Source organism: Homalodisca vitripennis, chromosome 2 (genome assembly GCF_021130785.1).
Source record: "Homalodisca vitripennis isolate AUS2020 chromosome 2, UT_GWSS_2.1, whole genome shotgun sequence".
Lineage (NCBI taxonomy): Eukaryota > Metazoa > Arthropoda > Insecta > Hemiptera > Cicadellidae > Homalodisca > Homalodisca vitripennis.
This window is the reverse complement of record NC_060208.1, coordinates 39,761,348-39,833,436: the sequence shown is the minus strand read 5'-3', so window position 1 is coordinate 39,833,436 and position 72,089 is coordinate 39,761,348. Positions and strand designations below refer to the sequence as shown.

Here is a 72,089-nt window from a genome sequence, read left to right as displayed (position 1 = left end):
CAATTATTTCTTAATAACAAGTTTTTCTTGGCTTTCTAAGGACCAGAAGCTTAGAAAATTAGCTAGTCCTAGAAGGACCTAAAGGCGCTGCTTCCAGAGTAGCAGGATGTTTTGCATGGGTAAGGTTGGGAGGAGTTGCCTCCTGTCGAGATTCATGAGGAAAATTTTAGGGCACTAATCTCAAGTCATGTCCCCTCGGAAGAAGGAGAAGCGAACCAGCCTCTTCAGGCAATGCAGGCAGAGGGTGGCGAACTCTTATAACTAGGCTGGCAAGAACCTTTCACTCTTAGTAAACAAACACCACCAACTCCAACAGTCATCTCCTGCAGGAAACTAAACCTATAAAATTACCCTTGCGCCCTAGTATCTATAACAAGTTCGTTTAGTGAATTGCCGCTCCTGTACACCTATGAGGTTGTCCAGATTTAAGGGACACATCGGTTTTTGCTTTAACCACTGTGGGTTCTTTTGGAAGGTCCAAACCAGCCAGACGTGATATATCCAACATCTTAATATCCCTCTTATAATGAATTTCATTTTACAAGATACGAGATCGCAGATTGTTTTACAGGAAAAGAGACAGATTTGTGAGTAGTGCGAGGGCCCTTCTTGTTAACAAGCTGTACTAATAAATAATGAAGTAGATTATATAATTGCTTCAATATGGAAATTCCCATGATACCATTTTCAAGTTACAATATCCAATTAAGAATTTAACAATGTAACATATAAAAATAACACATGAGTATATGCTTGGCGATGTACCGCAAAAAATCCAAGTATTTTGAAGGTTAACATGAGGAGCTAACCGAGTGTTGATATGAATTGTTTAAAGAGTAAATTTCCTATTATTGAGTTTAAACTATTGATATCGGTCTATACAGTACATATACGTATATATATATATACATACATTTATATATATATATATATATATATATATATATATATATATATATATATATATATATGTATATAGAAAATTTCAGTAATTGCGAAATAGAAATCCGACAATTTTATATAAAGATTAACTGTTTGTACACTAAGAGGGAAAAGTACTCTCCTTCATCTATTAAACATACAATCATCACACAAAAGTAAATATAAATAACTCCTAATGCTCTCATAATGGATTTCCAAGATAGTTTCTTGAAACTAAATTGCCATTTCGTTAGAGAGAGGAAGGATACATACAGCGCAGGATATTAATGGTGAAGCCTCGGTGGTTAAAAGTGAAATTAATACTGTTGAGTGTCATTGCTTTTTAACAAAAGATATTTTTAAGAGCATTTAAAATTTACTAGAAAAGCATTGTTAGAAATAAAATTACTAAATGAATTAATAACCTATCAAGGAATAATATTAAATTGTAATTATGCTTTTTTGTCAAAAATAAACCTCAGGGTGTTTAAGAAAATGTTATCACGTTTAGCTTTTCGGCAAATTTTACTTATAAAACATTGTATTACTGTAATATACTCGTATTTAATGTTTTTACTTAAAAGTTTATATTTATGTAATAACTTAAACAATAATACTGTAGATTATTGGTCTCAGATTTATGTACAATATCTGATAAATTTTGCTCTTAACATTAAAACTAAAGTCTTGTATTATTAATGATGAGTACATAATTTCTATCAGTATATTATAATTTATTTTTAAGGATACCACATTACTACGTATGATTCAAATTCCTCCTATATTATGAGTTGGTAATTTTTCACATATCCTAGTTTTTTATTATTATTATTAGTTTATGAAGACAGTTTAAACCAAATTAGACAACTACTCTTTTTGTAGGTCTTAAGATTTCAGACTAGTTAAATGTTTTACAGTCAATGTGACGAGGCCACATTGAATTCTAAGTCAATAGTCTCTTGTATAGGGCACGTATTATGCCAAATTACGAACCCCAATTTTAATTTTTTAACAATTGGCCGTACTTAACATATACTCGTATATTTATTTCACTACAAATAACATAAGAATGGTGAAAGAGATTTTAATTTAATATTCGCATTATATTATTGTATAAACTTTCTATTTTGTGTTCTTTTTATTTACATGACACAATTAAGGATTGTATGGTATAAATATTTTTACTTATTTTTTTTGTACATAGAAAGTTATATTCTTATTTTTATAATGCAATACATTTTAAATAAAAATATTTCAAGAAGTCTCAGTTAGTTGTTTATAACAATAAAATAAATGAGGATGTTTGTTTTAGCTGTTATAATTCTCTTTCTTTGTAAAAAAATGTTTACTTTCACAGCATGCGGGTTGCGTGTTGAAAGTAACAAAAGCAAACACAGCAAAGGACTGCTTTACGTCACAGTCTATTGTCAATGTTGCTTCTTATTCCTTTGGTACCACCCTTGGAATAACTTAATTGTTTTAATTAAGTTATTGTTTCTTACAGTATATGGATGGATTATTTATGCATACTTATGTAATTGAAATTTATTCACAGTAATATATGACATTTTAAGGGCATATTTCATGTTAATACATATGTCGTGTTATAAAACATACTCAATCATAGTTTTGAAAATAATATTACTAATGAAAATAGTTAATATAGTTAGGAGAACTTTAGTATCATATTAATGTATTTATTAAATTAATAAAAATGTGGAAATGTGAATAATAATGTTTGGGGTTTTTCGGTATTTTAAGTTTGGGTGTTTGGATGATTTTTACTCTATCACACAAATTATAGCGGACAGATTTAGACGAAATTGTCTTGGATATTGCTTTAGATATTAGAATAATACATATACGTATTTGTATCTCGATATACTTCTCAATATCAGAGTTTTGTCCAATATTATCCTCTAATTTATTATTATAATAAAAGAAAGAAAGGTTTGGCTACAAAACTTTTTCCTCTAATCTATTCCTAAAATAATTAAAATATAATCTGTTTATAATTTTGCGGTTTATTTGTAATTTTGTTTAAAATTTCTTTTTTAATCCGAGTAGTAATGCATTCATTTATCCATGGTTTTAATTTGCAAAATGTATTACATAATATTGATATAATTAACTTTCAAACAAATTATTTGCGTAAGAAAAATTACCTGCATATTAACGTTAGATCAGGCAATCAGCGGGCTCGGCAGCTGTAGCAGGGTGAGCAAACGTAACATCAATGATGTCATGTAATTGGTCAGTGATGTCCGTCACCAGGCGCGCCGCTTCCACCACACAGGATAGTCCCTGCTCGTCCCTACAATAGATATAATATATACATGAACATGTCCTCTCTATTAATCTTGTTGCTTGGCTTATTAATGATTCAAACTTAAAACCAGGTATTATCAATTTATATTCATCGAGATCATTAACATCAAATTTTAATACATCTACCAATCGTCCATTATACTGTTATTGGTTTGCTTGAATGAAGCACTCGGCAAATATTGAATCCACTCAACATTTATTACTCTAAATATAATACGTACTTAAAACAAGGCTGGCTGTAAATAAACTACTTCTTTACAAAACTCACTAACCGTCGCTAATTAATTCTGTCACAATCACCTATCAACTACATTGACTATCTAATTATACATGAGTTTATTTAACACTGTAAAAATCAATAACTATTAACAGAAATCCTTCTGCCACGATAACGAGTATTACCTATAATTCTGTCTCTTCACAAGTTCATTTCTGAAAATCAACTGGCCATGAACATCCAATGTTGTCGCTAAAGCTCCCTATAAAGTGATTGGTACTTCCAAAACATATAAATTCCAGAACCTAGTAGACAAGTGAAGAAGGGTCACAGTGTCCACGCACCACTCAGAACCACCAGTGTATGGAAGGACGTCCACGCGACGATCGGACCGAAGAAACTGACCCAATCAACTGAGCGCCATATTTTTAACGGCGCTATCTCCTATTATAATTTTTGTTACTGTCAGTTACCTCGAGTGTTCTGTCATATTCTCTTTTTATCGGAGGTTGGCCCATCTATCTGGAATATTCTTTCACATTCTTGTAAATCTTACATTCACTTATGTTTTTACTGAATGTTTTATTATATCTTAGTAAATTACAAGCACCGGCAATAAAGTTATTTTGAGAGACGTATTCCTCTTAAATGTGTACCGTAAATTAGTTAATTAAATTTCATACAATGTAAATTCCGCAACCTAGTCAGCCAGTATAATTTAATATTATTTTTATCCAATGTTCCGGAACTAAATTATTGGGCGGAGGAACTACCTAATTGGCACGCGTATGAATATTATTTTCTAACCCTTTGTAGCAGCCCAACTATGTGACCGAGCAGACCTCGCGCGCTTTGTCCGTAAGTAAAATTTATCTTTTCGTATTATTAAATTAGCCCTTTGATGCCAAACGTATAAAAATTATTGTAACGTAAAGTAAAGTTGTAAATTGTAAAGTAACGTACCCTTGAAGATCTTTTATTTGCTTGATTGAGATATATAAAAGTTGTGGCGTCATCCTTATGGCGAACACGTTTTTATAAATAGTAATTTGTACCATTAAATGGCTAATACCGTCGCGAATTTGTTTTAGGCGAGTTTACGTGTCCCACGTGTTTCACGGCTCACAGGGCACATATTATTTGAGTAGATGGCTACCAGTTTCTTAACTTCTACTCATCGTCTAGTAACCACCGACTAGACATAACCCTTCTTAGAATACAGCGCCATTGTCTCGTGCCAAGACGCCGACACCCGGGTTGTGAGTCTACACATTGCGAAGGGAAGTAAAATCTTATGTTTTATAAAGTAGAACATCGTAGGCATAATTCCAGAGAACATTGTATATTTTAGGCCCACTTAGAAGATATTCGTTTTTAGTTCTTGTGTTCTAATTGGCAGCAACGTGGCATTACATACGTTTCCTTTACCATCTAAAAGTGGTGCTTGTAAGTTTTCGTAATTAAACTGAACTTATACGTAAACTTTGCATTTCTAGTATTTATTACTACGACCTTAGAAGTCACCACCCTCATGTGTTATCGTCCAACGGTACAACTGAGGTAAATTAATGATCGAGGCAAGAAGGAAAATCTAACTGTGATGACGGATATATCATTCATTCTAATTAGAACTGATCCTTCAAGTGAAAATCCTAAATAATAAAAGTTTCTGTTTTAAAATCTCTATCATGTTACATAAAAAATGCTTCCAGTATGAAGATTACATCTAGTAACGATTTAAATCTTTTTTAAATGTACAAATCTTCAAATAACTCTTGTGTACAGAATAATTCTGTGTAATTGAAAGTATTGTATAAATATTACTAATTACTCCATATATTGCATTAGCAAAACCCAAAATGGGTTGCTTTTGGCCATTTGTGACTTATTTTAACTACCTATTCTTAATTACCATGGAATGAAACCACCCCCGCTTATAATTTGAACTATTTATATTAATTTTAAATTTTCAATGTTTCAAACTAGATTTAAAATGTTTGGCATAATTTTGATCCTACTACTATCATAACTTGTGTTTAAAAATTAAAAAAAATTCTTTGTTATTGTAATAGATTATATGTTACTGAAAACTGATTTCACTTTAGCTCTCTTATTTAATTGATATTTATTCTTCTATAGAATTTGAATTAAATCAAATTAATTTATCAATTGAATTATCAACTATGATTGCATTTCAAAATCACCAGTATTACCACCAGTTTACTTAAATAATAATCGCGTACATAACTTACCTAAAAACGGCCTGGTAAAGAATATTCTTTTTGAAATTTTTTTATAAACCGTTCATGACTTGAAATCTATGAAAAAATATCAGTGAAACCTGTAATAGCTTACAGTCAAACACAACTAAAACAAATATAAGAAGGAAGAGAATTTTTCGCTGTTTTCAAACATACTTACAGGTCTAAAACTAGTGCAATATGAAAATATTTTACCTTATGTAATGTATGTTTTATGTTCAGGTAACGAAACTGAAAGTAAGTGATCATTGATTACTTTTATTTGATTTCCTTGTTATACGTAAAATATTAAACTTGTTAATGATATATTGCCATATATTAAAAATAACAATTATTACAGTAATAAAAAATATTTAAAGAATTTAATACTTATAATGTGACCAAAATTTATTTACAAATAAAATATATACATTTTACGAGGGTAAATGTGGCTTCTCACATGATGCCACTGACTAATTAAATATCAACAGGGAATGACAAATGAGCCAGGAGCAGCATTGACAATGAACGGAGATGTAACACCAGGCCTTTGCTGTGTTGCTTTTGTTCTCTGACACACGCACACCGCTTGCTGTGAAAGTAAACACTGTTTATTCAGACAAAGGAAGTAAATTACATACACCAGATTGAGTGAATACTTTAATTTGCTTCAAATCTTAAAAACAGGGCACAAATATATGATATATATATATATATATATATATATATATATATATATATATGTGTGTGTGTGTGTGTGTGTGTGTGTGTGTGTGTGTGTGTGTATATATATCTGAATTAAAAAAGAATTTATTTTATGTATATAAAATAGTAGTGGACTAAGCACATAACCCTGTGTTACTTCTTCACAGATAGTTCTCCATGACGAATTCCTTGTTCTCACACATTATGTGCGTTAAGTAAAGTTTATTTGACCAGGTTGACAAATATTAGAAAAACTCACCTTTTGAGTTTCATGAAGTGAAAGGATGATAAACACAGTCGAATGCATTAGTAAAGTTACGCCTTTCATGGCGGGATTCGCGGAGATGTTGCGTGGGCGGCGGTTGTTATACGGGCTGGGTGACCATTAGCATACTTCGGAGCTAAATGCTTGAATGATTAGAATGAATGATTTTATAATTTTTTTAAATAATTTTTTTTAATCTTTACGTTGTAGTTTGATTTTAATTTATGACTATGCTTTGTTTTCATTACGCCACAGATTGACCTTATGTTCAATGCCTAATATTACGTTTTGTTACTAATACGCTTATTGTAATTATAGTAATTTGTTCAGTTTTCATGTTCTTTTAACATATTTCTGTATAGTTTTTAATGCAATAAATTATATTAAGGCTGAGTGGAAGAGTATTTCATTGCATTGAACCGAAGCAAAGAGGCCTTTCTAGGGTCCTAGGCAAAGCCCTGGTTGTCCGGCTCTAACGATATATAGAGATATATTATGGAAAATTTTCTCTTCGCTCAGACACACAAAGTATAATGTAAACTTGGTACGTAAAAGAATTCATGGTATCTCAAGAGATGAATGTTTTCTTTGTCAAACAGTCCACTTTGATAGCTGTTAGATTGCTCTGTTGTTTCTGAGCGCCGGTAAAGAAGTAGCCTTGTTGAAAGGCTACGAATTTGAAGGTCTCTGGTGATTTCGGATATAATTAGTAGCATGTACGTTTTACAATATTTAATAAGATTATATGTAAAGTTTAGTTTGTTCAGTTTAAAACACTGATAGTTTTTACATTTCAAATTTTTTTCGAAGTATATACTTGAAAAAACAATAAAACGAATTTTTTTATGTGAAACTAAATTTTGTACGTATAAGTCCATTATATTAAGCCTGCAATGTGTTATAGTATAAATATTAATATAAATTCTTTAAACTGAAATTGTACCGAACTTGTTGCTTTTGTACCAAAATACATAATAATAAAAATATTTAAATTAAAACCACTAAATATCTTTTAAAAAATAACAGGCACGATAAAACCACCGAAGTAAGTAGAACAAAATATGATACATTCATTCCTAACATGACATTATGAAACGAAATTTAGTAAAATAAAAATTAATAATGCAATAAATAAAAATTCTTGTACATGAAAGGAAAGAATTAAAGTATAATGATAACTCAATAAACAATTTAGTAGTGATAAGTTCCCCTTATTTATCCAAATATTGTAATAATATAATGTTTGATGTATTTCGTATTACATTTGACATTAGAGACAGTTGGATAATTGTATGCTATAATTTGAACGTCATTTTATTGACGGTAGAAATAAAATAGAAGTAATGTGGATCATCATTTATGATACCTTAAAGATAATTTTTAATCAGATTCCTAACTATTTATAATTTAATTTATAACTTAATAACTATATATTTATATTATGCATAAGCTCTTAAAATTTCCTTCATAAATCTATTTGTAAAAAAATGTATGCAAGTTCTATAAATAAAAAATACTAATATATATGTATATACAGGGTGATTCAAAACTAAACGGCAATCTCTCGGGAGCTTATTCTATAGCTAAAATCAAGTAAAAAAGTTCATATAACCATATGCCCGGAAACGCTTCGTTAGCGAGTTACGCCTAGCGAAAGATTTCGCCCGGATTTTCAGAACCCTTGGTGAAGTCAGGCCGTATAAAAATGGTAAAGGTAGTTACAAAGATACAAATACGATTGTTTTTTATGTTTTTGTATCTGAAAAATTTATTAAAATTCGTCCCAGGAGCTGTAAATGCAATACTTTTAGAGATATCTTACGTAAAACACAAGAATTGGTGCAAAGATATAAACACATTTTTGTGTTTAACGTAAGATTTACTTCCATAAATGTTAAATAAAGGTAATTTTTTTCTTAAACAGATTTGTAGAACATTTAATTCTGAAAAGATTCATGTGAGTTGCTTAGGAAAAAAAAAATTAATAATAGGTATTGAAATGTAGCTTTATTTAAAAATAAAACAGACGCACAAAAATGCATATTCTTATCTGCATAAAATATTAACTAATGTTTAGGTTGTGAGTAACAGCTGATCATTTATTCTAGACTGAACATTAACATAAAATGTATTTACCTTTATAAAACTGTAATAATCACCTATAATAGTTGCTCCGTTATATAGCATAATAAGTGTCCTCCGTTGTTAGCAATGCACGTTTTCGCACGACGAATCCACTCTTTTCTAGCGCGTTTCATAACGTTTGGAGCATTCTTGATAGTTTCTGCCGCCTCTGTAATGCGATTACGTAATGGTGTTAATCCGTTTTGAATAAACAATTGACTTCATCCAACCCCATAAGAAAAAGTCTGCTGGCGTGAGGTCAGGAGAACGTGGTGGCCATTTTACTGGTCAATTTCGGACCAATCCATTGTCTACCGTATGTATCATATTAAATAGTTTTTCACATCATTAGAAAAATGTGAAGGTGCTCCGTCGTGCATAAACCATACATTTATTCTGTTTTGAACAGGAATATCTTCCAAGAGGGTAGGCAGGTTTGTTCTTAAAAAATTTTAAGTACGCTACTCCATTAAGTCGATTAAGGAGGAAAAATGGACCAATCAAATTATCACCCAGAACACCAAGCCACACATTGACTGAAAATGTATGTTGAAAATTTACAATTCCATTTCTAGTAAAACAGGATTCATCAGTAACAAGAATACGCCGAAGAAATACTGATGTCGTAAACAATTTCTTCTTAACCAGCGGCAGAACATCTTCCGTTTATTAAGATCTTGCGGTAATAAGTCTTGAACACGTGTTATATGGAATGGTACAACTGTGCTTCATGAAGTGTCCGCCATACGCTTGACTGGCAAATATTTAAATGACGTGATAATCGTCTGGTGCTTGTGGTTGGTGATAATTCTACAGCATTTATTATTGCTTGTTCATTATTATAGTTCCTTGCGCTACGTTGACGACCAGTATCTATTCGCTTCGGTTTAAAGCTACCAGTTTCTCTAAGTCGTCTCTCCACAGCTTCAAATGTTTTTGCGATCAGGTGTTCTTCGATGTGGAAAAGTATCACGATATTCCTGAACTGCATCTAAACCATTCTTGTTAACTTTGCCGTAAATCAGTATCATGTCCGTATACTCTTCAAAACGAATACATACCATTTACAAAGATAATTATTACATACACTTTTATAAAAATATTTAATAAAATATTTAAAAAATAAATATTTAATAAAATATTTTATACACTTGTATAAAATATTTCCAAATAATCACAGGATCTCACAAAATACAATCTTCACACGCCACAATACAAAAACCTCCATAAAGGTTATTCAAATATTACTTCATGAACTTAATTGTTGATCAGCTGATATTGCCAACCTTTGCAAAGAAAATATGACGATAAAAAGTGTTGAATAAATGATCAGCTGTTACTCACAACCTAAACATTAGTTAATATTTTATGCAGATAAGAATATGCATTTTTGTGCGTCTGTTTTTTTTTTAAATAAAGCTACATTTCAATACCTATTATTAATTTTTTTCCTAAGTAATTCACATGAATCTTTTCAGAATTAAATGTTCTACAAATCTGTTTAAGATAAAAATGACCTTTATTTAACATTTTATGGAAGTAATGTTACGTTAAACACAAAAATGTGTTATTTCTTTGCACCAATTCTTGTGTTTTACGTAAGATATCTCTGAAAGTATTGCATTTACAGCTCTGGGCGATTTTTAATAAATTTGTAAGATATAAAAAAAATAAAAAAACAATCGTATTTGTATCTTTGTAACTACCTTTACCATTTTTAAACGGCCTGACTTCACCAAGGGTTCTGAAACCCGGGCGAAATCTTTCGCTAGGCGTAACTCGCTAACGAAGCGTTTCCGGGCATATGGTTATATGAACTTTTTTACTTGTTTTTTTAGCTATAGAATAAGCTCTCGAGAGATTGCCGTTTAGTTTTGAATCACCCTGTATATTTAAAATTTTTAACACAGTTATTATTAGTACGGCATCAGATTTACGACTGCTTTTATAAAACTAAATGATGAATAATTTATCTTACTGAATGAAATGGTGCTCGGTGGTGTTATATTTTCCACACAACTTTCCGCCTTGTAAAGTAATATTGTCTGCCAGCTTGACCTAAAGCTCGAATAGAATACTAAACAGGGTATTCCCTACACCAGATGTTGTTCAGATATATTGTTTCTAAGAAATAGTTTAGTTTTTTGTTTTTTCATGTAAATAAACTTAAAGTTATTGGTCATAGAATAATTAGTAATAATCAGCGCAAATACACTTTTAAAATTAATGACATATTATACAATTGTGTTACAAATTGTTATCAGGATTTGTAGCAATTTAAATAAACTTGTAACTTGTAATTGTTCTAAAAACAGTGTAACGATATATAAGGTAATTAAAAACTTTGATTTTATATATTGAATTTTAATCATTCGGAATCATCATTAGACAACTTTATACATACTTCAATTATTATTTCCATGTTTTCAACTTCTGCAATATCAAACATTGATTATAGATACTAATAAAAAGAGAAAACAATACTAAATAGTCAATTTTCCACAATATTTAATAAAAATTTTAATTTACTGTATATATAATATTTATATATATATATATATAATTGATCCCGGAGGAGCAAGTACTTTTTGCGATTCAATGGTTATTGAAATTATATATATATATATATATATATATATATATATATATATATATATATATAAGAAAATTAATAAGGCAATTGCCATTTATACAATTTAATGTAAATAAAAGTCGTTTGGCAGGTATTTGGTCTTCTGATCATATGTTAGTTTGCTTAATGAAACGCATATGTGACAGATACGGCCAAATACAAAATAATTGAATCGGAAAAAGTAAGCGCTCTGTGGTGTAATGGTAGCACATTCACCCGGCAAGTGAGAGATCCGGGTTCGACTCCCGGCGGAGCAAGTACTTTTTGCGATTCAATGTTTATTGAAAATATATATATATATGTGTGTGTGTGTGTGTGTGTGTGTGTGTGTGTGTGTGTGTGTGTGTGTGTGTGTGTGTGTGTGTGTGTGTGTGTGTGTGTGTGTGTGTGTGTGTGTGTGTGTGTGTAATTTACTGTTTAATACATATTTAGTGGAATTGGAAACCAAATATTTTGAATAATTTCCACCTAAAGATGTTCTGTAAACTTCACAACTCAACAACAGTAAATAAAGAAAGATAGGTGACCAAAGTGAGAAAATTTTTTTAATATAGGCTACATAATTGAACAGATGGAAAATTACAATGTAATCTGAAAACGAACATGAATTAAGCGAAGTATCATATCAAATTATTGGCTGGGCGTTAGCGAACACTATCATTCAAAATTTCTGTCTGGTTGTTTTTACCACCTATCCGCACGATGATTTGAGCTATGGACAGTCTTATTTACAGTTAAATTCTAAATAGACGATAAAATGAATCAATCTAAATAGATTTCCATAATGGTGCAAGCCTCTAAATAGGCATTTGGCAGAAAATGTTGGTCATGCCTAACATTCCGCAGGATATCTCGAGATGCGTTAAAGTATAGGTTCTTTCATCAACTATATGACTCCAAGTAAACGGATTGATGCACAAACTTTTAATTTTCATGAATATTCATTTTAAAGTAATAATTATAATATAATGTTTATAAATAGTAAATTGTCTAGGTAGGTTTTAGTTGAGCGTCATTAAACTAACCTTCCTAAATATTTTTAAAAACATCTCAGCTATAGACTTGAAATTTTTCATGTTCTGGTATTACCAGAGGGCTAAAAAAATTGTGTTGGCCACCTGTATACCACGCGATATCTTGAAAACTCATTGTTTTGTAAATTTGAAATGTTTAATGAAAAAAGCCAAACTTACAGGCAAAACGCGACACTTGTTAAAGAGATAATATCATGTTGTACATCACTTTTGAGACGTCCTAAGTCTCATTCAAGTAATTATAAATATTTTATTATGATGGGGAATCTAACAACGCATTGTACTGTTTTACGTGTTGTTATGATGACGAAATGTATTAGTCGCCGACCAAGGAAACTCCACCTGAAATCTGACGGGTGTTACAAAGGGGTTAATAGAGACAACACCCGCACTTTTTTCAGAAATACCACCCATGAGTTTAAATAATGGAAGACGCGTCAACACTAGTAAACTGCGAGATAGGGACTGCAAGGCCAACGCCCTAAATAATTTCATGGACAACTCCAACCACACACTCGCCAGGGGAGCGTCCAGCATACGCTATACCGACTGATCTGAACATCACGTGACCTCAGGCCTTGTCAATCGGCCAATGAGAAACAATTACCTGATTTAACGTCTAGGTCCATGGTGTAAATCAACCCAGCTTAACGATTATTTTATAAAGGCAATACAAATTATACCTAATTATTTTGTTATTAAAATAGATCATATTCTATACAAGATAATGTTAAGTATTATAATCTATTAAATATTGTATTGTTAAGAATAATAACACAATAGCTTAATGTGTATTGTTAGTAAATAATTAAATCTCTTGTAAACCTATAAACGTAGTGAAGTGGCACAAGTAGTATTTCAACTGTAAAATAACTCAGATTAAACATTGTGACAGACAGCGTTAAAACAAGTTTACTGGATTGCATTTAAATTGCACTTTACTTCAACGTAAAGGATTCAAATTAAAGTCTTTTTATGTCTTCAATAATTGAACTTCCTTTTAGTTCATTAACAGTTTTTACGTTTGCGGATGTAAAAGAATGTGGCAATTATTGATTTACTATTTTAATTTTGTACATTGTCAATTCTCATAATGCGCTTCCTGTCATTGAAGAAAACATAATACGAGTGGCACTTCGCACTTTGCAATTACTGTACAGTACTAATAAACTATTTGTTATTACTGTTTCAGTAAAATAATGCTCCCAAAAGTTTTAGAAATTTAGTGCTATTTTCTAGTAACTTGGATGTCAAGAATTTGGAGTGATTCCGGATTACATACTGTGAAATTTAGGCTTGTCTATCCATCTAAATTTAATTCCTGTCTACATAATTATGCTCAATTCTAAATAAGTCCGTACGTGAAGTTGAATAATGTATCACTTAAATTATATAAAAACGTAGATAATTATCTACATTAAAACATAGGTTTTATATTAAGTATTATTGAAATGTACTCACTTATTAGCTACCCATATTCATTTCAGAATACATAACCCAACATTTTCATAGTAAAACGCAATATTTTCTTATTCTAAATTACGTAATTTTCTTATTCTACTTGTAAATTTCAAGCAAAGTTCATATCTTTATTACATTGGGGCTGTTCAAGACGTTTTATTAGTGTTCTCAGGATTGAAATTGCTGGTAAGTAACATCGCTTGATTTATCTTTCACGTGCAAGATGAATGACGACATTGTGTTGAAGAATAAGCTTCTCGAATTGTATTGCTCTGCTAGTGCTTTCTGCATCTTTGTAATTACAAGCCAAAATTGTTAATAATCGTGAGAGTGATTGCTCGTAGTATTTTACTTGTTTTATTCCTGAAATGTTTAAACCACCATTTAGGTATAACACTTACTGTTTAGGTTTAAAGACATGCAGTTCTGTTGATTGCCCCTTAATATATATGACATACATAGATTTCTCTCCAACAATCTATAATATTTAAATGAATAGCTCCTCTGGTTTAAATAATTCCCATTGCCCCGGTGAGACTGATCAGGAAAATATTTACACGCGTTTGTCAGAATAATTTTCTTCAGTAAAAAAGCGTCCACTTTCAACCATTCAAACTATTTCTGGTCTGTCATTTCCGGTGACGTAGAACGTGTTATTGATGCCCTAATCGACAAAACATGTAACACATAGGTCTGAAAATCCTCCTTCGGTCAAAACACTTATACTTCCAATCATAATTTACTTTCTTTCTAAGATATTTTCTCCACCATAGTAAAATTTACCCTGTTCTCCTCTTTAAGAATGTACTGTAAATAGATACGTAAATACGTTGTGAATAACAAAATTCTGTTCCGGTCGCTGCATCTATTTCCGATCTAAGGTATTTCCGGTACGGTATTAGTAGTCTGCAACAACGTAGAACAATAAGTTTTTAATATAAATTTATATCTGATATTCTAAGTAAGATATAACGTATGTTTTGTAACGATTTACGTACAGTGTATAGATATGATCCCAAGAGGTGTAGCTGTTTAAATAAGTAAACATAGTAAATTTGTATTTGTGAATATTAATTTTATTATTGCATACATTTTGATCTGCATCTTATATTATATGTTTATAATAACACTATGATATACAAATATTATGAAAAAAAATAATACCTGAGTACAACCAAGTTTTAGGTGACATTTGCTAGAATGTAAATAAGTAAAAATTTAGTTCAAGCCTAAATAATATGTGTGATTACATATAGGTTTAGATTTTTAAATTACCTGGATTCCCGATGTTATTACATTTTAATTTATCTAAACATAATCATTATGAAATTATGTTTAAAACACTTCGTTTTAATGTTATCTAACTATATTTTTGAGCACTACTAACTACTTTTAATATGAATATTTTCAATCCAAACGCTAGACCTTTTTCCTTTTTAGAAAAACGAATAGCTATGCAAACATTACGCTAAATTGTAGTTGACTGTTTCAACAAACACATGTCCCTCGCAAAAACTGTGGTCACCGTCCCATTAGTTATGTGTAACATTACATCATCTCCTCCATTACTTCTTGCAACGTGGCAAAAGCACTAAAAACTGGTTAAATTAGTGAAGTGTGAAAAGTACAATGTTTTATTGCTGACAATGTTTGTTTCCATTCTTGACTTTGGTTGGAGTTTTGGATATACTGTGCTGACATAAATTTGTATCCAATCCTCTCATCATGAGTCTTTATCTATTTCGTGCCTTTCAATTTTTGTACATCAACATGTTTTTGTTATTTAAGATAGACATCTTGCATGAGTCCCTGGTTGAAGTGACATAATGGTATTTAATTTACACAAATTTATATTATATAAATTAAATGCAGTAATGAATTTCTATCTCAAGATATCTTGCTAAGTAATACTTCTAAATTTTTGTCAACAGCATAAAATGTGCTCAAATAATAAATGTTCCGGAGACATACAAACGACACTACAACTCAATATTGAAGTGAAATACAATATTATTACCAACTGTAAAATTGAGTTTCCACTATATGGTTTTTTTTTTCATTTATACTCTACGAATAAAAGTGTTGAGTTTAAATATCTTATAAGATTGTACCAAATTTGCTAAGAAATTTATTCATTATACTATTTTCTCGTTGCTTTGGTTACCAATAAGACTAATATAAAATATACGGTAACCCAAAATCTGAAGGAATAGCTTCCATTACGATCTTACTGCTCCCTATATACAACTAAAGCGGCATACCGAAAGTATAATAGTAAGTTTTTTTAGGTATTGTTGGAAGAAACGTATAGATAGACTGACAGCAACACAGAGAGGTAGACAAAGAGACAGGCAGTAATACAGAAAGAGAGGTATAATCTTCAAGTTAGAGACTATAGATAATATAAAAACGATGTAAGGATTTATTGTTTTTAAGTATCATTAACCTTTCACCCACCAATGTAATATCTTATACTTACATAAAAAGTTCGCAAGGTAGGAGTACGCCACACCATATGTCGCGAAAGATGCTTCGTTGAGATTGTTAGAAAACTTTCAAATCAGTCAGTCAAAACACTTCAGTCTTGTAATGTCCTGTGGACAGATAGAAAGACGGGTAATCAGAAAGAAATGTGTAAACATCCTCCGAAAGGAAAATTATCATCTTAGCCCACTCAATCATAAACTTCAATGAGGCTCAGCCAAATTTCATGATTGGACATGTACCAAGGTTCACACAAACATACAAATAAAAGTCTTATCTCGATATCTTGCCCCCCAATGGATTCCCTCTTTTGTTGATTACATTTTGTTTCATAGCAGTATTTAGGTAGTAGTAATTCAAGTGAGCTAAGAACGATACCCAATAGTGAAAGAACGCTGAAATCAAAGCTTTTAAACGAGTTTTAACATTAACATTTCCACTCTCTTTCTTTTTATTATATTAATAAAATCATATTATGTTAAAATATCAAATGGTCGCATTTTTTTACAAAATTATTAATTCTTCTAATTTTTGCTGCTTGTTGTATTTACCCATAAGACCAAAGTAAAAATATTTAACACTCAGCCAAATCCCGTTGAGTGATATGCACCATTATCAGACTCGGTGTTGCCAATATGTAAATCAAGTTTCATGCGAAATTTTATATGATGGTTAATTTTAGAGAAAGCGTAAAGACATATCGACTTATAGACTGCCAAACATACAGAAATGAAATTATACTAGCCCCATGAGTAATAGATTTCGCTAAAATTTAATAATGAAGGTAATTACTTTGTGCGTTTTATTGCAGTTTTGTACTTAGCTTTATGTTAGCTTAATCTGTGAAGTGTTATCTCTCTGATATAAAATGTCTATAATTAATTAATTTACTTTATTCAAGCAACACGTGATTTAGGCACTCCACTTAAAAGTTTCATCCGCAAAAGTTTGATTTGTAGGTGAAGGCGCGTTCAATGCTTTGCTTAAATCACATTAAAATCCCATAGTTCTTTCTCTTGCTTCGAGGGAACACAGGTTGTTCTTGAACGCAAATTAAATGGTAGATAAAGTGTTGTAATTACGTCTAAGTCCAAACTGAAAAGTTCTTAAGACATTATTTCTCTCTAAGAAAGTATACAGCCTGCAATGAACAGACAATCTTTTCGTATATTTGAGCAAAATTTAGAGAATTATAAATATACGAGTTTATGTGAGACGAATTAAAGCCATTTTTTATCAGGAGGTTGTTTTGTTTATTTAATTATGTTGGAGAGAATAATTTAGGGAGATGGCGGAATAACAAAAAAAAGGTTAGTATCGGAGCTAATTCTGTTTCAAATATTTAAATTAGATAGGATTAAACTCAATTGGTTCCATTGCTGTTGTTTAATGGTACAATAGAATTTATTGTGCCATATGTCTTAATAAAGCAAAAAAGATATCCTGGTTTTATTTCACGGCAGAAGTGGAACACTGTGTCACATGTGATTTGATGAAACTGATTCATATAACTGCTACGATACGTTGACAAAAGATAAATTGAAAATTGAAGCTATCTCTTTAGGATCACCGGTAATCCTCCTATCGCCTTTCAATTCACAAACACCATGACTTTGTGCCTTATTGGAAGGTCTGCAGTTTCAATAATTTTCCAAGGTTCTCTCACTGAGTTACGGCTTCTTGATATTGATTCCTCAATCTGCATATTTTAGTCTACGCCGGCTATCAAGAACCTTCCCAGTGATTCATATTGGATCTTACAGGATTTATACTTTTTCTGACATGTTTAAAAAAGTTATAAATTTATAATTTTCCGAATGAGCTTGATAAATTAAATGTCTGAGAATAGAGAAATAGTTTGAACGGTTTTATGTTTTTAGTCTGAAAACACGTGTGAAATATGGATTGTCATCGAGGTGTTGCTAAATAACTTGAAAAAATAGTGTAGCAATATTACTTTATTTACGTGCTCTTGCAGTCTAAAGACTGTTTATAGTTTCTTATAATTTGTAGTACCTGGAGAATTGAGAAAAATGTGTTTTTTTATATTATAAATATATGCAATTACTTCACTCCTGACAATTATTCTCCTAATTAATAGAAGTATATTTCCAGAAACCATATCAAGTAGATGGACTGTGTATAAGAAGTTCTTCCAGGTATGGAATTTGGCTAACAAACCAAGTACAACCTTGTGAGCATTTAATATTTTACGTATTAAAACATTTAGCTTGTTTTTATAATAAATATATGAAAGACAATGTTAGAGCAAAAAGTCAATGGTAATTTTTGGGAAACATTTTATTTCAGCGCACACTTGCCCTACAGTACCCTTCCTACCTCAGCGTAACTTTTTGTTATCTAAACATTGCTATGAAACCTATCTAAATGACCAAAAATTTGAACGTATAATGTAAAAAATTATTTCATCTGTAAATTTTAAACAAAACTTTATTTGTATAAGTTAATATTTGCCTGAGAGTCACAAAAGCCTATAACTTAGAAGACAGACACTACATCTTTGTCTGTCGGAAGTATGAAATAATTTTGCCTCAAGTAAGAATATAGAAGGCCTCAAATATGGAATGCAACCTCAAAAAAGCCTTGCTAAACGACCTTTTTGTACGAATAAGGTGTTTAATATATAGCAAAGTACCGAAGAGGCAGAATATTATGAATGAACTTTGATATGACTTCGGCTCAGTTACGTTTTCAAAATTAAATCATTACTTGAATTATCTTCAGGTAGACTGATAAGAGTGGTGAACTAAGCAAAGTCCTTGTTACAAAAATAAAAGTTTGGGTACTATAAGATGAATATAGTATTTTCCATCCAAAGACTTTTCATTTAAACTAGGCCGAACGTTTCTGTAGAATACCGTTACTTTTCAATTGTATCTAATAAAAAAGGGATAACATTCCATTTCCCCCACCATATTGGATTGATATGTTTGGAATGGATGTATTTTCCACAAAAATTTAAAATGATCCTAACAGTGAGAACTACTTTGAATACTCCAGAATAAAATACTGGCTTATTTTTATGGTTATTCAGATTGCCGGTACCTAGGGATTTTCTTATCAGTATACTGGCAAAAAACATATATTTATTCCTAGACATAGTGCCTATCAGGTAGCAGATGGATATTCCAGAAGGACTAATCACGAATGCACTCAGGCCAGCATTGCAGTATCGTCATCAATAGCCACTGATAGGTAACTAACCCCTTAACTGCTGTAGACGTGTTAACACGTGCAGTAGCTCAGAGCCATTACCGCGGCAGAGTGGGAGAGTCGCGGCACAGCCAGCGCGGAGCATTCAAGGTTGGATAGTCGACGTTGTGCCGGCACGCTGTTTCAACAACTGCTTAGGCTCTAAAGATCAAAATTACAGGTTATATTATATTGTTGTAAGATTCCGTATTTTATGAACAATAACAAGTGTACATGTACATTAGTTGCTGATAAAATACCGGTGCAGTAAACAATAACAAACTGTAAAGAATACTTACCAAATGCATATCCTGATACTGTTTAAGTGGAATAAAGCTGTATTTTTCATTTGTATACTAGATTATTGTTTATTTACACTATGTACAATCACTATTTTTCGTTACTTTTTTAATAGTTTTTGAGTCTGTCGTACTCGCCACATCACGGTGCCGCGCACAACGCAACTCCGCACTCCTCGCACATGTATCTTGTTTCCCGTCGTTTCTTTTCCCGCCTCTGAGTAAACTTGCAAACTATGCAGGTATATTCTTAATTTGACGGGGTTCGAGGTAATTCTCCAGAAGCTGGCGGACTAACTCTAGGTGAAACTGGGACAAATTCCGTTTTTTACCAGTTTTACATAAGTATAATGCATGTGCATTGGGGATGATCATGTCTAATATATGAAAAAATAATTTCTTATAACATCTCGTGGTACGTTTGATACACTCGTATCAAATATATGATGATGTTTACAATCATCATATCTGAGCGATCGACTGCCCCTATGTTTACATTGTACTCTTCAATACATTTTGGTTTGATTACAGGCGTTTTTGTTCTTTTGTCAATTTTTCCTGTGTCAATCATTTGGTCATTATGTTGTGTTGTTAGCATAACGACTTGCCTTTTATCCACCCACCTGAGGGCCATTGTTGTTTCGTTGTTCAACACTTCTCTCTCACCAACTTGTTACTCATTCTGAAAGTCCGGCATGCCTTTTCTGTGTAATCTTGCTGTATCACAAGCGTTAGTTTGATTTAGGTGTAGAAACTTGAATAAATCAGGGCTAGAATAAAAATTATCCAAATAAATGCAATGTCCCTTGTTAAGGTAAGGTTTCAGCAAGGTATAGACAATGCCCCCAGAAGTACCTAAATCTTCCGTTATGTCTATTTCACTGACTTTACCAGTGTAAATGATCATGTCAATGATATAGCCAGTTTTACAATAACATAGTACGTATATCTTTATACTAAACCTACTTCTTTTAGAGGGTATAAATTGTTTAAACCCTAGTTGCCCCTTCAAAAGAAGTATGCTTTCATCAATACACAAATTTCTTGAAGGTAAGTTTTGGAAAAGCTTTCTCTTAACATGTATACAAGGTTCTTTATTTTAGTAAGTTTACCATAGGCAGCAGGCATGGTGTTGTCTGAGAAGTGTAAGAGGCGCAGTATATTTTTGTATCGATCCCTCGACATGCAACTGGCATCTGAAGTGTCTTTAAGAAGAGGGTCGTTAGACCAGTAGTCATCAAGGTTACTTTTTCCCATGAACCATTAACATTGTAGTTGCAATAAACACTCTCAACTCGTTTGTTGTTAGTGGAAACCATTTTTTTAGCCTAGATTTGTCTGAAGGAGGAGCGTTATTCACAACATAAAGAAACTGTTTGTTTGTTTCATTTACAATAAATTCTAAAATGTTTTCCGGAAAAGTATTTGAAAAAATTTAACGCAATACATGATTCTGGGTAGGAGTTGGAATCTACAATGCCAACAGGAGTGTCATCAAACAAAAAGTGTTGGGGTAAATTCAGGAGAATTCTTCCAGTCATGAGAATACTTTGTAGGGGCTGTATCTTTTCTTTTTACACTTCCCTTTTTCTTTTTTGGCTTACAAGTTTTTGGTTTTTTAGTTTTTACTTTCCTTTTTTTAGTCCCTAATATGGCTTGATTTGACGTGCTAGGCCATAAAAAAAAATCTAATTTACTATTTCCAGAAAGGCTTTCTTCTTCATCACAAATATTACCTTCCTCCGCTACATAAGTAGGATCGGCGTCTGAGTCGTCTGCCGGTTCCCCAAACCAACCTTCATCTTCCGACAACCAGGCGTTTTCATTGTCTAATTGTGAACTGAGTTCTTCAAGGAACTGTCTTATTTAACTTTCGTTATTGTGACTATCACCCATAATTATCTCACACTTAAATAAACAAAGTGATACACAACCCAACAACTCACTACGTTTATAAAGTGTGGTTAGACACAAACTAATATTTTGTTGATGTGAACACGTGCTACCGACGTAGTACAAAAATTATAAACCAAGCAGAGACTCTTGTCAAGGGGAGCTAAAGTCATTGTAGTACTGAAAATAGCTGCCAGAGTGCAGTCAATGCTCTGTAGGCAGGCAGAAATAAACAACAACCAGCCGTCTTTCAGAAACGTTTTAACACGAGAGTAGCAGTGAGGGCACGACGCATCGAAACGTGTAAACACGTTGGTAGCGCTATAGGTGCGCGGCCCATGGTATTGCTCAGCAGTTAAGGGGCTACAAGCAGATCGGGCGGTTAGATTACGAGCGACTTTACGCTGTCTACGAGCCTAGAATGTAAATTTGGTTGTTTAAATGGTTGTTACAATTATTGGTCTGCAATTAAAATACATTTCAAAGGAATATTTCATCTTGTGTGATACAAATTTTTCAATATAAGAGTTTTAAAAAGATCATTTTATAAAATTTTCAAAATAAGTACACAGCTAGTGTACAAGTATGCAAGACGACATATCGCGTATCCTTTCAAGTAATCCTGTAGACTACTTCAAACCCTGTCTCACGAAGTACTTAAAATTTTTGTACAGACACCAGAAAATATTACATCACCTAATTTTTGTAAGTGTTTCTATACAAAGTCCACAAATGTAAAAATAAACACTTTAAAATTGTATTCATTGATACCTGCAATAGAAACAAAATGGTGGATGGTGTAAAGCAAACAATAAATGTTATAGAAAACCGCAACATTAACCGATGAGGATCTAAAAAGACCGATCTAACAAGAAATTTATAATACTCCTAAGGATGTTCTCTGGCGTTGTTATAGGACTTGCTTTTGACCTTCATTGAAGTTCGTAGCTGTAGAGGGGTTTCAATTAATACTATATTTAATGAAGAAAACGTATATCATCATTTATATACAGTACATACGATATAACTGATATATTTTATTAATTTAATAAAAACCGCTATAACTTCTAAATCTATTATACGATGAGACGTGGTTTTATCGCTGGTGTTTGCTATAATGGCGGTGAAAGAAGACCCCTCACTCACTTTTTTAATTTTTTTTGTTGGCCACAGGTTGTATATAAATATAATATTGAAAGTAATGCAATATTCTTTGACTAGATTACTGTAGCACTTGATCAGACCAATCTTATAGTACAATAATGGTATAGCAGTGTATTTTGTTTGTTTAAAATTGTATTGTTGATGTGACATTTTCTTAAAATGACAGGAAAATATTCGGTTAAAACATTAAACTGTAGATAAATCTTCAAATATAAATGAATTCTATTACCAATTTGTTACATCTAGCAGCTTTACTCCTATCAAGTCTATAATTTTAGATTACATATGATTAGGTCATAATCTTAAAGAGTAATTGTATGTATTAGTTACATTTTATACGGACTTTATACTTACTACAGAAGCAATGGCTTCATAAAGATCTACTTATTTAATTGGTTTTGAGATGTACAGTTTTTTGTAGCACCTATACTAACAATAGCATTCTTAAATATTATATATAATTATGCATATTTTTATTGACACGTAATACCAAATGTGCTGTACACAAACAAAAGTCGGTTTTGAACGCTGCAATATTACTCTCACAATACACAATTATTTTAATAAAGCAAATACTGTGTCATTATAATTTACTTCATTTAAATATACCTAATGTTCATGTTACTTATTTAATTTGTAAAAACTTTGGTGTGTATATTTTAACACGATAATTGTAAAATAAAAACATCACTTTTGTCCTAAATTGTATATCTTAAAAGTTCCAAATTCTCCACGTACAGTTATTTCAAATGGTGATTTCATTCCCCATTACTAATTTTTCCACGTCTGGTTGCAAAGGATGACCACTCGTAAAGGACAACGGGAACGTTAATTTGATTTGGTCGATGTTCTGCTTTAATCACTTTTATACAAATCTGATCTGCCAACCAATCAAGTGATTTCGTCAGCACTTCCAATGAAAAATCCACTTGTATCCATGAGTAATTCTGTTTTCAACTTATACACTATTAACACAGTTCTTTCGAATGATATAAATTAATGAAACACTAATAAATATGTCATTAAAATTAAATATTTTTAATCAAATAGTTTATTTTGAGTTAATTCAGCATACACTACAACTATTTTAATAAACACTTAACGCTTAAAACACAAATTTAATGTTTCATAATATTTCTCTTTCATGCATCATGAACCACGTGGTCTACTGAACGTTAATAATGTTTATCGTATTTACAATTTCCAAGCAATAAAATTAAGAAAATATACATGCAATAATATAAACACGTCTTTATTATACGGTGAACGCCACCATAACAGTCTATTTTACGCTACTTTATTTTGTAAAAGAAAGCATACTTGGTAATACAGATAACCTCGTTTAAAACGCAGATTATACGAGTAAACGTTTAATTAGTTAAGAGAAATATTATATCAAGAAGGAAAATGTCCAAGGCTAGTATGGCTAAATACTACCTGATTATATGGAGACTCCTATCTGACTTAATCTTTATATTACATTGAATGAATTTTTACATAGAGTTTGAAAGGTACTCGGGAGGTTTTATATTTCTTATTGGCCAACTTCTGCCCAAAATATGAGAACGTATTCCTATCAACCTTACGTCTATCTTAGAAGGAATATATTTGATAATTTACCAAGTACTACCATAAACGTCCTAAATCTTTGAAGGACCTTGACAATAAAGTACCAAGGCTCTCTAAGACGGTCAATGTGGTATGGTCCTATAGACTCTCTATATTGACGTCAGGTTTTCAGCACATTGACACATCCATCACTCTAGCTAAGTAATACGCAAATCGAAAGGAGTGATGTAAAGTGTTGCAAGCTTGCTTTCCTACGCTGACCTGTTGATGAGAGCCGGATTACGGTATTGGAACATAAGAAAAATCGGAAATTCCATAACACGAAGACAAGTGAAAAGGTTATAATGTATCTGTACCGAACCAGTAATATTCCACTGACTGCGTATGTACCATAAGTGACATGGTCAGTGAAAGAGTCAGACTGGTTACAAAAATAACACCTACTGTTTTCATAGTGGCACATTCCTTTAATAGTGTTATAATCCCTGAAAGACTTCAGAATAATATTCTTAAGGTGCACCAGAAATGCTGCAGTGATTCACAGTAGATCTGCTTATTAGGAGCTTGAGACCATGATCACCTAATTACGTAAATTTTAGTATTATTTTGGCATTAGGATACATCTTAGAAGAATATTACCTATTTGTATTGTTTACAATCTGCCTGTTTAACTGTAGTTGTGCTTATTGTTCATCTATATCTATAAATACACAAAGAAAAACTGCTCCAAATAAGGTAAAATTTCTTCTTATAATAATGTATATCTAAAGAGCTAAAGTGTTGTATACCTACATGATATTTGTTTAGATTTCGTTAATGATGGTGTTACCTTTTGTAACAGATTACTACGATGGCATATGTCCGAAATCCCAAAATCCTAAAATCTATCCTTAAATTATCTAAGTTGAAAAGATTTATCTTGTTCGACAATCCATTACAATACTAATTATATCCCTGATTTCCAGATTGATTTTTAAGGACACCTTAATCATGACAGTCATGAGATTATCGCAGTTATTGATCTTTGTCTAAAAATAATGCTTTTAATCTACACTTGCCTCTTAATATTACATTATTATTATACATATAAAAATATAATGGATATATTGGAAAGTACATATTTATTTTCAGTGATGAAAAACAAAAAAATCACTAAATGAATTATATCAAGGATGCAAGTCTAGCACTAAATACTTGAATATTAAAAGACAATGTAAGAATATATTTTCTCAAAACTAAGCACAAAACTATTTAAATTCCAAATATTACAAACTCTGCAGCCAAGTGTAGTAAGGAGTCTATATGATACTGTGGGCAAATATGAGTATATTGTGTAATAAAATACTGTGGAAAGGAACTCAAGAGTTTTGTAAATAACGACTTTGATTCATCGTGTATGAGTAGCGATTATGAAACGCACATCGTTCTAGAATTTAGAATCACAAAAAGTATATCCACCTCCGAGACTTTATTTAGAATATTTTACCTTTTTTATCACAACACAATTGACCACATACTCAACAGAAATGTACCAAGAAGATTATATGACTCAATGATGTTGTGGTAAGACACACCCCTGTCAACACGTGTCACTAGTTGTCACGGTTTCGAATCTCACGGGAACAACTATTTTTTGTGATCCAATCTTTATTGAAATTAAAAATTGGAGTATTGCGGTTTATACATTCTCGGAGTTTCATTACTGTGATAACACTTCATATTTTTCCGGACATCTTCCATCGTCAAAAATAACCTTCAAACAAAGAACACTCATACTTTTAATACTAAAATTAATTTATTTTCTGACACTTTCCTAAAATATTTATACCATACTAAATAATGGATATTGAAATGATTCATTATTTTGTAATATATAAAGCTTATGAAGTGCGCTTTGTAGACGCATCTTATAATAATAAAGAAATTTGAAATAATATAAATAGTGACCAAGGCTTTCATTTAAGATTTCCATGATGATCCTACGGGCAGTCTCCTCAGAGTAAGCGTGTGATAGTTGTCACATAAGAAAGTAGGCAAGACAGTTGTATAAAAAAATTAAAATTTTATATTACAGTTTGCCTAACAGTGGATTCCTCTTTCGAATCTCAAAGATTAGAAATGCAAACACGTTGTCTCATACATAGTTATAAGGTTTTTAGTGACTTTTGTTAATTTAGAGAACTAGAAAGAACTATCTCTGTTTTTTTTTATGTTGGCTATACATTAAGTATAGAAAATAATGTATGTGTTTGCTTTTTTGCGATTCTTCTGATATGATCCTAGGCCTACACAGAGTTTGTTTCTATACTTTATATCAACATCGTTCAAATTATACCAAGAATGGTAGTATTTTGAATTTGTTCTATAGAATCATCTAGTATTTTTTCGTGTAACAGAATTAAATGGTAAGGGGGCTCCCACAAAATCATATAAAAGGCAATGCAAAACTGAAAAACCTTCACACTCAAAGTTTGTTTCTATCTCAAACTTTTCTAAATCTGTATTTTTGGTTTCCGAGAGATAGTATACATTTTCTCTCTACAAGTATTTAGGCAATTAAGAGGAAAAAAAATAATATAAAGAATATATTTACTACTATAGTAATTATCACTTAAACCGGCACTCGACCAGGATATATTCTAAACGAACATAAAACAACAACCGAAATTAATAAGGCAATCGTGAATTCTCAATCCGGATTATCCGATATTACTGTATACTATGATACTCCGTTCTAGGTTTACTTCTCTTAGTATTGCTTTCTCGTTTATATCAGTTACCGTTATTCTTATACGACATTTAGACCTACGCTAACCAGTAGGAAGGTGTAACCTTTAGGGTGATTTTTATTTAAGATGAAAAGAGGCGTATGCCGGTGAGGAGGTGTTATATATGCTTATAACATTAGATGAATGTTCTAAAAACTTTCGAGCTATGGAGCGCCATTATGTAGAGGGACTTCCCAATCGGTATTTATTAGCGCAGTAAATGCAGATATAATTCTCGAAATTTTTCAAGAATTTAACGTGGCACCCTATGATTATTGGAATATTATATATTTTTACAAAAATTAAAATGATTTTATTGAATATATGATTTCCTTGGTGTCGATTTAGTGGGCAATTTGTTTAATCATCTGTAGCTAGACATTTGAATTTTAAACATTGCGACGGGAGGTCTTAAACTCCCATTATGTGTTGCCATCATATATCACAAGTATCTTACGGAATTTTCGTTTAAGGTTTGTTATTGGCGATGGAAGGTTGAAAGAATAACAGTATTTTGGAAAATTACTATCGCTCTAGGTTATAAAAGATATAAAACAACATTTCGAGGATAAGAATCTATCCTCTTCGTCAGGTGGGGGAGTTAATAATACATACAAAAATAGTGAACAGAAAGAAGTGAAGAATGGAAGGAAAAGGGGTCAAACATACGCAAAACCTGCTTGCAGTTCACTCCAGGCGTTGTCACTGCACTCCACTTTTCCCTTCTTTACTTCTTTTTGTTCGTTATTTTCGTATGTATTAATAAATCCCCCACCTGACGAAGAGGACAAATTCCAATCTTAAAAATATTGTGTTATACCATTTATAACCTATGTACGTATGACAAATGACAGAAATCCTTTTATCTTACGGAATTAGATATGTCTGTAATATTTGTAAAGAACTATGTAAAGCCAATATTAATATTACTGGTGATACTCAATTATACAAAGAACATTCAAGTCTAAGAGCAAAATTATGATGGACAATTGGCCATGCTAGGAATAGAATGTAACTGATTAAGCACCCATTTACCACCCACAATCGATGACAAGGGATCGCCCTGCCTTCCGTCACACCACACACTATAAACTCGTGACCTCTGAGGTGCCTTCTCAAAGAACCTTAAAGAGGTCACCAGTCACCTACCCTTGAAATTGAAAAAATTGTAGTATTTCTGAAACTCTTGAAAATAAGTATTAATAGCAGATAATTGATTGTAATAATGAAACATAAAATGTGTATTATAATAAATTAAATACAACTTAATAAAATTAATAAATTAAAAAATTAATAAAATTGAAATTTTAAACTCTTATTCATAACATTATTTACGAAGTGTATACAATAATATTTTTACAATAATACAAAGTTTCATAACAATATTAATATAATCAATTCCGCTAGGGAAAGTGATACAAATCAAGAGAATGCTCAATTCAAAATAGTAATAAACTTTTAACGTTATTACTGCAAATAGCTATACTGTTGCAGTATACTGTATTTTTGGCAGTAAGAGTAGGTACTTTTAATGTTAAAGTTTCATATTATAGTATTAATTTTTTATTTATATATAATAATCTGGTAATTTACTGAATATGGTAATTTATAGTTACAATCATGGTTAATCACAAGTCCAATGAGATAATCGCTAACACAGGGGTCAAATCTCATAGAGTGACTCCCACCATCTTCGATCTTCTTAATGTTCAAGATATACAAGGAAAGCTTCACGGAAAATGTCCAGTCTATATGACAATTACTTTCCGAGACATGGTGTGGACAGACATACATACATACAAACAGAAATAATATTTGTCCAGTCCCTCGAGTGATTAGCTTAGCTGACGCTAAGCCTATTAATATATTTTGTTTACTTTTTACCTCGGTGATTGCACCCCTTTCTTTCCACAGCTGTAAAGAAAGGCTGTAAAGTTGTGAAAGAATAAAATATATACAATTTAAAATTGTATTCATTAGCATAATTTACAAAATAATTGAATATTAAATGAAAGTATTACGAAATACGCCAGCGAAAAATAAATGTTAAATTACTTTTCAGCAAGTTAACATCTGGCAGTGTTATTTAATCTGTCATTTCCACTTACTAGTGTAGATTTTCCATTGTTATTGCATGCTAATTGCTTGTTACTAGCTGCTCCAGGGTTGTCCATATGTTTCAGGTCATTATACAATTGACGTATATTAATTGAGTAATATAAGATTTTGAACTTAATAATTTAGAACTTTGGGGAAAAGGTTAATGTATATTTTTCGTAGAGCTTCCATATAATTGAGGGTCCGAGAACAAAATGGATGTTTCTAACGGTGAAGATGCCAAATCGTATTTTCTCTTACGTAACTTTCCAATAATAAGAAAGTCCGTAAGGTTAACAAACACAAGTCTTCTTGTATCGCTAAAAACACTTTTTCCCTCTAGCTTTACACGTTATCTGAGATAATGAAGTTACTTAATTTTTCCTTTAGTTCAAAATTATGATAAATACTTGACTGATTATATTAATAAACTTATTTAAAAAATTAAGTGTTTGTAATTTAGCGTAAAGAAAAAAATGAACCTTAGTTAGTACCTGAAGATGAAATCGCAGATTTCGAAATGTACATTGTAAGAAAAATAAAAGTTTAAAAAAAGTGTTAAAAGGTTTATTCATATTGTGTTATACAAAAAATGACAATGATGTGTTAATACAAATCTTTAAAAAATCTCGACATACATAATGGCGGAAATCTGGGAGTGTTTTAGAATTTTGACCAATCATGACTCCCAGAATCCAAAAATGCCGTAGTAATAAGTACTTTAATATGGCGGCTAATCGTAATTGAGAATATATATTTTTAACCCGAAACCTTTATAATATATATATATATAACAAATGTTTCGGTTTAAAAATATATATTCTAAATTACGAATATCTATATATATATATATTTACTTTTTCGCCTAAATGTGGTACAGAGACTTATTTACACAAAGCTTGGTTGAGATAGTTAGACACTAAACCGTTTCAAGATGGCGATCATTAATTTTTCGGACAAACTTTCTTATTCGGTATTTCATATTGAAAATAAAACTTATTAAAATTATAAGCGATTTCCACCAGCATTTATTCTTACTTATTTATTCTTTACCATAACTCTTCATGTATGGTTGTCTTTTCAAGATAAACCTGTATAATATAATTGATCCGTTAGAAGTAAATAAGCGTATTTTTTATTTGTTGTTTTAAATATAGTTCATGTTTTACAAATATATGTATAATTTCTATACAAATAGGTCTTTTATATGGTTTCTAGATTATATATGAGCTAAATGGTTTTTTATGTTACGATTACCAGAACTTAATCAATTTTAATAATCGTAATCAGTTATTCTTTTGGATTCTTGTATTCTCATAACATGTCTACATTTATGGTTATTTTCTCATCAGGTCTGTGTTTTTTGCACGTATATAATAGTCTATTAACACATCTTTAGTTTGACATTTAGAGAAGAAGGCCACATGTGAAATCTACCTTTCTTCCGGCTGAGCCGGAGTGGATATTGATATATTAAATCTGTTCTTATGTTCGCCAATATTCAGAATTTATCATCCTGAATTTATCGCTGAAGGTCTTGGCTTTTAAAAAAGATATCGATTATCCTTTTTAGCTAACCATCCCCACATGTTCCATGTGCACCACACCCTGTTGGTCCTGTCATAAACATTGTAGTTTCTCTACTGGATATGGAGACAATAACTGTGGAAAAAATTAATTTATGGAGGATAACTAAGTAAATATGTTCTATGATACTTCTTGCAATAAGGAAGAGGGGGTCTCTAACTGTTTGACTAACACAATTGAGCACACGGTGTGCACCTGATGAGGCAATGAGATCAAAACAAACTTATCTGGATTACATTTCTTTGTAGTCGTTTTAAGCTTCTACATCACCAACTGTTTTGGATCTCTTCAGACGGATTTTGATTCCAGATTCCAGGAGTCAGTTCTGTCACAGCATTAGATTTCAGACGTTGAACTAAGTGGAACGTCTTAAGTGTATATTAAAACATATATTTAATTAAAAACAGTTTTTCTTATAATAGTTCAGATAGGACTAAGACGTTAAATCTCCATTCATTAAACAAAGTCGAATTATTTACATTAATAATAACTCAAGAATGACTGTAGCAATTATAATAATTTCTAATTTATTAAATTCACCTCCGCTCGGAATATAGAATTTCCTAATATTTCACGGATAAAATCCAGTAAACAGAAAAATAAAATATAGTTAGCTATATTACAGTATATATGAAAAAACCAGAATAATGCCTTAAAGCATTTATAATTAAAGCATATTTATAATTTTTAAACCAATATTTCCAATGTTATTTCACATGTATAGTCTTTAAAGGACAGAGTAAGCTTCAAAGTAACAAAACTTCTTATTTCAACCTATTCCGCAACCACTTTTGACCACAGAATAAGAAAATTAGTTTATAGTAAAGTTATATTTTTAACTTTACAATTTAGCTAATAGTGAGAATATGCATTGCTTGGTGAGTACTGTAATACAGATTTTAAGTTATTCGTTTAAAGACCGTTTTAACATTCAAAAACTGTTTTGAACGATTGAAAATGCGTCTTAGTTTAGATTAAATCTATTTACGTACAAGGCGTTAAAACAGTTCTTGTGGTTCGGTAATAGATATCAATCCTCTGTCTTCTAATTAAATTGACACGTTTCTTCATAATTAACTCCGGTCCTTAAGTTATCTATGTCAATATCAACTAAAACTTTGATAAACCTGACTAGCATTTGCTATTTTGAAAATGATTTTTGACATTATCCTCTCCTCTTCTAAGTAGAACACAACTATTTCTTGTTAGTGTTTGGCATAACACTCTTTAGCAACTTGGAAAAAGTAAAATCCCATTAATTTGAAAGAGACAACCGTTGTGGTTACATTAAAACTTGAAAACTCCCATGGGCAGAGTAAATCGTAGCTTTAAACTTATTTTTTCTCTACTTTTTAGTAAAGTCTATTCCATACGATACTAGTGCTAGTTATCTTTTATATATGAATATGACGATGACGTGAAGGATGGTTTGCGACAAAAAGTATTAATTGAGCTTAAATCTCCTCTTATGTTGATAAAGAAAACATTCAACTATTATGTATTGTCATTAATTTTACGCTATGACGATGCCTATTTTAATTCAAATTCATTGTTACTCAACTCCTTCGAGAATACTGCTGTGATGTATAGTTCTGGCTTTAAATTCCTTTTTTTCTATTAAGGATGTTTAAAAGTAACCTATATCTACCCTGCTTTACATGAATTTGTTTAAAGCTTGCAAATATCATGGAAAAGAGACCAAAAATGCTTACGCGGTAATCGTGGTACAGATCTAGATTTAGCCCTAAGGGCTAATTGAAACTAATGTTCCAGACCACAGCACATCTCGTTTGTATAAGTCTCATGTGTAACTAATACAATTATTAATTGGCAATAGCCTTTTTTAATTTCAATAAACGTTGAATCGCAAAAAGTACTTGCTCCGCCGGGACTCGAACCCGGATCTCTCACTTGTCGGGTGAATGTGCTAGACATTGCCAATTATACAAATTTAACGTAAATAAAAGTCATTTGACAGGTATTTGGTCTTCTGATCATATGTTAGTTTGGTTATTTAAACGCATATGTGACAGATACGGCCAAATACAAAATAATTGAATCGTAAAAAGTGAGGGCTCTGTGGTATAATGGTAGCACATTCACCCGGCAAGTGAGAGATCCGGGTTCGAGTCCCGGCGGAGCAAGTACTTTTTGCGATTTATTGTTTATTTAAATTAATACAATTATTAGTAATGTATTACTAGAAATTACTTTAATTCAAGGATAAAAGAAAAAAAGGTATACAACTGAACTGTTTATAAAACTTTATTATCTTGAGTTGGTACGATTAGTGATATGGTCAATCTCTTAGTATCCTTGCTCCCACATAACATGCAATACAATGTATAACAAAATATACATTACAGCGAGTATAAGCGTAACCATCGATAAAATCTAAATCACAAAAATCGATTAACGACATCTTAAAAATATATAACAATGAATCTAAAAAAATTTAATTGTATACCAGCTATAAGTAAAAATTTATGAACGCCACTTACCAATTCTACAATGATACAAGTACACTTTAATGCTAAACTTGATTGTTTTAATTAATAGTAATGAATCTTTTCTACTAAGAGGTTTATGTAATAAGTAAAAGGGTTGTTTAAGTCAAGTATTTGATGGGATAGTCTTACTAAATTCAAAGATACCCTCATCGAGGGACGTGTTTGTCTCCTTAAAGAAAATTAAAAAAATAAAGGAATAAGCTGTCCCTTAGTAAAATTAATTTTATTTCTCTGTGAAATAAATAAAATTATAATCGTTTGTACTGAATTTGACCTCTTTCTAACATCACTTGAATAATATATAAACATTGCATTTATTAATAATTATATAAATATACATTTTAAAGTGTAGAATCTTTTATAAAGTAAAGAATTAATAATTTATAATTAATTATTAATAGTTTTCCAAAACGGTTATATAATAAACATAAAGAAAATACAAAATTATCTTATTTGCATTAAAATTTGCAATATTTCATACAAATTTTTATCACGTCCAAAATAAGTTTATTTTAATTTAAGGATTCATAAATGTGTTAATTACACAATAATTTAAATATACACGACAGTAAATAAAATAGTTTTTAAATCTTACAACTCAATTTTATGTTAGTGTTATCAGTACCATCTGATTTGAAAAGTTTTACTCCCCAAAATATGTTTTCTTTAATTTGGAGTAAAATTTTATTCAAGCAAGTACATTTACTGCAAATACATTATAAAAGTATCTAAAATAAAAGTTACGTATGGTCTTTTAAACATAAATCAATGCAAAAATGTCATGCGTAACTCTATTACCAGCCGTGATAAAAATGTAATCGTAAACTTAATAAATAATCATAAGCAACTATAACATCCTACAGGCTACCAAAGGCTTCGTTCTTACTTGATAAAGTGGAACAAATGATTAGGTACAAAAAGTGCGATTATTTTGAAAACAAGTTATAAGTATTTACTTACATTAGATTTTGACAAAATTAAAATAGCGAAAATGTATAGATAACGTGGTCTTACAACAAAAAATGTATTGGAACCAATAACTCAGTTTTGTATTACCAGTTATATTATAATTACTTATAATGAGTTCAAGTCTCCTCATGTTCACATGAATACAACATTTACTGTCTCAAACCATTTAAGAGTCGAAGTTTGAGAACACATCTAAGACATGAACACAGAGATACATGACAACATAGACCAGAGTTCAAGTCTGACACTGAGGGTAACTGATTTGTTGAAATATATAATGATGACATTATGGTATAAGTCCATTTTGTTCAATATCCCATAAGTCATACGTACATAGACTGTGGTTAAAATATACTAATTCAAATTCCACAACTTGTATTGATGTTTAACCCTATAACGTCAGTAAAATTACCTTTCTCCTCAAAAATACTCTTTTGTAAAGACTATTTTGCTAATGTATTTATAGCAAGTAATATTTACTACTTTTGTTACATTTTAATATGAAATTCTAGTCTTTAGAGCCAGGATATATTTAGACAATGATATATGTATCATTTATGTAACTAAGATATTTAATTGTTTTTCAATTTATTGTATAGCCTACACCTATGAAACTTACGTTATGTATTATATACCCGGTATTTTAAAAAAGGCCATTTGTTTAGTTGATACAAAATATTTTTACTTTTATAATTAATATAATGTGACATATTCGATTTATAGAGGCCGACAAATGTGTATATTTTTTGTATGGGGGAAATGTATCAATATAAAAATATCAACCCTTATTAATAATAATGTGTTTGCGTGTAAACGGTACCGTTTTTATAAATTATTAATATATCAAAATAAATATATTCCTTTTACAGAGTAAGTCAGATAAGGTGTCCTAATCGAAGAATTAGCTATAACAAAGAAACAAAACGCAACCCGCTTAAATCACATAAAGAAAAGCTGTTTACAATGGTTTCATCCAATTTAAGGTACAATTTGTAGGAATTAAGCTTTTGAATAAAGTTTTCAAATGTCATGTCTACGACAAACGGAAGATTGTTTTAAAGGTTTGGTTGATATAAAATAATTATGGTGAAATTAAATAATATCCTAGTGATTGAAAATAACAGAACAAACACAATTTATCATTTAACCTGTATTATTTCATATTTAATCATAAATACTAAAGCAATGAAGTTTCTAAATTATACCTTAACCCTAAATATTGTATTGTGAACAGATTTCCTAATTAAATAGTATGTAATATTTGCTTACTTCCTAAAATCAATAATTTAATAAGGGTAAATTAATATAATTGGTAAAATTTTGTTTAATGAACCTCTCTTTATAAGTTTTTAACGAAGATTTTCCTTTCACATTTAATCCTATTTCTATGTCCAATCGTTTTTGGGTGACAGCTAAAACAATTGTTATTAAATTCTAACGTTTTAAAAATCATCTTTTCGAAAACCAAACTTTAACATTTCTCTTTATAACTGAATTAAATAATAAAACAAACTGTTATGTTTCACGCAATTACAATGTAATTTATATTGGAGAAAGTAATTACAAATATAAATGATTAGACAATAAAAGTATATAACCTACTATAAAGTATAAAGCCACATGGTCAAATACAACCAGCCACAGGTTTTAATCATAGTCGTTATAGAGTTAAACATTGCAGAAGCCTACAAAAAAGAGCATTTTTCAATATGCTACATTTACCACCAAGTTTTATGCAAACAACTATTATTGAGCTTTGTATAAAAATCCCTAACACACTCACTCATGCAGAGTTTCTAGTAATAGTTTTATATCACATTCTCTGCTGTTACATTTGTTAAAAATGCCTCTTAATGATAACTTAATTCACTGAACGCAAATCTTTACTCAATAAGTAACGTCCGAACAAAAACACGTACGCTTAGTCGAGAAAATATCCATATAGTAACCTAACATTCAGTACACAAAGTCAGGCCTTTAAGACAAATATTTTACAATTAACACACAAAAAACAGCAAATTACTCGGAAATTCATTATTGATTTCCTCTGTTTCACAATTATACGGATTAATTAACAAAAAGTTTAGTATTTACATAATGAAAACACTAACCGTCTACATTAAAGGGACCCTTTTAAGGCTGCAATAGAAATAATAACACGGAATATTACAGACACACGCATGCGGTCTTGTCTTAAAATTTTACAATTATTTATTACGTCATTTGCAGTTAAAAAGGACGGATAAAAAATTACATACAAGCTTAACATTCAAAGAAATATTTTTAGCCAGCAAACTATATTTTGAATAGTACTAGAAAATATTTAAGTACAAATTATCAAGAAACACATTACAATATATTACAACAATTGGTAGTCTAATAGCGTATAAGACATAATTTTCATCTTATCTTTTTTAGTATGTCTAGCTTGGTGTATTGGTATATAGACTCAGTCAGGCAAAATAACTTCATAGCGTCATGAACAAAGAGGCTTTACGTTTACAGATCTAAATAATTAAATAAATTTTAAAAAGAGTAGCTCTGAATAAAACCGTTTGTACATGTATGCATATATTTCATTTAGTTAATAATTTTAAACATGTAAAAAAATATATAAGTGTAATGATACGATATTTTAAATTTAAAGTAATATGGAAAATCAGAATGATCAAGAAATACATCAGCAACAAGATTTTACAAACACAATCAATACAATACGTTTACCAATACATAAAAATTAACTGTTCTCAAAATGTTTGCAAGTAATTTTACTAAAATTATGATGAAATAATAAAAACTACCATAATTGGTTAAATTCTGTTAAATGGTATTGGCAATAACATATAATACAATGTTTAGTGTTATTCATAATCATGTGGTTATGATTAAGCTTGATCATAGTAAATTATTCTGTATGTCATATAATCGGTATCATTTATTATTTTATTATATAAATATAAACGTTACTAAACGTACAATATTTAAACTATTCCTAGACTACTTCTAGCGCACTATATTAAAGCTCTCACCTGGTTTCAAGATGTACTTTTAATATGAAATTCCTAAGACTATAAAAATGTATAAAATCCATCAATAATTCATTTTTGAAAACGATTATATCTTACTCTTCAACTATTTAGAGAACACCCTGTCTAGGCAAGTTTTAAACTGTGGATCCGGTTTGGACAGGAAACAAATTTTATTGATCTATAACATAATATACAAATGAAATCCTGTTCATATTAATTTTAAATTAAAAATTTATTAAGATTAGTCCCTATATAAACATTTTGTTAGTTATTTTTTATGTTGGCTGTATAAAAACCGGCAGCAAAAAATACGCATTTATTTACAAAATGATGGAATTAGCTAATTTATGTTTTAAATGTAGGAATGAATAAATTATTGAAAAATATAAAACCCTATTTGCCATTTTTGCAGTCAGTATTGTTTGTAACAAGTAAGCAACAATCCGTATTATTCAGTGATTCTTTAGGCCGGTATTACAGGAGTTTATTTTGCAAAATCACGAAATAAGACTGAGAAAGCGAGATATCCAACTGAGGGCATTTGTTGTATCTTGGAAGCCTTTACCATCCACATCAGTACATTAATAATAACTTTTCTGGGGAAAAGAGCTTGTAAAGTGAGAAGATGATCAGGAAATAGTGAATCCTGAAATCGAATGTATAATTGTGGCCAACAGCTCTCTAGGACACAGTGCAGTCATCTGAACCATTGTGAGCATCACGGATCTGCTGTTTGGCCTTGCGGCTACTGCGTCGGATGAGGCTGCGGCTCCTGGGCTTGGCTCGGGTGGGCTCTACGTGCATGGCACCGCTTGTGCTCGGCTCGGCCGGCTGAGTCTGTGGGCTGGCGGCCCGTCGTGACCCACCCCTGACGTACGCACTGGACCGCCTCTTCAGTGGTGTTTCCTCCCCAGAGGGTGGCAAAATCCGGGCCAGTGTCACGAAACACTTGAATATGTCTCGGACATTGTAGCTGTCCTTGGCGGAGCATTCCATTAGTTTTGCCCTGTTGAAAAGTACCAGTTTTATAACAAATGTATTTTAAAATGTAAGTTTAATACGACATTCCGATTTTAGCTTGCGTGAAACGTGTCATAATTATAATTTGTCATCATATAAATATTATTCCAAATGAAAAAGTTCCTATAATAATTTCTTTACTACTATCCAAGGGCATTAAGTGAAATCATAAAGATAAAGATATAAATTGAATGAAAATTCCACGAAATTATGAAAAAATGTGGCTAATCGGTCGAACATTAATCTTAGGCGGGGAAACTATAGTTTAATATTATGACAATATGACACATTTTAAACATTTGATTAATGCTCATATAAACATTTTTATTGATTTTGGTATTTTTTGTTACTCCTAGAATTTTTCGAAGTTTTGCACTTTATTGTCTGAATATTACCAAAAGGTACACTTTTCAATAACAACTGTATTCTTTATAAAATTTATGCTATTAAAAATTATACAGTGCTTTTTCAGTACTGTAATGTAAATTGGGATAAAAATAATAATATTAACGAAGTAAATTACAATGGGCATAAATACACACTTTTTAACAGGTTTTCTTGATCTGAGCTACAAGACAAACTCAACATTTGCGTCAGAAATATAATTGTCTCAAACCATGTATTTGCCAAGTGATCATGCAAGTGAAAAGCCTAATAAACTGTTAGCGAACGACGGGTAACTGCTAGTCTATATATATAAAAATGAATGTTTGTATGTTTGTCCTTTATGGAATCGTGAACTATTGGACCGATCATGATGAAAATTTGTACGTATATGTATTTTTCCACGGAGAAGGTTTATAAGCTATGCCCATCCCTTTCCCGATTTAGGATTCCGCCCCACTGGTTACAGAAATACCCATAAGAAATGCTTTGCAGCAAACATATGTTAACGTCTTTTCAAATTTTTAATCAGCTGTTCTTTGTAAACATATATTACACTTATAGTTTTAAAGCATAGAGTAAGCTTAAGAGAAACGACAAATTTTGTTTAAACTGTTTTTGCAATCACTGTTAAACATAGACTTTACTATCCAGATAATACAATTCAAATTTGACGTAAAAATTCACCTTTAACTGCAATATTTATTTAATATAAACCATGCTCATGCTTGATCAGAAGAGTAATGCAGATATCATAATTACTATCTTACGTTGGCTACAAATATAAAGAATGTTATAAAATCAACCTTAGTTGTTTTTTTTGACAGAAGTATGGTTCTCAAAACTCCGTGTGTACATATTCTCTCGATCGAGACAACAAAGCAAGCTCAATCGTGGCATCGGAGATATAACTAATTTAATCTAAAATTTATTATAGTACAAAAAAAAATTTACTAAGTAATATAAGGACTTCGGTTCTTAAGATTTGCGTGCGAAGCCGTGGGTAACAGCTAGATAGAGGCAGGAATATGGTACATACCTTCATAATACGCCCAAGAGGCTCACGATGGAACGACTATCAATTATCTCAGCAATGTTTAGAATGTGATAGAAAAAGAATAAGTGAATATAGTGTACTGTTTTTCAACGGGAAATTGCGTGCGAAGCCGCGGGCAACTTTTGGAAAAAATTATTGAAATGCGCAGCAAAGCGCGCCGGGCCCGCTAGTTACTCGTATTTATAAAAATCTTCCGTGGAATTGAACGGTTTTGTAATTTTAATATGTAATATTAAGTAATATATTTGAACATTATTTTTGTTAAATAGTGTGTCTGTGCTTGAAACGTAATCTAGTGGGAGAGGATTCATTTTAATCCAGCCAAGAAAATCACAGTCCCATATTATTACATATAATTATACAGGATAACGATGTATTTGAGAAAACCACACATACGATTCTGATGATCCAAAACACAATTTAATATCCACATTACTATGATATTGGCACTTGTAACAATACTAAGTCAGCTGCATTCGACACATCAATTTGGCAATGTAGCCAAACACCCTCAGCAAGTAAGCGTTTGTGTCATTGGCACTCATGCTCTAATAGGCTACCGTGTCAATTGTTCATAAGCGAAAGTGACAGAGAACATGAGAGTAGGGGGACATCAATTGTTTGCTAAGTCTCGAAATGTTAGCTCCAGCAACACTGCGTATGTAAACGCAATTACTCTTAGTGCGTGAGTACTTACTCAATAGTGATAAGTGACCCGATACCTTCAGTCTTTTTACTAGGGGAATTGAAAAAAACCCTCTTTTGCTTTTAAACCTATAAGACCTTTGGCGTGCCTTTAGAAACAATAGCTCATTAAGTTTGAGTAAAAGTGGGGGATAGTGGACACCTCCTCTAATACTATAGTAAGGGTCCCATGAGGTGAGAGCACCGTGGAATAAAGGACGGTTTGAGGAAGTTTCAAAAAATCAAAGGAGAAGAAGGTTGTCTCTCAGGTTTAGGTTTGCTAAAAACTTTGAAATTGATCACTAAAATTCATGAATATATTTTCGAAATGTTTGGTTTTTCTGGAGTGGGGTTATCGCAAAGCAAAATTCGTTGAAATGAAGGAACACGGAAACAAGTTTTTTAGAAAATGGTTAGAAAGGCATTTTATAAGGAAAAGTGTATTTTTCTTAGTTGAATGAGAACCATTTCCAATATAACTATAGTAACATATGGTGCATAATAGTATAGGTATTTATATTTATAGATTTATCTATGGCTATGAAACTTTTTTATATTATATCTAGTAATGTTGCTAAAATAGGGATTTGGATGTTATGATAAATTATTCAAAATAATTCAAGTACATAAAATCCTTAACTGTGACTTGGTTTTTAAGTGTAAGGGATTTAGTACTTATATACATTACTTATTACTTTTATATAAAGCCTTAAATGTATTGATTCAGTTTTGAATAATATGTACAGGTTTTATGTGGTCTTGTATGAGGCGTGGCATAAAGAAACTTTAAATTCATCTTTAGATGGTCGATACGTGTTATGTTAGATATCAACCTGCAGAAGTGGTTCAAGAGGAGATCTCGAAACGAAGTATTTTTTGGTTTATGCCTCACTGTACGTTGACGAATTCTGTCACCCTCATAATACATGTATCCTATAAAACATAACTCCTTTCCTCAATCCTTAATCCTCAATAATATTCAATGTAAAATTTGTTTATATTTTAGTGGGGGGGGGGGGGTGGTTTGGGCCGGTAATTGACTATATTTATTATGTTGGAAAATGGATGGAATAGGTTGAAGTATCTGCGTCAAGGTGTTTATGTTTATTGCTGTTTATTGTAATAGTTTTTCCGATTTTCTAATACGTGACAAACTAATGAAACTAATTGCTTACCAATAATTAATCGATATCCAGCTATGTGTAGCCTAATACATATTTAATAAATTTAAATAGTTGAAAAACAAAATAAACCATTATTATATCAGATGTAAATTAACAGTATTTGTTCGTCGAGTAATTACTTTACTACAGATGATTAATATTGATGATGTATAAGATCCAGTAATCCCTCACTCTGAAACAAATTACTAAACTCAATCACTTCTGACGCGGATTAGAATATTATCGAAAGGTGAAAGGGAGACGTCAGCAGAGAGATTGTTTTAACGTGGTGCCGACGGGGGGGGGGTGGTTTGGGCCGGTAATTGACTATATTTATTTCCCTGCCATCCATCTATAACTGGTTACCTCGTTCCAGACTCATAAATTTAAATAACTTTTTTATTAACTCAAAATTTATTGAAAGCCCATGAGTTATAAGATTCTCACTACCAATTCTGATTGAGTGTCATAACGAAAGCTCTGTAATGCATATATATATATATACATATATATTATATATTTATGTATATATATATATATATTATATTAAATATATATATATATATATTTATATTATATATTATATATATACATATATTTATTACATATATATATATATATATATGCATTTTCCTTTGTGTCACAACTTTATAAATGTAAATTTTTGAACTTTCCATTAATTTGTAGCAAATGCATCGATACTTATTAAATTTCTTTGGTACGCAAAACTAATTTTCAACCCCTCCATATACATTTTAGGTAGTTTATTTACGTAAAATGTTCTTGTTAGAACTAAAATCCTAAAATTTATAATATAATTTTATAAAATCATATTTTAAAACCCAAAATATGGATTTGCATACATAACAATATTATTATAAAATTATAAGACAAGGTTAGCTAATTAATTAAAACCCACAATATGGATTCACATACAAAACAATATTATTATAAAATTATGAAACAATGTTAACTAATTAATTAAAACCCACAATATGGATTTGCATACATAAAATTATTATTATAAATTTATAAGACAATGTTGTAATAAGAATAATAATAGATACAACTAAAATTGGAATAAAATTGGGAGGTTTTAATACTTAATTATTATAACCGAAAAGAAATGCAATGCTTAAAGATTCATATGTTTAGAAATTGGTTTCAATTTATTTGAAAATAGTCACTATATTTCATACTTTTGATTTACTAATAAACATGATTTATGATACACGATCATTCGTATATAATAATACTACTGCATAAATCCTTAGTTTATTAATCCGCGAAGCTAAATAAACTGATTCTATACAAATTTAGTTTAATTTAAAATATGTATTGACGTGTGTTGTTTGTCTTGCAAAAGTAACCATGATGTGTTGATTCGTATGTTAATTATTGAAAATCCCACATTCAACTTCCATTTAAATCAAAATAAATCCTTTTTTATGTTTAATAAAATTTCCCATTCCAATGTAAATTGTGTTTTCGAAAGATATTTCTACCTATATACATTCCTACATTCGTTAATGTTTGTTACAAAAATATTATTGTAGGAATTCCATGAATTTGTTTAAAAAAATTTATAAATAAATCATTTTTAAATATTGTGTTGATTAAATAAACATAATGATTTAAATATAAAATCCAGCTATCGCAGCATCCATCTTAAAATTTCATAAAACCAACATCAATTTAAAACACTTTTACGAACACTCTTTTAGTTGTAGAATTCCAGGAAACGTTTGACTTAAAAGAGAGGAACAATATAGATGCAATTTGTTGTTTATTTGGTCTGTATATTTAATGATTATTCCAAAAAATCTCAAACATTTCTTTAGTTATAAATTCCCAAATAACTTAACAACAACAAATAATAAAACCTTTGGAGGTGTGTTAACAATTAGTATAAATCGAGACGCATCACATATTGTTACGACTAAAACTAAGCGTGTGAAAGAGCTTTTATACATTGTTCCTTTGGGACAAAAATAATAATGTTACCATTTACCTATAGGTTGCGTGATTACAAATATTTACCTCAGTTTAGGGAGAGAACAGAAGAGCCACTCGGATACGTCCTCTACGCGAACTTCTCGACGGTACATGGCCATGTCTAATTTATTTCCTGCCACTACTATGGGTATGTCCTGGTAGTCGGGGCGCTGCTCTCGCACTTCCTCCATGCAGCACTTGACCTGCTCGTACGACTCTGAAGAGGTGATGGAGTAGACAAAGAGGAACGCATGTGCCGTAGCAATGCTGAGTCGACGCATGGCCGGGAACTGTATGTCGCCACATGTGTCAAGTATGTCCACCTTGGGATACAAAACAATCGGTTTCATAAATTTAAAATAATGGAATTGTATAGGTCCGAAGATGTTCTCATTGAGTACGAAAGGCCTCACAAAAATAAAACTTATATTATTGGAGTTTGTTTAAATTAATATGTGGAATTGTGTTGTGCATATATTTATTTTACGATAGTAGTTAAGAATATAATATGAATATTGAGTTTAGTTACATGCCTCGTTCCGCTTAGTGCAGTGTCACATGTGATACTGTCAAGATTTTACTCAAACAACATGGAGTCCACATCTGTCAGGTTAAATAGAAAAGCCAACGACGAAGCCATTTAGAGTGAACAAAAAGCTGTTAGCCTTGTTTTGACATCAAAGACGCTAAGATATTTTCTTGAACTTTTTCATTAAAGTTCCTTAAATTAAATATTGTACATAATTCTAAACTTTTTTGTTAAAAGCGGTGAAAGTAGAGACAAAAAAAACATTTCTATAGTCATGGAAATCATTGACACATTTATAAATAATAAAATAAAGTTTTGACAGGATAACTAATGCCCTGTTATTATACGTTTTACACATAAAATATTATTGTTATTAGAACTGCGTGCATCTGTTATATTTAAATGTTTATGTATTTCCTTTTACAAATTTACTACAAGTGCGCATAAAATAATGTTCAATAGCGTTACTGGTTAGTTTTAGGCCTATTTCTATGGCTGGTGTGGGCAATAATAATCTTTCAATCGTGATCGTAAGGAATGCTGGTTATGGAAACTTATGAAGATAGTAGTCATAATGTATGAGCTGCAAGTGAATTGTGTGCCTTGGCTATTGTGTATATTCCAGGGAGATATGTTATAGTGGGTAAAGTTTTTGAACATTTTGTTATTTGTTCATACATATTCAACATTCGGAATGTTCAGATAGTATATGCATAATAGCAATGTGGTAAATATAATTCATATATCAACCTTGCACATTCACAAATTTAGGTACTTAGGTTTATGGGTGCGTGTTGGAAAAGCCAAAATACCGTATGCCGGACATTATATTTCAGTCTGTCTGTATGTCTTCGTCACATCATATATCAACAATGAATATGTAAACGAAATATATAATTTTAAATGAAGCTACGTTTCTATTTATGTAATAGAACTATGTACTTCTACCTTGTAAAATTATAAATAATCAATTAATTCAAATTGTTAAATAAATAAAAAAAGTAGAACTGACAAGTGACGGTCTATCAGAAATGGTAGTTTGGTAACTGTTATGAACTTCTAGATTATGATATTGTTCACTCTCCATATAATCCATAAATATCATTTCCCACCACTAACTCTATTCATGATTAAACACTTTTTTTATAAACAATCTTTAACAACTTCATTGTAGGTTGTTATAGACCTTCAGACAGCGCTAACCGGTTTTAGCAGAACTGCTAGCATCGATGGTGATGAAAACAGATCGTAAAATTCCATCATATCTTGGCTTAGTTAAATTTTCTTCAAGGGTTACACTGTGGACTCCCATTGTAAGTAGAAGAAAGACTTTTTTATTCTAGGAAGAGGTTCTTGTGTTTTCAAGTTATTACTAAGGCAACCAAATTCTATCTCACTCATTCTTAAACATAAACGTCGTAACATACTTTACTGATATTTTGAACAATTCTAATAAATATAATTTACTAAAATAATTCATTTAATTTTACAATACATGCATATAACAAAACATCATGCATATGTACTTGTCTGTTATCTTATAATAACAAATTACATGTTTACAATTTAAAACGAACATTTATGATTGTTTAAGGTATACTTCTAGCATTCGCACTTTAATTAAATACTCTCAACTCTCAACCGAAAAGTGTTGTGGATATAAATTAATGAACACAATATTAATTTGATATTGGTGTTTCAGGCAAAAACAGTAATCTTTAATTCTTCTCTCTCGTGTCTGCAGCGCAGAAATTCGACGTTCGAACAATTACCTGCCATTTCTGGAGAGAACGTTACAGAGACCCTAATTAAAAGATTTCCTGAAGGGATAAAATCCGTTAATCCTAATAAAATTAAAGCTCGTCTGACACACCTCTTGGTGTCAAATTATTTAATACCAGTTATAATATGGATTGTAACAAAATAAATATACATATTTATCAATTATTGCTCAATGTAATAACGTGTATTAAAGAAAAAAATAATTAAATGTATGTGCCCAGTGGGATGCTATTAAAATGTGCTTTTCACAGTTGATTAATATAGAAGAAAACATTAAATACTCACATATTATCTAAATGACACAAGTAATGAAGTAAGAGTACCGTAATCGTGAGTTAATACTCTACTTACTGGCTGATATGACCATGTGGAGCTAATAGTGTTTAACATGTTTTTTACGACATAACAATAGTCCAATAACATTATTCAATAAAATGTATCCAAATTACAGGATGTGTATTCTTACATATATTTTGTTAAACTTTGACTACTTTACGTTAGGAATTATCTAGTTTTGTTTGTTATCTGTTAAGGAAATTGATAGAGGTAAATAATAAATGCATACATAGAAAAATGTATTCTTTACTGAAGATTAGATACTTGTAAATAATAAACCGATGGTACGGGATTTCCCTTCCCTATGGTTAAAAGCAAGTAATATTTCTGGAAGAATTTCGACACATTTCTTTACTCTTCAATATTTTGGGCTTGACTACCATTGCGGATAGTGGTAGCAGTATTTAAGTAAAACAATTTTTATGTATATACATTTTTATCATGTATCAAAAAAATTTAAGACATGTCTTCTGTTAAAAGAAGTTATTACAATGTGTAATTACACAACAAATTTGATCCTAATTTTATAATGTAAGTAATCCATAGTTATTTCTACGGCAATAAAAACTAGGTCAATACTTTTAAATGTCATGTTGTTTCTACGATCTTTAAATCCATGTTAGAAAAGTTTAATATCTAAATATCTTTGTTCTATAACTCTGAAACAAGATGTATTACAATAGAACATTGTATACGGCCTCACCTTGATAGTAACAGGACCAAGGTCAAACTCTCTGTTGTAGAGATCCTCCACAGTACTCTTGTATTTGTCAGAATACTGGTTGAACAGGAACCTTTTAACAATACAGCTCTTTCCCACTCCCGCGCCACCCAGGATCACAAGTCTTATCCGTTCTTGATCACACATCATTATATCTTCAGGGCCATCTGAGATCTGGAACAGATTTTAAACCTGCAGTTAGGATAAAACTCCATAAATTATGCTTAGCCACATGTAGTTGGTAATGGTAATGTAGTTTAGAAAAAGTATTCAGTACTTATTAGAAGCATTTACAGTTAAAAGGTACATAACCAATTTGTTGTGTTTATCTATAGATATTTCTTCAGATCCACTCTATTGATGGAAATTCTTACTCAATAGTTGCGAACTATTAAATCAACCCACGCAATTGTACAATTTGTGTGGCCATGTTGAATTGTACTGACAATTTGAGTATAAGAACTTAATTAGGTACCATTAATTAATTTCCTACGAAACTCTTCCTGGAATAAATTATTTTAACAATTTATACATGCGTGATGTGATCATTTCATTATGCACAATACATTGAGGTAATTGTTTATCTCACAAATTATGTAAACTTCCCCAATCTATCCCTGATACCAAGCAGTAGAGCTCTAGATAAATTCAATGTATAGAAGGTTCTTGAGACAATAGAATGAAGCACTTGAGATTAAAGAAGACGTAAAAATTCATTGTGAGCGCATTTACACATATTTGAAAAATAATAAATTTCTTACAGTTATTTGACTGTCAAAAGTAGCCTACGAACTACTAAACGTAAAGCTGTTACACTCTGAGACTTGTATTTGTGAGTATTCGTGGTATAGGCTTATCTTTCTAGCTAAACGGATGGAGTTTACAATTATTTACTAGTTCACTTGTATTGTATACTGTTTGTTAATATTAATTTAGAGCTGATAATACCAACATTATTTTTCTATAAAAGGTAGCTACTTAGGCTAAACCTTTTATGTTATTGATTCAAAAATACAATCAAAACTGGTCTTATAATATCTTCTGACAGTCAGTGTGATAAATTTTGACTTTTGAAGTTTGGAGGTAAAGAGACCGTTAATATTGAAGTAAGTTTTCACAATAAATGTTCAAAAACATCGACCAAACTCTTGGGATTTGAAACCTCTCAGACAGTTTGTTAGTATTTTAGGGCACCAATCTTCCTGCACATTTTTTATGTCTAGTCAAATTCATTATAATATATGTTTTGACTAAAGGCCTAGGAGGATTTTTGACGTGGAATTTTTAAATTATATTTAATTTTACTAATTGAAACTTTTTTTGTTTTATTCAAACAATAAAAACTTGTAACCTGTATAATATCAATATTTAAAAAATAAACACTAAATTTTTGTCAACTGTGAAGAAATAAAATAACTTTCAAGAAATGCTAACCAATTCCAAAGATTGTTTTTTATCCTTAAAAAAATTTGACTCTAGAACTCCTTGTCTGAACGAAAAGGAGGCTGCATTCGTCTGATGCCAATATAACGATTTCATAAACTGATAGGGAAAAACGCCATCTCAAGTTTAATTAGTTGGTAATTAGTTTGTAGCTCAATGAATCCAAGGTCTGTTTATCGCTTCTTGTGAATTCATTTTTTTACGTCAACTTGCAATCTATAAGTATTTAAAAAGTGACTTATAAATCTATATAATCACTTATTCAAAGTATTTAAAAGTAATAGGAGAGCATAAACCTTGAAATAAATCAATTTATCGTTTTCAATCACTATATGAATATTTCATATTGAAATTAAATAATTCACGTTACACAATAACTACTTATATTAAACGAACAATTTATGATAAATAACATAATGTACCATTAGTACTGGCAATAGTGGCCCAATGTAGAAATATAAAAATCATAATAGCAAATATATTGAAGGAAAGCAATATAAATACAACAGTACTGTCACTTTTAGTATATATTTACTTATCAAGGTCAGATATTATGGATAACTGATACATCGAAACTTTAAATTGAAGATTCACAGGTTTTCAACGCAATATTATATCCCAGGAGCCACCGTTGCGTGAATGGGCTTACTCCAATGTGCCGAAGCCTCGCGGTGACTATATTCTCCCCTAAGGCTAATCACATCCAATCCTTCATCCTGTTACAGTAATTTTTACAAAATATTTAGTAAATAATAATTACTATTGGTCATGTTTTTAAGATTAAAGCATACCCGTTTATTATATTACAAAGAGGTGACAGGAATTGATAGGGGTATGACACACAAAACTGTAATAAATTTAGTTTTATTTTGTATATTTTATTCTTAAAACTCATACCTAAAATGTGACATTGGGCCAATGAAATAAATTGTGGCCAGAGCTTCTAAAAATATTGTTTTGTAAAACATAAACACACATACCGTGTATGTAGAAATTTGTAACAAAAAACACATTGAAATGAAAACGTTCCTTAAGTGCAGCATTCTGTACAAAATATACAAGGTAGTACAATACGTATAGCGTAACTGTTGTTGCTGTGTTCGCATGGAAAATTTCAAGTCTTTAGCTACATGTGTTATCATGTCACTTTTTATATCGCTATATGTTAGTAGCCTACTGTTTCTTTACACATAATTATTGTTTCATTTATAGTTGACCCCCAAGACCAATTCACAACTGTTCGTTAAGACTTCCTCAAATTCCATGTCCACCATCACACAACAACCATTACACACCCCTACCGAACTCGATTTTGCTTATATATAATTGAAGCTTCGTGCAAATTTTTTTCAAATATATAGGTAACCTCATTGAGTTCCCGTACTATTAAAGGCTGTTGCTAGCTTAAACATCTTCAACTAGTTGCTATGATTTGAAAAAGCTGGTACGAAGCTAACATCCCAATCTTCCAAGAAAACATGACTGAGATGATAACAGGATTTCGGACATTTGACATCGTCATATAGGTTATAAAAATTATAACACAACGTTTCGAGAATTGGAATCTATCTTTTTCTTCAGGTGGGAGAATATTAATACATACAAAAATAACGAACAGATAAAGTAAAGAAGAGAAAGAACAGGGTTGAAACATACCCAAAAAGCTAATTTATGGAGGCTCCATACATAAAACTAGAAGACCAACCGCTAAGTTAACCTTCGGTTGAGGTTATACCACTTTGGGTATCAATATTATAAAAGAAGTGACTAGGAAACATAAAAAGATTAAAACAATCAAACAAACCTAAAAAAATACACACACTCATTGACACAAGGCCTAGAGCCAAAACTTAGAGCCGGAAGCGGCTTGCCCTTCCCCCTCCTGTCCAGCGCCTTCCTGTTCTATTGTTTCAGATGACACTAGTCGTTACCGATGAAAGCCAAAATCACCATTTATGTATTCTCTTAAAAATTGTATGTTGTTTCATACCAACTAATTTTTATTAACACACCCAAGGTCATTATAAGTTCAAAAGCTAAAGTACTTTCTTGCCATGATGGTTTCTCTATGTTAACTTATTAGAACTATTTTTATTAAATTTTAGACCAATGTCACACTGAGTGTACTGAAACTGCTGCGCAGTGTTCACCTAAAACCAAAAGACAATTTATGGTAAAGGTGCGACGCTGAATAGAGGTTCCATAACGTTACTGAGAAGATATTTGGCAGACCATTTACTGCTGACTTTATGCAAACTATCATGCTTGTGTTTGTTCACCAACACAGTATTTCCTTACCCACAAGATACCGAATACATAAAGCGTACAAGTATACAGTTTTATTTCTGTACTATATTTTTTCTTATTTTACCGTAGATAGTAATAGATTTCAATAAATATTTTCGAGACATCCTGTCAAATGAAATCATACAGGAAAGAAATTTTAAATCCATTCGGCAAATTTAAATAGGAAATTTATCAACCTACTAAGTGATAAATAGGGTTAGATGATGATCATAAAAATTCCATATTTAGATATGCACCGTCATAGAAATCATTATTGTCTATGTGGAAAATGAAGTTTTAAGTCTGCAGATAAAATCCTTTTTCATATTACTTGAACATTTTTCAGTTCCGTTCATTAAGTCAACTTTCATAGCAGTGTAAAAGTAATAGGTGAACTAGGGTAGGTACTACAACGCATGATTTCACCAAATGTAATTTTTTCATTGAGTTTTGTAAACATTGACTTTCTCTTTGTTTGAAGGTTATTTTTGACGATGGAAAGATTGTGAAGGAAACAGGATTTTTCCGGACATTTGCCATCGTTCAGTCGTAGGTGGTTAGTAGACGAATGAAGACGTATTGTGACCTGTAATCCGTAGTTCAGTTTTAATGATTAGTGTTGTATATAGTTTTTTATTAAGTGCATGTTTATAGAGTTAGTGAAGTTGACAAACAACATGGTGGTTGTGATTCCTGGCTTAAGCGTGCCACAACGCTTTGGTAAGATTTGTTTATTTTAACCTAGTTGGTAATTATGTGTTAGGTTAGTTCTTTACCTGAAGAATAGATCAGATTGCAGATCTCGAAACGTAGTGTTACTGATTTCTTGTTTCACTGAACGATGGCAAATGTCCGGAAAAATCCTGTTTCCTTCATTTTATTTCTACTATATTTTTATCTAAGAATGCATATTTTACATGTTAAAATCTCATATTATTATATGCAGTTTGTTAAAAAATTGATTTTCTGTTATTTTTTTTTGTTGTCATAAAGTTATCTAAAAGAACAACATAAATATGTTTTCTAAAGCCCCGTCAAAACCCAGTGACATGAACCATCATTAACCTCACTGCTACTGACATAAACTTTAAGCTTCATGCGTAATATAAATCCTATAGGCCATTTAGATTTTGAAATATCGTGGGGAAAAATAGAGCCTCGGTGAGAAATGAAATTGTTGCAGCCCCTTTCGTGATGTTTCGCTAACGCTATGCAGATAATTAATTATCAATTATATTTAAACTAAATATTCTTAATAATTTTCAATGTTAATAGTAATTTTTAAAACAATAATGCTTTTTATAAATGAATTAGGAGGATGTATATTTTAGAAACTCATTAACTGTTATGATACTGTGTAGTCAATGAAACAAAAAAAGAACTTCATAGACATTGGCAGTGATCTATATAATAACCCATATCAATACGATTAATGAAGAAAGAACACTCTTTGCGAGGAATAATCTTATCACTATAGCTGTTATGGGTTAAGTAATTGATGTACTAGCTAGTTTAGAAATTAAGTTTTGTGGTCTTAACAGTTTAAGTCAACGAAGATTTCTTTAAACACTGCAATAAGTATGGAGAAATGCTCCTAATTAATTTACAGTACCTAAACAAGGGTCCTAAGAAACAAATATGGAGCTCAATTTATGGTTTCACAACTTTTTTAATTGTTCGAATACAAGTTTATTAGTTTTAGACATTAAAATTATTTCAAAAAATAAAGTAAAATACTACTTTGAGCTCCAGTTACGGAAAAATGACTTCAAGGTTTAGAAACCTCTCAGAATCAAAAGCCCATTAGCTTATAATTCGTAAAATATCTTAAAAACTATATTCAGGTTCAGCTTATTCAACTACATTATTTGATACTTCAAGGGGTTCGTCATCAATATGTTTAAACATTTATTTGTTAGAGTATGACAATATACGCTCAAACAAGTGTGTGCAGATTTTAATGTTCAGGGTAATTAACAGAAAGACACATACAGCCATAAGGCTCTCCGATAATAAATGACATCGGCAAACACCAAAATGATTTTGGATATCTTCAATAAATGCATTTCAACTTTATTTATTAAAGGACAACAGTGCTTTCCACAATACGTGTTGTTGTCTGTCCTTATGTGCAGCAACTTTGATGTACAGGTCCTAGAGTCTTTGTTCAGGAAAATATTTACTGATTTCTTGTTCAATGGTCAAAGGTCCGTATGTTTAATAACGCTGTCGTTGCGTTCTTTTGGAACCATCTCTAGTTTCATATTTTATAAGTTGTAATAAATTGATTCTTCATTTATTTATCAACCGTTTAAACTGCTGAGGGAAAAGGTTTCCAAAACTTTTAAGTATCAAAATAACAATTGTAACATATAATATATTTGCCAATTTACATTTAAACCCGTTTATATTTAATTCCCAGGACATGCAGAACAGTTTTGGAACTCTGCTCAAAAGAACTGTTTCATTTCCATAACTCCTTTCATAAACCCTATTGTAAAAGTAATTGTTGTGAGTAAAAATGTAATTGTTTAAGGTTCCGCGGCTATGGTACTATATCTCATATTGATACGAGAGCGATCGAATTTCATTATTTACGATGTAGATTTTATATACAGATCCTCCAAGTATTACGAGAAAAATAGCAATAGTACCTATATGTCGGTGGATATATCACTAAATAACTACCATTTGTACTTCCATTCAGTTAATTTTAATATTATATTTTCAATATTTCGTTGCAATTATACTAAAAACTATAATTACAAACATATATATTATATTTAAAAAAACTTTTGTTATATACTTGTACTTTGTATATATACTTTTGTTATAGTTTAAATACGAGTAAATACTCGTAAATGATTTCAGTAGACAATTTATATAGATTAGATAATTTCAGTTCTCTAATGTAACCTAAAATATATTTTACTATTGGAAATGTTCACGGTTGCAGATACACTACATACGCAGCCGTGAACATTTGCTCTAGTGCAAAATAATTTTAAGAAGTATCTATCTTCATGAACGACGAAATAATAAGCAAACTCTTTGATATTCTACAAGGAATAATAGAGTGTTATAAATGAGGGAACCTGATACGCAGTAGTTCATTTATCCAAAGCCGAATGACCTATCACCACGAACTTTATTTAGAAACATTTGTTTAAATCACGATTTATTTGATAATACATATGGTGGCAAAAGTAACTAAAGCTTTATACGAAAATTTTACGGAGTAAAACGCTGTTTCACTATAATTACATTGACACTACAAAGAAGTAAGATATTTTACTATCGAATTAATAACTGAAATTTAGACCCAAAAACCAAAGAATTATATTAAGGATACACAAACATTAAGTAAAAATAACGAATATACTGTTATTGAAAAAGTTATAAGTACAAAGGACTAGCTTTAAAAAGCTCATTATTAAGTTTTAACTCTAAATCCTGTTAGGAATCTTCTACCTTTAACTTTTATTTAGAAGTTTTGATTATCTTTTGAGACACATAAAATTTACAGAAAATACTATCTCAACCTTTAAATCATTTAAATATGTTTATGATTGGTTTACTATAAATAATGTTGTATTAGTTTGAACTTCTATCACTATCATTCTATCACTTCTATCTATCCATTTTGTTAGTTGCTGCACCATACAGTCCCTTATAGTTATTGAAATTGTGTGTCTACCCGTCTGTCTGTCCATGTGTGGCAAAACTCTTGATAGAATTGTCTAGGAATTCGAAACTAAGGACATATTTAGTTCCTATTGATCTAAGGAACGTCACTATAGACTCTGGGATTACAAAGTCAAAAGACAGATCATCTGTGAAACCACAATTGATGTAAAATGAATAGAGACTTGAAATATATCTTCTTCTTGGCCAATGGAAAAATCTGTTAATTGGTCGTAAGGCCAAAAGTTAGTCCATACTTTTGAGTTTCTGTTCGCCTTATTGCCTGAGCGACAACTTTTAATAAAACGGTCTTAGAAACATGAAACTCATAACTAGATTTATTTTGGTCCAAGGAAGCGATGGACAGATTTTAGGGTCAAAGCTCAAATGACAGTACACCGGTATCTGATTGTCTGTCCGATTATGCGATAAATCTTACTAGAGAAATTCTAGAGACTTGCACATTAGTACGAGTACATTGGTTCCTTATTGTCCAAGAATAAACAATAGTCATGAGGTACAAAGGCACTCTGTCCTCTGTCTATTTAAATATGCGATATAATTAAATACTCATATTCAATTAAATACCAAAATTAGTATTTATTAGTAGCTATGTGTTTATGATGTGACGGATTTTGTGTAAGTAAACAATTATTGTGTGTGTAAATATTTTAACAGGGAATTCCAACAGGTACGCTGAAAATACAAATATATAGTTGCAAGAGGCATGTACAGTTGAAAAGGTTTTAAATTTAGAGTTATTTACAGACGGTGATGATATTTAACAGCGTACCTTGTGTGTGTGTAAGTGTGTGCGTTTTAACGTTGGCTACACACCACTTCAGTAATCTTGTATGAAATCGCATTTCTATACATGCCTTCCCACCCACCACTCTACCGAGCGTTAAGCTTTCGTTAATTTAACTGGCATCAAAATATGCAACTGTATACCCAATCAAAACTCCAGTGAGCATTTAATCCATTTTCAACATGGTTCCAAGCACTGTAAGATATATTGCCTATTAAAATATACGTAATATAGGTTTTATAAATTGGATTACTTTTAAAATAAAACACAACTAACTATTTGCCTTTGTATCAAAAACTAACATAGCTGAAGTGGGAAGGATTGACTCAATTCAAATTTTGAATTCAGCTTCCGCTTAGTATAACGTCGGAATTCCGGAATTTGCACAGACTTAAATCCTGGAATATGGAGTCCAAATCCTGAAGATATAAATAAAATACTAGAGAAGCCAAAAAACGAATCCTACATTGTACGTACATCAAATTAGATTTCAAATTTAACTGTAATCTAGATGAAGATTTGTTTTTATTGTCTGATTGTAGTTAACTAAATGGTGAACCTGATCAAATATTGTTTGACTACACTATACATTTATTCCATTGTAAAGGTGTTATTATAGAAAAATAATAAAATCATGAAAGGAAGAAAAAATATGAGAGAATATGCTAGTGAATATACAAATAACCGATATTAATTTGATTCTAATTTCTAGTGAAATATTTGTATTTCTTAATTTTCCTTAGCACTTCCTTACAACCAGGATATTAAACAAAAAATGTATTGCTTAAAGGATGTTTATCACTTTCAGGAAATTTTCATAATAACTTTCGAAAACATATTCAAACAATAAAGGCAATATATCTGTTTGTCTATGATAAAATATCGTTTAGTAACATGTCATATATTTTACACCTCATTAACTGTTTGCCGTGAATTGGAACCAATTAAAAATATTAACAGTTTCTACATACAAATGCAACTCCAATGAATGATAATAATTGGCCAACTCGTGGGCTAAAAATGTAATTTCTGTCTATGTTTTTCTGCCTGTCTATCAGTCAGTCTGTCTGTCCAGAAAGAATCTCATAAAGGTACTCACCAATTCATTTTTTATGTTGCGTAAAATTCATTTATAAATTAGCAACACTGAGTTCGATGATGGTAGATGACACTCCATGATATTTGGCTGTGCGTCAGTTGAGTAATTTTACATTGGTCTTATAGGTGGTCATGAGGATAACGAGAAACAGGATAAATAAATTTCTAAACGAACTAAACTCGATCATTTCAAATTTCAACATGTGACTTTATGAAGATATTGATTAAGTAAAAAGGATATGGAAAGCCAATGGTAAAACTCGATGACTACAGCACATTTTTGCATTGTTATGCCCTGCTTGGATTAGGAAACTTTTATTATTTGAACACTGCTGCAAAATCAAAAGTAATTAACAAATGCACTAGGTGGCAATATATTAAAAAAAAATTCACCGGTTGGTTTTACCATTATCGTAAAACTTCATTTCCACATACACAAGTTTCAGTGGGATGATACTTCTGCTATTTTGCCTGCCGTAGGAGACGTAAAAGATTTACATGATTTGTTCGTCCTTCTATCTATCCGCATATTCTGGAATATGAATGAGCTTTTTTTGAAAGTTTGATGCAACTTCAGCGATGCATGTTACGCAACACGTGGTGTAGCGTAATCCTACCTTGAATAATTTAGGAATTTTATAATATATGTTATAGTTAGAGTAGTTTTGGCCATACTGTTCTCATGGGCTGTGATAGTAAATGGTTTAAAATAAAAATACTAGGATTTCCGCTTTGAGTAAATTAAGAGTATCAATTGGGGTTTTTATAATGTAATTTTATGTGCGTTTTGCCAGTTATGTAATGAATTACAACTCAGTAGTGAAGAATAACTAGGTAACAAACTATTAATCAACAGATATGAAGTTTAGCGACATAATTATATCGTGATGTGTGGAAAATGCCATGGAAAAAACATATATGTTTCTGTTGGATACATTTTTATTTCATATTTTATAGCTCTCATAACTTCATAATAAAATATATAAACTATTAATAATGTAAAATGATATGTTTTATGTATATATATATATATATGTGTGTGTGTGTGTGTGTGTGTGTGTGTGTGTGTGTGTGTGTGTGTGTGTGTGTGTGTGTGTGTGTGTGTGTGTGTGTGTACAAATACTATATCCATATTTGAAAAAATTACAAAGAACTGTAAGTAAAATGTTTATAATGCATTAAGGATTGTTGTTGAATAGCATATTGACTTAATCAAACCATAAGTAAAATTATGGTACTTAAACATTACACACTTTATCTAACACATTTACCCATTAAATATTTTGTTAGTATATTAGTATTACTGATAAAAAGTTTATTTGATGTTTATGTGGGTATGATCTTTTATACTTGAAGAAAAGAAAGAACGCTCACTTACATTTTCAGGAGATGCCCGCAGCATAAGAAAGTCCTGTAATCCCCTCCTAACTTTCTTTAAAACTTCTTCTAAACACGTATTCGTGTTTGTCTAGTTTTATTTAGAAGTCTACACTTTTCCAATCTCTTTACTGATTCTAGCCAAGTTCAAATTCATCGGTCCTACAGTTTAGCCCTTACTTACACCCACACTCTTAATATCAGAATTCCTTTTAAACTTGTTTCATATAAATGCATTATAATTTATTTTCCTTGTAATGTAGATTACAATTATTATCTGCGAATAACAGGAATTATTTTGCATTTCCATTTTGTACCGTAGTCGTAATTATTTATGCTGAATCGCGGTAGGAAGTAGGCTCCTTTTGTTAACTAGACGCGGTGCGTGGACGTTGTTTGTTTAGTTAGACCGGTACATCAGCTGATCGAGATGACTACGGCGATACGTTCCGACCCGGCTCGCTGGAGAGAGAGGGGGATCAGTCGAGTCTTGAAGCCAGAACGAGAAGGTGCAGACGTCGAGTAGAAGCAGTGTTCTTCCTCTAATCCTAAAGTTTTGGGATCTAGAGTAATTCTTTTATCGCGTGTCTCTAATATCACAGCTACCTGCTCCTCCAATCTAATAACAATTTCAGCCCGCGAGGCATTGAGCTCTTGGAGGATATTCCTTTTTACAAAATATTCCCTCCGTATAATTGTATGGCTGTCAGTCTTTCACGGTGTTCTTAATCGTACGCCTGCGCCAGTGTCACGAATGTAAACCATTACCAGATGTTGTTAATTACAAAACAATCAATTCACAGGGATTACAATGGCACAATAATCAATTGTTTACACACAATAAACCTCATATAGTGATTAAAAACAATATTACCCTGTCCTTCCACATTTGAAGGAACAGGGAAGAAACATCACTATCAATACAACTCATTGTATACCAAAAATATTACCCTGTCCTTCTCTATTGGAAGGAACAGGGGACAAAAACACCACAACATTACCAAAATTACCCTGTCCTTGGACATTTGAAGGAACAGGGAAGAAATTTCATAATACATCAGAATACATCTGTGTATTAACTTTATACACTATTAATGTCATTCATTGTCCCTGAAAATTACATGGTTTACAACAACACTCCTATCACACACTTACACTGGCATTTTATATCATGACTTCTCATCTTAGCCATACAATTTGCTGAAATAAAAAACGTTTGCTGAAAGGAAGATATATCTAAAACGCTCAGCCAAATCCCTATAGAATGATTTGCGCCGTCATAGAATGAATAATACTAGTATGAATTATTATTAACTTAATGTATACTAATATAGTATAGCACAGGAGCTTAAGATATAGGAATTTGGTAGAAAAGTATGATCAGTGAAAATATTGACAAAAGCTATTGTCAAGCGGATATATTGAGAACGAACTTTTTCATTTATTTTATTTACTTATTCAATCTCAATTATTTTTTAATGGCCAATTGGATTATGAGATTTTAGAAGCCAAGTGAGGTAAGTGTCACCTATTCCAGTTGGATCCTAAGCAACTCTGGACTGTTTTTTACAATCATGGACCTTGTGGAAATAAATGACGGGTACTTCTGAAGAGGCACTATTTATAGGTTATAAATGTAAGTTTATTTAGTATGGTGCTCTATAAATTAGTTTATTTCCATAAACAAGTATTCCTTCTAATATATATATTGCTCCCGGTGGAGCAAGTACTTTTTGTGATTCAATGTTTATTGAAATTAAATAAGGCTATTGCCATTTATACAATTTAATGTGTGTGTATATATATATATATATATATATATATATATCCTTAAAAGATAAAATGCTTATAATAATTTCAGAGAGGTATTAGCCATAAATGTCTAGTTTTAATCTAAAAGCCTTATTATTATATCATAGGTACTTACTACAGAGAAAACTGTTTCAAAAGCCTAGCATCACGAAATATTTTAAATACAAACTATTAATAAAATAGATTACTTAGGCCAAATAGAAATATTGTATTTCCTATTGTATTTTACTGCTTGGATTCATGAAATTTTATAGTTTGTGTTTGAAAAATAGTTTTAATATTTAAAAAACTTTATATTAGTAATATTATGCCACTGATTTTATTTTTGGTTTTATTTGTGCAGAAAAGCAGGTGTACCTCTGATTTAATGTAACAATAGGCTACTATTGATACACAATTAAACAGTAATATATGTAAGATTACCCTGAGGGTTTCAACAAAGTAGTAATTCCATAAATATTGATGGCCATTATTAAATTTCAGGAGATGATGAGAATGATCAAGATAAGACCTACGAGCCTGAATCATCAGAATGTGATAGTATTGAAGAAGAGAAATCAGCTAATATTGAACCCGCTGAAGTTGAGCACCCAAGGATAAGACAACGTAAAGAAGAGATGTGGAATAGGAAAAGTGCGTCTAAATTGAGAAATAGTGATATGGAACACAAGGATCGATAAAGTAAACTACATGCAGCAGAAAAACTACTAAGCATTTTTATCAATGCAAGTATGACATAGGAAAAAATAAAATAATTTATGCGAAAACTCCAGCTTAGAAATCTGACCACCAAGAAGGAATTGCACCTTACAAAGGATGAAAGTGCGCGTAAAGCAAAACAAGAAACAGTGGAATTTGGAAATCAAGAAGAATCTAAAGTTGTAACAGTCTTTGATCTCCCCAAAACCACCAAAACCAGTTCTGTCATGTAGTAAAGTTTATTACAGTGGGCAATTGGGGACGTATAACCAATATATATATATATATATATAATGCACAAAATGTACTGGTCAAGAAACTATGTTCATGTGGGATGGAACCCAGTATTCTAGAAGCTGCCTAGCATTTGCTTCGTGTGTATGAAAATTTGTAAACAGCTTGCTTTCTAAAGTTGATTATATCTTCGCTTTTAGTGACAACTGTGGGGAAAAATAAGAGCTCTCTGACTGTTTTGTACACAATCTTTAAATTTTGTTGACTGTAAAGTAGTTAACACAATTAATAAATATTAAATTGGGCAACCACAAATTCTTCGTCTCTGGTCATTCCTTTAATGAGTGCGATCAGGACTTTAGTATGATCGAGAAGAGCAAGAGATATAACTTAAGAGATATTTTATTCCCTTTCACTGGAGTGAGATCATCACAAAGAACAATAACAGCTCATAGTAATCTCAATTAAAGATTATATATTAGTTTGCAGCCGATAACGTTGTTTTTGTAAAATACGTAGTAGGATACAGTAAATTCCAGTGGTTAAACATTAGAAAAGATCAACCTTCTTGCTATTTTCCATAGTTTTGTTTTTCATGCTTGTTTCGGTCAATTAAATATTGCGGCAAAAATATATCCAATAACAAAGAAGTTCCAGTACTTTTTCCGCTCGGAATGAACAAACAAAATCAAAATTCAATACTTCAAGTACATTGAGCTGCGAAGCCTTCTACCCTTCATATCCCAATTTTCCGTGAGTTTTACATCCATTTACATCATCTTAAGAAATATGTACATGGAACTAAGCCAGCTACTCTCATACCACCACCACAAGCTGGATCTTTAAAAGAGACAAATTAACCCCTTGAAAAAGAGGAGGCTGAGTTTAATAAAATAATGAAATCTGAACATTAAAGGAACATGAACATTTTATTAAACGTATAACTTCTCCTTGTTAGTTAAGTCAATATTTTTTTCTCATAAAAAATAATCTTTTTAAGAGTTATTTGTTCTCCACAAAAACCTAATTTGCTGAAAATTTGAGAAGCCAAGTGGGTTAGTTACTTATTGATAGGAAGCCATGTGGAGTAAATAATGCTTTAAAGTAAAAGAAATAGAAATAATAGATATGCTAATACTGATATTTTGTCTTGCTGCTTATGTCACAAGTACAAAAATAACCCAGATATCTGACTGTAAAAATATATTTAGAATACAATGAAAAAGTGATATGGTATAAATAACTTTATACGCATTTTTCTCAATAGAGTGAAAAGTGCACATACCCCACCTGGCCTGAATAGGTCCTGAAATACAGTTCATTCAAACCGGAAGTGCTCCTTTACGTGCTAAACCTTATAGAAGAGTCAGTTCGTTACCACTAATCATCTTAACGCTGAAATAATAATAAAATCGTATGCCTAATTATGTTTGAAAAATAGCAAAGAGCACCATCATATTATACCGTGCTTTAAAAAAGTAAACTTAAACTTTAAATTGTGTACAATGCCGATTGTAACAGCTAGTTTTCAAAAAGCTTATGACTATCGTGACCAATTATTTCAATATGATTAATAGTGCGTACAGGATTCATCTGAGTCATTATAACTGGATGAACTATAGTCGTACGCACTGCTGTATTGCATGATTCCGTTTATATAATTACTAATAAATGTACTTCTTATCCTATAAGAAGAGTAATTATTCTTTCTGAAACTTTTAGATTCAATGGCGTAATGGTGATTCCATTTAAAATTCCTATCTAAATGTACCTACAAGTACTTAACATATTTCAACAATCTCTATGTTAATAAATTCACACCTGTATAAACAGAGGTATTTATGACAGACAAACTGAAGTTTTCTGATAAAACTTCACCCGGTGTGTCATGACATAAAAAATAAAACATTGATTTTGAAATTCTTCAAAATTTATGTTTTATTATTTTCTATCTAATACGTTCCTATTAGGTTTTATTTTTAATCGCTTGTATTACGCTGCTCAAGTAAACAAAGTATCGTTAGCATATGGATATATTATTGAGTTCCAGTCTCATTTTAGGAGATCATTCTTATAAATTAAAATCATAATGGAGATAGTACACCTCCTTAACGCATTGCGTGACTTAATTGAATTCAGTCATGAATTAAGCTACATAAAAGTGTAATACATTTTGGCGACAGAATGCCTCCCTCAATGCTGCTTCCCCAAAAAAACATTAACACTTTATAGGGCCATCTATCTATATTAGATAAAAAACACTTTCTGGAAATTTAAATACACTGATAGGTATTTAAATATACTTATCGACACTTTTACCCATATCAGTTATATGTTTGAGCAAAGCTAAGTTTGTTTAATACCCAAGCAGAAATAAAAAAATATATAAAAATTAACATACAATATCAGATCCTAACCGCAGTATAATTTCAAGAGACTGGTCTGATCGAGCTAACATCACATTTACTACTAGACTTATAATTAGGTAAACAGGATGCTACCCTGAACAGCTTAGAAAAGTCGTTGTTTAGAAATGTTTTCTAAATACAGCTTAAAAATGTTGTTAATACATCAGCAATATATGTTATGGTTATAATGTTTATGCCATAGAACTTACAGCTTTGCTTCTTTTTTAAGCTTAAAATATTTTTAATTTTTACTTATTTTTGATGAAAAACTTCTGCCATACGTACATTCTGACGCATATACTCTTCAAAGAAGTAAAATTATCAAAGTCTAAGGCAGTGCCAAGTTCGCTATGCTTAAGCTTTGGAGTAATTATTGTATAATACTGATTCAAGAGATTTACTTTTATTCAATTATTTGAAGCAATCTGGTATGATTTGTTTATTTAAGCTAGATTGGGGTTATGTTTTAAGTTAAGTATTTACCTGATGAAGAGATCAGTTTGCAGATCTCAGAATGTAGTTTTATAAATTTTTTTTAAATATAAGGATGGCATATATCCTATTTACTATAATCTTTTTAAAGGAAAACAATTTAAAACGAGTTGTAAGGAATAATATTTTTATTATATTGTTTAGTTTTCTAGATTTCCAAATTACTCAAACTTATTTAGTTCAGAATTCTGTAAAAATAATTTCAGATTTAAGTAATTTTTGAAATTATTTTTGTTATGTTGATTCGCATATATAGATGATAATAGTCTCTTACGATTACTGAATTTTTCAAATGAAAGCTTGAGAATATTTGTAAAAAAGGATTTATAGGTGTGTTTGTTTATAAATATGTTACACTGAGAAGCCTATGAGTAAAAAAGCGTCTACATCTACGATTGTATTGCTCTTTGGGTGTTAGGGATAGAGCGAAAAATCATAACTCTGACAGTGTCTTTCTCTCCAATAAACCTGCATTGGTTCCAAATTTCTTTTATATACCTCAACGGTTTTCGGGATGATGTGTCCATAAACCTATGTAAGTATAGAGACAAACCCATAAGATTTTAAAGCTGTTCCGATTTCATAATAATATTTATTAAATTTTAATATTAGTTTAATAATATTTTTGATTAGTTTAGTTTCCCAAATGTATGCTCACTTTGCGGCTCACCATCTCCCTTTGTTGCCTTTGTTTTGCCCTCAGTAATATTTTTTTCGAAAGGATGAATATCTAGCTGAAGTACGGTATGAAATTTCGCATCCAAATCTCTGTTATTAATATATTGCATTTCCTTTGTTTCGTCTAGGCCTTGTATGAAGATTTATATATCTACTAAGTATCTTTTGCCTAATCAGTGGACGGACTTGATTTTCTCCTCGTCGATCCATAAACATTTTTATAGTGTCTGTTGTGATTTGCAGACGGTACAATTTGCTGTGGTATGCTCGCTTGTTTCATAAATTGTAGTGTAGAAAATTGTCTATCGAATCATATAAGTGACTGTTCCCTCAATTTACATTCTTTCTGCTACCGTAAATGTGTCATGCAAAATGGCAAAGGTACCAAACCTTTTGTATCAGACAAGTAAAAATTTTTACTTTGTTTCCTTAAGTAAAATTATGAATAAACAAAATTGGTTTCAGTTTGAATCTGATGACATACAAAATTTATATAATACTGTACATGTTAGTATAATCTCAAAGTTACAACTCCATCTCATACGGTTAAAGCGAATAATGCAATATGATTAGATTGTTTTTAAAATGTTTATATATTATTCACATATTGGTAGTATACCAAATAGTATATTAACTGATTGGTTTATTATGAGCTTTTACCATTTCCAACATTGTTACCTATTACAAAAACATAGCTAGGGTCACTTTTTTATAGACTACTAATGGTCAATGATTATCATATTTAAAGCCGACTTTGGAGTAGTACAGGTAAGATATCACACCGAATTTTCACTTTATAGATCTACTTATTGAACAGTAATTGTACAGACAGACAAACAGAAGAAGTCGGATTTCGTTCACCAAAAACCGGCTGGGTAGGCGTCGCTAAGCGCTCAGTCAATAAACTACTAACCGTATGGATCCCTGGAATATATTACAGCCCTTTTCAAAGAACAAATACATCACACAGAGTTCCTTTTTACTGCTCAATATGATGTGTAGTTTAAAAGATTTACATGAATGTATTAAGGAGCAAATAAAAAACATAACCTAAAAAAGAGTTGTTGTGTTATTTAAAATATGCTTTGTAGTGGTAGCAAGAGGGAATATGGGATGCTAGTCGGTATATTCCATTAACCATTATTGAATTCATAGATGATTGGACAAATCCCATCACTAATAACGCTTTTAGCAGTTTTAAGTGATCAACAAACAGTGCTGCTGATGAAGATGAAATATAATCTATAGTTGAATCGTTGAACACAATGGTCCATGTATATAAATTTTGTCAATAATGGTAATTAGTATTATTTGCAAAACATAAGACTTTCTGTACTTGTTAAATATGTGTTCTTATCTTTTTTTTTTGCTGTATATATTATAATTTAATATTAAATTACAGTTTTCTATGGTAGTTAATGAAGAAAATTACGTTACACTTGAATGTAATACCATTGCCACTTTCCATAGCGAAGGGGTAACATTTCCACGCAATTATAAAGAATTAAATTATTTTATATTCTACGTAGGGAAAAATGTTTAGACGTAACGAACGTAAAGAACAAATATCTTTTGCAATATATGTACTTTACGATCTATATTTCTATGTAAATATTGATTATTTGGAAGGAATCATATTGTATAATATGTTACAGTAATAATTATCTAGTAATACAATATTAATTACAAAAATATAACGAAGAGCTCAGTACGAACATTACGCAACTTTAATTTTTATTAGATATAGATTGATTTAGTCTTACTCGGCCCATCTGGATTCAAACGATGAATACATAAGAGTGACGGCTACATACACTGAAGAGGCTGGCCTTATATATACGTATATGTGTTACGTAATCCCTTATTAGTAAAAGAACTTCAAATGTACACATAAAAACATTATTCCTATCCTATTTCCACTATTCAGTTTCTATATTTTAATATTATTATCTAATTTTCAAATATATTTTATAACTGGATGTTAAATTCTTTTATCCATACAGCGAAATATTTCGGTGTATATCGGAGATCTATATAAACGTATGTATCTTATGTAACCCCTTATTAAAAAGAGAACTGCACATGTTCATACTTAATTCCTATCATATAGCACACAATTTGTATTGAAAAATCTTGAGTTAAATATATTTTAATAGTATTCCCTAGTTATCAAATAGATTGTTATAAGAGGATCAGACATTCTTTTTATCTGACGGCGAGATATATGAAGTTCGTTTTAAAAGAATTGTTTAAATGATGTTGCTCTTGAAGTGATACACTCTTTGGTAATTGTAAGGTGATCAATAATATATGAGATCCCAAGTCAGAGTATTCTTAATCATAAAAATATATTGTTTTAACTAGAAACTATTAAATCTACTACACCGGAATAAAAAATAGTTGTAACTTTGAAGAAATTGCAAGATCACAGAATAGAACAACTTGGAAAACCAGATTGCTTTTAATGCTTTGTATATAACCTTATTTATCCTACCTGGCAGGATGATGGCAATGTTCATAGCGTGCATAATGCAATTATGTTACTTTAATCTCAATTTGATGCCAGGAAGATGACGATATCAAAATTGCCGATATCGCATAAAAAGTCTCTGTAAAGAGAATAATGTATTTTGTATTAATTGTAAAAATGATTTATAAGTAAACAACTACCCCAAGTATACAGCATTATTGAACCTATTGAACATTATTTTTTTAAGATAAACACAATTAAATTTATCTTTAACTTATGGATTGATACGTTAAGTATCAGACGTATGAAAATAGTTATTTCGCAATTTCTAAAATTATTCATAAGCAGCCACTAAATCTTAATAAAGACACATTTATATTCCTTTAACTTCAAAACTTTTATTACACTCTCAGCTTTTTATTCCACGATGCACACAGTCACCTTCAATATTAAAATAACCTTATTCCTACTGTGCTGGAAGTTTTGTATCTGATCAGTTAGTTTAGAAAGAATTTTGGGATTTATATTTTTATGGGTCACAGTTGAAATAAATTGGATTATATAAAATGTGGAATTCCTAACTTTATTTCACGTTATATGTTTCCTTCAAGTGATTGAGACTTTATATTTTAATTTCTTTACTAATTTTAATTTATTAAATACTTCTACTATTTATACTAAATTCAATATATGAATAAACTAAAAATACAGGTATACAGATATATACTCTAATAGTTAATGAAAAGTTAATGCCTGCATATTTAATACACTACTGAAACATACAATGTAATTTAAACATGTTGAATATTTGAGTGAGGTAATGATAATTTATTAATGATACGACTATTATCATCGTTATATTGGGTTTTTCAGCGATGGTACTACAAATTTTACTTCATAAATGTATCCATGGGTGCATTAATTTTCGTGCATAATTAATGCACATAAATATGTATATTAATGTTAATGTAGGATTAATTTATTCTAGGTCTGTTTATAATGAAGGTTCTCCTATTTTATTTATCATATTAAAATTGTGTACGTTAATAAAGTTATAAGTTTGAAAGAATCGTTTGAATAGAAGGTTTTAGAAACCAAAGAAAGGGACGAACATTTAAGTGTACTGAAGTGGCTCAATTAGAGGAAATGAAGTGGATGAACGCGTCACTCTACCCACCCTATCCCATATGACGACAGAAGGGTTATTGCTCCAATGAGAACACACCACCTGGCGTATGTTTGTTGCAAACTAATTTTCGTTAATATGTGTTCATTTATTAGGGTTTTAACAGCAATTACTAAATTATACGTTCACAAACCTCCAGTTAAATAAATTCTATTTGATTAATTTTAATATCAGGTTTTAAAATAAATAAAAAATAATTATTTAATATATAGGTAGGAAGCTACCTATATAAAAAATGTTTTTATATTATTTAAATCTAATATGTTTGGTTATTTTAAGTTGTATTCATTAGTTATTGTGTTATTGTCAAACTATATTTTTTTTTGTTTTTCGTAACTATATGTTAATTAAATTGTATTGTTACAATGGATTTATTCTTATCTATATTCAGAATGATAAAACCTTAGCATATTTTGTAAATCCCTCACATAAGACGCCCCTTGATTGTGCAATACAGAAATGTTCTTATTTGTTTGCGTTTAATATTTTATAATAATATTTGTAACGATAACACAATAATGTTTTAACTCACCAGAAATGCTCAGCCCGAGACACACATAGAGGTACACTATCACTCTGTCACGGACACCCTAGAGCACGTCCACCTAGGGCGCGACTGTGCGGACAACTGTGGGCGCGCAAACAGTCCTGGAGGTAGGGTCGCCTTTCACGCAAGCGCACACGTCCCATGCACCCTTACTGTACATTAGCTAACTTTGTACTCCATTGAAACCGAACTCCCATTCGAACTTGACTCAGAGAACAATCTAGTAGGGAATAATTTCGTACCGGTGATAATTAATGCTAATTAACACTACACTCTAATGTTGCGCAAAATATATAATGGAAAACTTTCTAAATTAGTGTACAATTTAAGAAACTCTAACATAGCATTAAAAATATCCCAAATATTTATCCTAAAAATAAGCGCTTAATATGTATGAACTATAAAGATTCTTCATAGACTCCGTTCTTATATCTCTCCTCACCCTTAATCACAGTGAAAGTTTACATGAGCTCGGATTTTTCTTTAGCGTTTTTCCCTATGATCGAGATAATTTCCACTTTCAGCTATTACCTACGTTCTTTTGATCCTAACCTATCTCATTCTAGCGTTCCCTGTCACGTTCTTACGTTTCGATTTACACCCTTCATTGTATTTCCGCTATTAAATCCTGATTTCCCCTTCACCTTATACATCCCCTCACTTACTATCCGCAAGGAACCGACGTCGTCCTCAGTCTCCTTGCATCTTATCCTAGTTCCACCTACGTTTTTCCCTGTGACCTTTGCCCTTACCGTAGCGGTTATTCATTTTTCAACTTATCATTATTCATTTCCTCTGCTCATATCCTTCACATCACCTTGTCTGGGTCTAAGATATAACAAAACTATATATTGTTTGATGAAAGTAAATAAAAAAACTATAATTTTTATTATAATATTACCTGTTATCCAAGGTATTACTCAAGAAATCTTCGGATACATTTCAAAATAAATGAACATTTAAAATTAGTGAGACGAGTTTAGAGAAGCTATTTTTTAATACCCTAATTAATTTTTAACTGTTTTAAATATTGTTTTATAAACTAATTACATATTCTGCATTTATTGTTCTCGACTGCTATTTAAAGATTTTACTAGTTAATATTGATACGTCCAAGAAAGTTTTGATGAAACCCATTCATTAATATCTCATGAGCACCACTATTATAGTAAGAAAAGTTATAAAACAATATTCTCGATATTCAAATTCAATTTGCAACATTTCAGTGTTTCATCCTAGATCAAGCATCGAAATTTAAAAAAAAATTTTACTCTGTTTTTTTTTGTCACAGAATCAGGAACAACCTAGCTTTATATACATATACAATATTAATGAATATTATAATTATTCAAATAGACGCCATTGTCTACCTCGAGTAGTCATGTATCGTATGTATGCATGTTTGTATCCATGTACTCGTTTGTATCATTTTACTAAATTCTTTATCATAATCTTATGAATAGTGCTGAAAATTTACACACGATAGTATGGCCTGGCTCATTACAGTTCTTTGTATCCACAGCACTGCATTACACTTTCCCTTACACCATTACACTTTACGATTCATTAATTCGTATGCTCTTTGTTCACATGGACCTCTGCTAACACGCGTTCTTGTTAATTAGGAATATGGAGTAAGGTTGTGCCTTGTTAATGTGTTGTCCTTGTGTTTTTGCATTCTTAATACGTTGACCTTGTGTTGGTGGCCCCAATTCCTGTTTATTCTTTCAGTCACACCTTATATGTCGTATCACATTGTCAAGAACCCAATTTTCGAAATGAATTAATAGAGCGTTAAAAGAAATTCATAAAATGTTGATTCAGGTTGTTAATTAAACTTATATTCTTTTCATTAGAAAGCTAAAATATTGAAGGATTTAAAACAAATTCCGAGATTAGTATCTAAATGACTTTAAACATATATGAGTTTAAAAAGATGAAAAAACATTTACTGAGGATCAAGAACGATATTCTCTAATACTCTTTTTATTTGATGATATCTTCGGTCACATTGATTTATTAGGCATGGAGTAGAAAATATATACACACTAAAGGAAGTATGACTGTCATTTTATGCAACTATCTTAGAGTTAATGTATGAGTACCATAATACCTTAAGATTAAAAAAAACATTGTTTACAAAGATTTCCTAAAAAATAAGCATGTTTATTTCTTAAATTCACATTATATAAGGTAAAAAATTCTGCCGTAGGTGATGTAGTTCTGCCTACCTTAACACCACTACAAGAAGAATTTCCTTTAAACGTAGTTTCGATTCAATTGTTGTGTATAGGTTTTATTTTTCCCAATAATCGTTGCAATTAGTTGTGTTAAAAACTTGACAACGTCAATATTCACGCATCACAGTTACAAGAAATGGTTATACTACATGCACATGGTGCTTAAAGCTCTGAAGGAAGCACAAAGCAATTTTTGTTATATATTTCTGTTATATACATTATAAAGTCTGTTAGTTTTAACAGAATTCTAACCACTATATGAAATGAGTTTTAATTTTAAAAATCGTTTTTCTGTAATTTAATAAGTAAATTGCTATACATTTTTATGGTAATTTAACATTGCAATATTAACATTTGGATCGTATATTTCCGACAGTAGTTCCATTCAATTTTTTACAAAATTGTTGGATTGAAACAGTTCATATTGTTTTAAAAAGCGTTTGGCTTATCATGAGTAATTGAAAAAAATAAGTTAACAAAACTTTTTCGAAATTTTCAACGCCTTGCTTGATGCTTTAGGGGTTACGAATGAGATAAATAAATTATTTTATAACATACGCGAGTCAAATACATTTGCAGCAATTTTATCATAAATATATCATATCACAGATATTTTCCCTGGTAATTACATCCTAAATTCAAATGTATACCTCGCTTTAGTTTGCGCAATAAAAATAAACGTATCGTTAATTATGTTGTAGTATGAATATAGACAAACAAATAAGATGTTAGTACACCACTTTTCATCCATCAATTGATTAATACTTACACATTATTACAACATACTAATATTCTCCGAATGAGATTGCCAATTAAGCGGGGTAAACGTAAAGGAGTCGCTGAACACGAATGTTGATAAGGAAACAAAGCAGCCATTATTGTGTGAGCTCTATCAATGAAGCACCAACCTCTGATGCGTTTCCATGGCCATTCTAAACAATGGAGGCTGTAGATTGCTATCTACTCTAATTAAAACAAGACTTTTGGTGAGCAAAGTGGTATTCCGTTAGTGAAATCAGGTAAGTTTTTACAAAATGAAAGTCAGTAGTAAAAATGAAATCTATTTTACTCCATGTATTTGACAAATGACTATGCTGTGCATATTTACTTGTACGTTACTCCAAACTGGTGGGGCAGAAATTGGAGAAGGAAATTTAACAGTGCCTTAAGAAAACAAAGAAAAACACACTAAATCCATTTTACTTCCCAAAACTCAATCCGAAAAACAACAAATCTTCACAAAACAAAACTTTATAAACGATTATTTTAGAAAGTTGCGTGAACCTAAGAAGTATGTTCTCATTAATCATGAATCAAATAGGAATAGAAATAAGGTTTCGAGTCATAACATGTGCGTATAATTTATTTATAAATATAACAAAGGAAACTCAACTTAATCACTAGGAATACCTTATACCCAAATTAAGTGGCAAAAGGCGAAAGTTTA

The 72,089-nt window shown here is 30.9% G+C and overlaps 1 protein-coding gene across 1 annotated transcript; it reads right to left on the bottom strand.

Moving 5' to 3' along the window:
- Nucleotides 1-34,008: 34,008 nt before the first annotated feature.
- LOC124353821 (GTP-binding protein Di-Ras2) lies at nt 34,009-68,480 on the bottom strand. The gene is made up of 4 exons (XM_046803840.1): nt 68,388-68,480; nt 47,163-47,354; nt 43,858-44,135; nt 34,009-38,515 (listed from the first exon to the last, which is right to left on the bottom strand). The coding sequence occupies exons 2-4, from the start codon at nt 47,328-47,330 to the stop codon at nt 38,191-38,193; spliced, it is 771 nt and encodes a 256-aa protein (XP_046659796.1). The 5' UTR covers nt 47,331-47,354; nt 68,388-68,480; the 3' UTR covers nt 34,009-38,190.
- Nucleotides 68,481-72,089: the final 3,609 nt, after the last annotated feature.

Excerpts from the sequence above, each read along its gene's own strand:
- LOC124353821 (XM_046803840.1), bottom strand. The coding sequence starts at position 47,330 with ATGATGTGTGATCAAGAACGGATAAGACTTGTGATCCTGGGTGGCGCG. Across the intron at positions 44,136-47,162 it reads TTGGTCCTGTTACTATCAAG|GTGGACATACTTGACACATG; the intron begins GTGAGGCCGTAT and ends TTGTATCCCAAG. Across the intron at positions 38,516-43,857 it reads TGTTCTCTCCCTAAACTGAG|GGCAAAACTAATGGAATGCT; the intron begins GTAAATATTTGT and ends ACTTTTCAACAG.